At 39.0% G+C, this 70,177-nt stretch overlaps 7 protein-coding genes and 1 non-coding gene across 16 annotated transcripts in view; 6 read left to right on the top strand and 2 right to left on the bottom strand.

The window, feature by feature from the left end:
• The window catches only part of LOC141646636 (protein DGS1, mitochondrial-like), a 7,885-nt gene extending 5,363 nt beyond the window's left edge, over positions 1-2,522 (top strand). Inside the window, exons 9-14 of one of the 3 annotated variants that reach the window (XM_074454516.1) lie at positions 262-337; positions 446-474; positions 575-698; positions 1,087-1,197; positions 1,898-1,998; positions 2,087-2,522. In XM_074454516.1, the coding sequence (XP_074310617.1) occupies positions 262-337; positions 446-474; positions 575-698; positions 1,087-1,197; positions 1,898-1,998; positions 2,087-2,204 (559 nt within the window). In that variant the 3' untranslated portion in view covers positions 2,205-2,522. Of the gene's footprint in view, positions 1-261; positions 338-445; positions 475-574; positions 699-1,086; positions 1,204-1,897; positions 1,999-2,086 lie in introns of those variants that run through there. The other 2 variants (XM_074454518.1, XM_074454517.1) reach the window with 2 other exon arrangements.
• A 770-nt stretch (positions 2,523-3,292) lies between these two features.
• On the top strand, positions 3,293-3,365 carry TRNAA-UGC (transfer RNA alanine (anticodon UGC)). Its single transcript has one exon. It is a non-coding gene; the product is annotated as a tRNA-Ala (tRNA).
• A 1,635-nt stretch (positions 3,366-5,000) lies between these two features.
• LOC141646642 (G2/mitotic-specific cyclin S13-7) lies at positions 5,001-8,163 on the top strand. 3 transcript variants are annotated; one of them, XM_074454529.1, is made up of 6 exons: positions 5,001-5,301; positions 6,480-6,570; positions 6,669-6,888; positions 6,970-7,344; positions 7,435-7,596; positions 7,672-8,163. In XM_074454529.1, exons 1-6 carry the CDS (start codon positions 5,265-5,267, stop codon positions 7,993-7,995), a joined length of 1,209 nt encoding a protein of 402 aa, XP_074310630.1. In that variant the 5' UTR covers positions 5,001-5,264; the 3' UTR covers positions 7,996-8,163. The 3 variants fall into 3 exon arrangements, with proteins under 3 accessions (XP_074310630.1, XP_074310631.1, XP_074310632.1); XM_074454530.1 differs by having other exon boundaries at positions 5,024-5,301; positions 6,672-6,888; XM_074454531.1 differs by having other exon boundaries at positions 5,145-5,301; positions 6,483-6,570.
• Positions 8,164-8,461: 298 nt separating this feature from the next.
• Positions 8,462-10,853, bottom strand: LOC141646644 (molybdopterin synthase catalytic subunit). Of its 2 annotated transcripts, none has more exons than XM_074454534.1 (2): positions 10,766-10,853; positions 8,462-9,431 (listed from the first exon to the last, which is right to left on the bottom strand). In XM_074454534.1, exon 2 carries the CDS (start codon positions 9,325-9,327, stop codon positions 8,701-8,703), a length of 627 nt encoding a protein of 208 aa, XP_074310635.1. In that variant the 5' UTR covers positions 9,328-9,431; positions 10,766-10,853; the 3' UTR covers positions 8,462-8,700. The 2 variants fall into 2 exon arrangements, with proteins under 2 accessions (XP_074310635.1, XP_074310634.1); XM_074454533.1 differs by having other exon boundaries at positions 10,570-10,790.
• A 1,054-nt stretch (positions 10,854-11,907) lies between these two features.
• Positions 11,908-18,365, bottom strand: LOC141646637 (stomatal closure-related actin-binding protein 1-like). 3 transcript variants are annotated; one of them, XM_074454521.1, is made up of 14 exons: positions 17,704-18,252; positions 17,368-17,515; positions 16,330-17,101; positions 15,692-15,820; positions 15,468-15,560; positions 15,195-15,335; positions 15,030-15,098; positions 14,713-14,796; positions 14,358-14,538; positions 13,933-14,049; positions 13,788-13,846; positions 13,488-13,622; positions 12,588-12,737; positions 11,908-12,378 (listed from the first exon to the last, which is right to left on the bottom strand). In XM_074454521.1, the coding sequence occupies exons 3-14, from the start codon at positions 16,606-16,608 to the stop codon at positions 12,334-12,336; spliced, it is 1,482 nt and encodes a 493-aa protein (XP_074310622.1). In that variant the 5' UTR covers positions 16,609-17,101; positions 17,368-17,515; positions 17,704-18,252; the 3' UTR covers positions 11,908-12,333. The 3 variants fall into 3 exon arrangements, with proteins under 3 accessions (XP_074310622.1, XP_074310620.1, XP_074310621.1); XM_074454519.1 differs by lacking the exons at positions 17,368-17,515; positions 17,704-18,252 and adding an exon at positions 18,264-18,365 and having other exon boundaries at positions 16,330-16,629; XM_074454520.1 differs by lacking the exon at positions 17,368-17,515 and having other exon boundaries at positions 16,330-16,629; positions 18,067-18,282.
• Positions 18,366-21,859: 3,494 nt separating this feature from the next.
• Positions 21,860-25,279, top strand: LOC141646640 (tubulin beta-5 chain). 2 transcript variants are annotated; one of them, XM_074454526.1, is made up of 4 exons: positions 21,860-22,305; positions 23,306-23,706; positions 23,983-24,252; positions 24,360-25,279. In XM_074454526.1, the coding sequence occupies exons 2-4, from the start codon at positions 23,313-23,315 to the stop codon at positions 25,040-25,042; spliced, it is 1,347 nt and encodes a 448-aa protein (XP_074310627.1). In that variant the 5' UTR covers positions 21,860-22,305; positions 23,306-23,312; the 3' UTR covers positions 25,043-25,279. The 2 variants fall into 2 exon arrangements, with proteins under 2 accessions (XP_074310627.1, XP_074310628.1); XM_074454527.1 differs by having other exon boundaries at positions 22,199-22,311.
• A 6,779-nt stretch (positions 25,280-32,058) lies between these two features.
• Positions 32,059-35,367, top strand: LOC141646630 (early nodulin-like protein 18). Its single transcript, XM_074454511.1, has 2 exons — positions 32,059-32,388; positions 34,736-35,367. Exons 1-2 carry the CDS (start codon positions 32,133-32,135, stop codon positions 35,275-35,277), a joined length of 798 nt encoding a protein of 265 aa, XP_074310612.1. The 5' UTR covers positions 32,059-32,132; the 3' UTR covers positions 35,278-35,367.
• Positions 35,368-36,448: 1,081 nt separating this feature from the next.
• On the top strand, positions 36,449-44,216 carry LOC141646641 (uncharacterized). Its single transcript, XM_074454528.1, has 5 exons — positions 36,449-36,593; positions 36,779-36,862; positions 40,888-41,480; positions 42,657-42,832; positions 43,608-44,216. The coding sequence occupies exons 2-5, from the start codon at positions 36,844-36,846 to the stop codon at positions 44,092-44,094; spliced, it is 1,275 nt and encodes a 424-aa protein (XP_074310629.1). The 5' UTR covers positions 36,449-36,593; positions 36,779-36,843; the 3' UTR covers positions 44,095-44,216.
• Positions 44,217-70,177: the final 25,961 nt, after the last annotated feature.

The following is a 70,177-nucleotide window of genomic DNA, read 5'->3' as shown; positions in this document are numbered from 1 at the left end:
AGCAGATAACTTATTGTACTCCTAAATTAAGAGTGTAATTTTTTTTTTCCCCAAAAGCTTATTTCTAGAGGGATATGACAATAGAACAACTGAAGTAAAACAATAAATTTCGTTTTTTGCTGGTAGTGGTGGGTGACTGGTTTATTCCTTTGTCATTTATTTAAAGCAAGTAGCATGTAAGCATATTTTATGTTTTAACAATTTGGTTAGAAGCTCGAGTAGTTGCATGGCATCATAGTTTATATTACAAACTTGATGCAGATACGAGAAGGAGTTGCTGCACCCCATTAAAAGTATAGTTGGCGGTGGAGAGCTTCCTCGTGCTATGCTCATTCAGGTACTGAATTTTGTTTTTAAAATTTTCAAGAATGGTGGATTTTTGTGTTATGCTTAATGCTTCATCTGAGATTTTTTGAAACTAAACCTGCTCCTTGCACGCTTGCAGGTTCAAAAGCTGAAATTGGATATAGAAACGTGAGTTGAATTAACTTGTTAGATCTTTATGAAAAATATACTATTTGATCTATATCTAATTTGACAAGTTTTGAGTTTTCAATATGTTTGTTGTGATTAGGGCAATGCTTGAACTGGACCAGATTCTGAAGGCCAATGAAATCAACTTTGCCGTTTTAGCTGCTTTACCGGCATTCATATTCGTGGTCATTCTAATCATGTTACTACGCTCATGGATAAAACAGGTAACTAATCTCTTCATGTCAATATACTGAGAGTGGCCAAGTTCGATATGTGACTCCAAACATGTTGATAAATTATCATGTCAAAAATATTTTTAGTAGCTGCTTGTTGCTGTGAGGTGGTGGCTATACCGGGATGAACAGAACGTGTATATATCCAAATCCCGTGTCTAAAAGAATTTTGGCAATTATTCCATCAGTGTTCTATGAAACAAGTTTTAAGAATGAAGGATGATTTTTGGAGATGTTGTGCCACTCTTACCTGATCACATACACTCCATGACATCCACTTCAAAATAATACGAGTAACAATTTAAAAAGCGAGTATGAAAATGCATGCAGGCAATAATACTTTTTAGCTCATCTTTTTTATCTGATTATGATATGATAGGACAAGGGAGCAGAAGGAAGGGGTCGAATTGCTCGTCGTCAGAGGAGGTTGCTCATCGTTGAGATAGAGAAAATGATCATGCAATACCAATCTTGTATGGATCTGAGACAGGTATGACTTCTGAGGCCAAACTCTTGTAAATCCAGCGTTTCTTTCTCATAAGACGTCTCACGTACGGCCTTACTTCAAGTAGTGTAGTTTGGTGGTGATGGGAGCTCCCCTTCCAAGTCATACTCATTAGAGTTTAAGAGACTCTAGGATGACATTTTCGGGGACTGTCCTCACTGAGATATACGTATGAAACTGAAGAACCAGCAGAAATCATTCCTACATACTATTTTCAAATGAAAAGAAAAAGTGCTTTTTGAAAAAACTTGATGAAGCAAAATGAGCATATGCATAATCGTCTTTAGGAATTGAAAATTTTCCGTTTCTTCGAGCTAGTGCTTAATAAAAAAACGGTTTTGAAAAAGAAAGCTACGCTTGTTAACAGTTCAAGTTGTGAAATGCCAAAACATTGATAAAGAAAATTTCAATCACCTGTTACTCCCTCCCTCCGTCCTGATCATTTGTTGTCCTATTTCATTTTGGGGTGTCTCAGTTAATTGTTGTCCTTTCTATTTTAGGAATGCATTTGATGGGAAATTTGATCATTCACATTCAATTTGGTCCACTTGTCATCTAATAATTGGTTCCCTCCTCTTTCCTTGGTCTTTGTGTCAAAACCAAAGGATAACTATTGACCGGGACGGAGGGAGTATTACATTGGAACTTCTGATTACAGATCTGACCATAAAAGCTTATTGTGCAGATAGAAGATGCCCAATGCTGCTTTGGCTTGGTGTTGTACACTCTAGATCATTTGTATCGTGCAGTACAAAACCACGCTAAAACAACCGGGGAATGGTCATGGTTAGTTCTTTAGAACCTTATTATTCTCGATAGCTCATCTTGATTCTCGTAGTACCTCATTCGCTAACAGCTATACAATGGTTTGCAGTCTCAAGCAGGATATCATTGATTTGGCAAAACCAGAGCTCCATACTACGCATAAGCTGACTATTACTTCACGGATGGAACGAGTTTATGATTGCTTGCTTCCCTCCCTCAGGCAATAGGGGATTTTGTTTTCAGTTACCTTTCAATTTGCGCAGGCCTATACCTCAATAGCAGGGTATTAACGAAAAAAACCCCGATTTTTTTTGTTCAATGTTCTAAAGCTAAATTTTGATTCGGGTAAATTATTAGCATATCGGAACTAGATTTATGTAATGTGTCCTGAATTTACACCAGTGTTTAGGAAAAACTTCTCCAAATAGATCTGCTTGAGGAAAGTTTTTCGTTTTTCTGCAACTCTGGTGGGATTTTAATGAATTTTGGGAAGAATTTAATTTTGTTTGAGAAAATATTCAAAAATCTCTACCTCCATTTTCTTCGGTTCATTGTGATGTGTGAAGAGGTTCGAAACTGGTGTGGTTTGTATGCGCGCATTGCACGGCATACACAATCATCTTTGGATAATAAAACGTAAATATATTATTTTCCATTGTATAGCATCTCTAAACCAATGACTTTACAATTACAATTACAATTTCAAAAAATCTTCAATTTTTTTCTTTTTGGGTTAGTAATAGACTTTCGACATCTAATTTGTTATTCATTTCAATTTGAGCAGTTCAATTAGACTCGACACCTTTTAATATGCGTAAAAGTGTTGTAAATATAGGAAACTTCGAGTATGGATTTAAGCAACACTTTACAGTAATGTATGTTAAGAGTATAATAACGCATAAAAGGGTACGAAGAAAGTAATATCTCAATAATTTATTTAGTTTCTGTCTCTCTAAAGTCTTTGCGATATAGAATGTAGATATAGATAGATTGAATTACTTGATTAAATGGACTGAGGCATGTCAATTTTATACATTCACACATCAAGAGAGTAGAAACAAAGAAAACAATGCTTTCAACTAGTCCTATAATATTGATCAGTCTTTTACTATCTTCGGAATAATCGAGCAATCCGGGATAATCTGAGGCGATGTCAAGGATGTTGTTCAATGGAGGAGTCTCATACATGGAGTCGAACATCGAATGGCGAGGATCAATTATCTCCTCGGGCGCTTCTTGTTGTTTCGATTAAGGCCTTAAGGGTTGTTATTTGTTATTGGGATAAAATATAGTTAGTGAGGTTTAATGACATCAAGGGGTTGTAGCTCAAATGGTAGAGCGCTCGCTTTGCATGCGAGAGGCACGGGGTTCGATCCCCCGCAACTCCATTTTTTTTATATGAGTATTTTTTTTTCAATCATGTTTTGCTTTGTTTTTAGCAAAAAAAATGATGGTAGAAAGATTAAAAATGAGTTAGTTTGTGGCATCAAATTTAAGGAAGGATGTGTTTTTACTTTTTAGAGTGAAAATTTCGGTATATTTAAATTGTTTAAAGATTGAATTATAATTTTTAGTCAGTGAGTAGTATTACTAGGTAGTAGTAAACTAGTAACTACTCCTTTCCGCTCACTGGAATCATACCATTTGAATAACATATTTCTTATAAAGTATATATTTATTCATCAAATGGTACGTTTCTAGAGCATTAGTTCGTTTACTTCAACATCAGGACGAAACTTAATCGGATTACATTTCCTTCAAGGTTACCAAAACATTCTTCAATATGTGGAATGGAAAATACAGGTTATTCATATTTAAATGAAAGTTAATTCATGGTGTTGCTTAGATTGGAATATACGAATTGGAGGAGTCAGTTCTTTGATGACGATCCTCGACGCGTCGAGTATTTGATTGATCAAGATATTACGAGAGTGGACTTGCTTAGAGACTTTTGTATTTACTTTTTTACTGTACTATTTTGTATATTTAAGAGTAGGTTAATTATTGTCTTACACATCCAAAAAAAACCATCATATTAACTACGTGTAAGAGTTCATTTACCTTATATTAGTACCATTTTTTTTTTTTGGTGCAAATATACTAGTACCAGAGTTAGAATGCAAGTTAAAGACATGTATCTTAAGTGGCTGAAACTTTGATACGCTGTTCTTGTAAATGAAATTGGAATGGGCCTACAGCTTAACCATTCAATTGTCTTCAATAATTTAAAAGAGTTATCTTAACTAGTTGATAGGTACTCCGTAATACTTTTAAGTCTTAATAATCTATTAAGTTGTTCAACTTCATTCAATTACAACGCTGCCACTCTTCGTGTATACTAATCAAATTGTGTAAAATCCCTCAATCATTTCTAAAGTTGATAGTTTGATACTAATTAAAAACATTTACCTGAATTGTAGTCAATCATTTATCAACCTCTTGTTTAGTGATAAACGAATTACAAATGCAGTATAATATACTCCGTATAAGGAAGAGAGGAATCGAACTTAAGACCATGTTCATTATACCTCCATCTTAACTACGAGTACTAGAAAATCTTCAAATAGCGTAAATCAGCCATCACAAATTTTCATTTGCGACGGGTCAACTACTACCTATGTGGGTAGATAAGACAAAAGTAAAATGCCTATGGAATAACAATCTGTTTTGTCTAAACTACTCACATGGGTAATACTTGATCCGTCGCAAACTTGTAACAGATATGCCCGTCACAAGAGAGATTTGCCGATCAGTCATTACCCTTCAATTCACCATGATGATTAACCTCAACTCCCAAAGCAAAAGTTACTTCCTTAAAAGTTAGAACTTTTTCTTTTGTACAATTAAATCTTTGAAAAACAAACTCAAACGGTAACATATAAATCTTGTAGAGCACTAAACAACCTCAACCATTAGATCAACTAACAAAACAAATCCAACGGCTATAATTCAAACCCACTCAAACACTACCGTTAGGGAGCCTTCTCCCTCCTTAAACACCCAACAAAAAACTCACAAAATTCACAATCCCATTCACCATCCTTCAAAATCCCATCTTTTCTCTCTTTTTTCCGTCTTCCAAAACTCGTAAAAGATCGAAACTTTATACATATAGAGAGAATTTCAATAGAACCAAGAATTTGTTCAAATAGTGAAGTTTTTTGTTAGTAGTAGAAGTGGCTTGGGAAAATAGTGAAGAAGGGGAGACAGGCAATAATAGCCGTCTCCATTCCTTCATTTCATCGATTTTTTCGAGTATCGGTGGTGTATTCGGACAACCCCAAGTCATGGATTTGAGAATTGATGTCCCTATTAAAATTACTGGTTTGTTTTCAATTTTATATAATGAAATTAATGGTTCTTGATTTATTGTTTCTGGGTATTTCATCTGTTTTTACGGGTTTATCGCCTTTTTATCGTTGATTTACTGAATGATTCTTGTTTTGGGGTATTCTCTTGGTTTTTTTAGGGTTCTGTTTAATTGTTTCATCATCTTTATAGCCTAGATTTTGTGAATTAGCTTCTTTTTTATTTAAATTTTAGTTTATCATCTTCAAAGTTTCAATCTTTGTCGCATTTCACCATTAAATTCCAGTATTATATGTGTATTTGCTCGAAAAATCGAAACTTTCTTGTTGTTCATACTTCAGCAGTTTAGCTATGTTGTCTATGTTTGCTCGAAAAATCAGAACTTTTTTGTCTAATTGTGAATCTTGCAGCACTGTTAAACATGTTTGATCATATAATTCAGCAGATCAACATATTAGCTGATGATGTTTGTTTATGATTAAAGTTTTTAATTTCTTGCTATTTTTCATCAGCTATGATCCTTTAAATGACTGTATTTTCTCGAAAAATCGAAACTTTCTTGTCTAAATATGAATCTTGCAGGATTGCAGCAACTGTTAAACATGTTTGATCATACTTTTAGCTGGTGCTTTGCTAAATGTTTATACTTGCTCGAAAAATCGGAACTTTCTTGTCTAAATGTTAATTTTGTAGCACTGTAAAACATGTTTGATCAGTCTGCAGCATTTTTGCTGCTGCTGGTTTATGAATTATGATTAAAGATCCATTCTTTGGTATTTTTCACCCATTAAGACCCTCTATATATCTGCCTGTGCTCAAAAAATCGAAAATTTCTTGTCTAGATGTTACTCTTGTAGCACTGTAAAACATGTTTGATCACTCTGCAGCATTTTTGCTGCTGTTGGTTTATGAATTATGATTAAAGATCCATTCTTTGCTATTTTTCACCCATTAAAACCCTCTATATGTCTGCCTATGCTCGAAAACTCGGAACTTTCTTCTCTAGATGTTACTCTTGTAGCACTGTAAAACCTTTTTGATCAGTCTGCAGCATTTTTGCTGCTGTTGGTTTATGATTAAAGAACCATTCTTTGCTATTTTGGCTCGAAAATCGAATTTTCTTGGCTAAATGTTATTCTTGTAGCACTGTTTTGATTAATCTTGTGACTGGTTTAAATTTGAATTGGTATCAGAAGAACCAAAGCAGAAGAAAGAAGCCGGAAATCGTAGAGCCCTACAAGAAATTGGCAATTTGGTTAATTTTCAGAATGTTCCCATCATCAAGTAATTTCTAGTCTTCTGTTTTCAGAAAATAAAATTTCATGAAATTAATTTTTTTGACTTGAAATAATTAACAGTTTTCGATAATTTGCTTGTTTTAGAAGCTTGGGTGCCTTATCACTTGCAAATGATCAAGGAGGAGCTAACAAGAAAAAGGTTACCCTTAAGCCGGAACACGAGACAGTCATCATAATAAGCTCGGACGATGAAGAAGACGAAAATGAGAAGTTGAATAAAAAGAAAAGAATTCTGAGTGGAAAGAAAAGCTATAGGAAGAAGAAAGCTCATAGTCTCACTTATGTCCTCACCGCTCGCAGCAAGGTGATCATCGTCTTTAATTCTGAAATTTACGTATCAGTTAGTCTTGTATGAGACGGACTGACAAATATAAGTTTTTGACAGATGGCCTGTGGACTAGGAATTAAGCCGAAAGATGAGGTAACAAACATTGATGATGTAGATGCTAATAATGAGCTAGCTGTGGTTGAGTATGTAGAGGACATCTACAAGTTTTACAAGGTAGTCGAGGATGAAAACCGTGTGTGTAATTACATGCCGTGGCAATCCCACATCAATGAGAAGATGAGGATGATTTTAGTCGATTGGCTGGTCGAAGTTCATAACAAGTTTGAACTGTTGCCTGAGACCCTTTACTTGACAATTGATATTGTAGACCGGTATCTTTCGAGGAAAATTGTGTCTAGGAAGGAGCTTCAACTGATTGGTATCAGTTCAATGCTCTTGGCCTGCAAATATGAAGAAATTTGGGCACCTGAGGTAATACTGTTAAAGTCGAGCACTCCGTCTGCATCCTGCAAAATGCAAATCTGTTTTTTTTACTGATGTTAGTGATTTATTTACTCTCAGGTGAATGATTTCATCTGTATATCTGATAATGCATACACCAAAGAACAAATACTTGCTATGGAGAAAGAGATTCTCGGAAAGTTGGAGTGGAATCTCACAGTTGCGACTCCATATGTCTTCTTACTTAGGTTCATCAAAGCTACTCTTCCTGCTGACAACGAGGTATGAGACGGTTTTACATGTGAGGCCAAGTGACTTACTATTCCTGAATATAACGTGCGCTGTATTTCTGTGTAGATGGAGAACATGGCCTTTTACATGGCAGAAAGCGGCCTGTTGCAGTATCAGGTGGTGGTGTTGTTCTCCCCATCGCTGATTGCTGCTTCAGCAGTATACGCGGCCATCCACTATTTGGGCGGAACTCGTGGTTGGACTGAAACACTGAAGCATTACACAGGCTACTCTGAGGAAGAACTCAAGGGATGTGCAAAAATGTTGGTGAAATATCAAATGTCAGCCAAAGAATGTAAGCTGAAAGGAGTTCACAGGAAGTTCTCGAGTATTGTTAGAGGCGCTGTCGCCCTTCTGCCACCACCTTCCAAATCTCTGGACAGTATTTAGTAAAGATTGAGAGACTTTTTTTTAGTGTTTTTGTAAGATATAGTGTGTTTTAAGTAGATCATGCTGTATCATGATCATGTTTTCGAGATAGTTGTTTGTTTGTGAAACGGTTTCTAGATTGTAAAACCAAACGCAGATTTCTCTAATATTTACTTTATTTCAGGCTTATTTTTTGTTTGTCGATTCTCCCTGAAGGAACTACTTACCCAAGGTTCGAAATAGAAGCCAGTGAAAAGAGCGAGATGCTATATTATTAACCTTATATAGACAAGAGATAACTTACTGTATCTGTTCTAACTAAATGACAGAAACGCGACAAATTTGCCCAAAAAAAAAGCAGCTCAACAGTAGATCTGACTTGCTGTATCAGTAACAAAATGACAGAAACGCGACAAATTTGCAAAAAAAATGCTCAGCAGTAGAATATCTCTCAGACCATGGTTCTGAAATCTGAATAGTCAGGAAATAAGCAAATTTCACCATTCACTGGTAAATTTTATTACTGAGAACAAAAGAGGTTTGCTTGTTTGATGTACAAGTACAGTAAACAACTTACAAGTAAATTTTCTACAAGTCTAAAAAGGTATTGTATATTGTAAGACGATTAGATCCGAATTAGACCTGAATTGCACAACCCGGAATGACTCAGTTGACCGACTCAGACCTAGCCTGAATGACACATTTGCCAGGTCTAGACATAACCTTTCAATGAGTCTCTGCCTCCTTAGTCTCTCCGGCAATCTCGTTATCTACTCTTACCTTGGAACCGCAACAGCTCTTCTTTCCCCTCTCTGCCTCCTTGGTCTCTCCGGCAATCTCGTTATCCACTCTTACCTTGGAACCGCAGCAACCCTTCTTCCCATGACTCGGTTTTCCAAGTTCAGATTTCCTCTCTAAGAACTCGGAGTTCTCTTTCCAAATCTCACCATTAGCATAGACCTCTTTCTTCCAAATTGGAACGGATGCCTTTAATTCATCGATCAAATACTTGCAAGCATCTAATGCATCAACACGATGAACAGATGATATAGCGACAAAGACACTCGTTTCAGCAACAGGAACACGCCCAAGCTGGTGGGCCACAGCAATTAAGTTCAAATTCCACATTTTTCGAGCTGTAGAACATATGGACTTAATGCAACGTATTGCCATAGGAACATACGCTTCATATCTCAGCTCAACAACGGTTTTCCCATCAAAGGAATCACGTGTAGTGCCTGAAAAAGTCGCAATGGCTCCACACTCGGGGGCCCGAACAAAATTTATGTACTTAACAATATCTAGGGGGTTACCCTCATCAAGAATTTCGATCAGTGTTTTCTCTTCGGCCATCTGAAAAACTGGGCTTAGTGCTTCTTACCTATGCAGAGATAAACTTCATATGTCAAATGACCTTCAAGTTTGACGGAAAATAAGCGTATGTCCTACACAACACCCTGCAGAGTCAAACCACAGTAAAGTTTAGAGGTCATAGCTCATAAGCATAGATATCGTACTACTCTACCCCTGGTACTCTCGCTACCACAACAACAATGTTACCCCAGAACCTTAAAAGCCTTTGCAAACAGCAGGGTAACGTAGCATTACCCGTGTTCTATACGTCTCAGTCGACTTATCAATATTCTAATTTCTGTGGGCGCGAATTTTTCACATTTCATTTTCCAGAATCCTTGCCTTCTACTCCCTCCGTCCCGGTCAATTGTTGTCCTTTGGTTTTGGCACAAAAACCAAGGAAAGAGAAGGGAGCCAATTACTAAATGACAAGTGAACAAATTGAGTGTAAATGATCAAATTGTTCATCAAGTTCATTCTTAAAATAAAAAGGACAATAATTGACCGAGACATCCAAAATGGAAAAGGACAACAAATGACCTGGGACAGAGGGAGTATCATTAATAACAATCATGCTTATCGTTTCGAAATGATCACTGTCACATTCCTTTCCACTTCATGATAATCATGAAATCTTCCCAATTACTCCTAATAATCTTAATTTACATTTCTAATCCAATTAACAAAGTCAACCCAACTCAACAAAAAATCTGCTTAAGAAACACACTACTCAATTACTTCGTATGAATAAATTTTGGGTGTAAAGGGAGCAGCTGGCCCACAAGGGCAATTCTACTGACGGAATTTGAACTCAGGTCATGAGTACCACGCCTCATTACTTTACCAACTAAGCAGTGACGGAGCCAGGATTCCCTGTTAGGGGGCGAAAAATTTCAGCGGGGGGCGAACGAGTAATTTCATAAGGCAAATTTGAAAAAAGCTCGGAAATTTAACTAAAAACTTCGGGTTTTTCAACTTCAGCAGGGGCCACCGCCCCTGCTAGCCCCCCTCGCTCCACCACTGCAGGTTAGTTATTTATGATTCAATTGGTCTCTTTTAGGACGATTAACCCTTTTTTAAACTGCAGACCATATTCCCGCCTTAAACAAGAATTTGTCTATATGATTAAAACCCAACAAATAAAACACCAGATTAAACAAAACCCATAACAATTAAAACAATAAACATTGAAAAACAATCATGGGTACAAATGATTAACAGTTATAAAGATGTAAAACAAACCTGGAGAAGAGAAGGAGAGTTATTGTTGCGTAGAATCAAATGAAAAGTGTAGTCAACAAAGTGAAGTGTTTACTCTAATAAATGAAAAGAACAAAATTAATCTAGTAAATGCAGTCAACTAATTGTATGTAGAAAGTCAAAATTGAGATTGCCTCGCCATAGCCAAATTGTTAAAGAAAAATTAGCTTCGGCTTACCTACTGCCTTTGCAGTTTGCACCTTATCAAGTTGGCTTGTGTCAATGTGTGTGATTATGGGGAATTGGGTCTAGACCGGACAAACGGGTTAATCGTATTGGATGTCAGGGTTCGGGTCGTTTAAGATTGCAAGCGTTCATATAGAATTAGGTTGAATCGGGTTATTATGGGTTCAGATCAACTTCGGATGATTGTTATCAGAGGTGGATAAAAGTGCGTGCCAGCCCAGCTGGACCCGCCTCACGGGCCGAAAAAATGGCGTTGTGGACCTTTCTAAATGTAAAAGAAATACTTCCTCCATTTCATTTAATTCCATACATTTGCTTTATACATGTATATCAATGCTCGTTTTCTTTTGTTCATATCTTTAGTTACATATTAGTAAAAAATTTAAAAAATTGTTATTTACAATGTACTCGGTATGACAATTAAAACAAGATCTCACATGACTATATTTTATGTTATATATTAGAAGTTGTATCGAAAATTCTCCCTACTTGTGAATAGTGTTCAAAAAGGCAAATGTATAGAATTGAATGAAATGGAGGAAGTATGAATTTGTCTACCTAGGTTGAGCTGAGGCTAGACTTGAGGAAGCTAGTTGACCCAGTTCCGACCCGTATCCTGACACGGGTCGGTCCTAGGCCTTGTTGATTAGGCTTTGCCTATGACCAGCCCGACCCGAAGTCCAACTCCAGTTGTTCTTAAGTTATTTATGGATAATGGTTATTATACGACAATAAACGTTCAAGTCAGATCGGATAGGATTGAGTTAATTCAAATAACGGGTCAAACTGGATCATGTGTTGGAGTGTAAATCGGGTTACCGTTCGATCATCTCTACTTGAGTTCTTGGTCATAGGTACATTTACCAGTTCAGTTAGTTGATATTGAGTAAATGTGTGATGGTGGATATGGCATTTGAATTCACATATGGAGGTACTGCAGTCCATCACCATGTCATATTGGCACTATGGTTATGGTTACAATGAAACACGTTTAACATCTGTCGGTAGGGGATACTCCTGGTCAACACCAGAAAATAATCGTCCATATGATTATGTTGGAGGGGTCACCGAGACAGGTGATAGGCGCGTTCTGAATATAAATCCTTCCATACCAAAACTGGCTTAGATCTCTAATAACCCGAAAAATTCATGAATAGATAAAATCAAATAGATCTCAGTACATCGAAAACAACTCAACACACATTCTATTACAAATCGACACACACACAAATTACAATAAATCAATCTCAGTTGTCATTCTATTTAAAAAAAACACACTAATGACAATCAAATAATCAATCAGTCTCTATCTGCTATTAAGAATACAACTCAGGGATTACGATACGATGAGCCATTAAAAAAGGCCAATTAATAGAAGATCCCTCTATGGTTAGGGGAGGAGAATGGTCGGACACATTGCACAAGCCATCGCACACACTTTCACACGACACAGTTGAACACTCTCCTCGAGCCTTCTGCCTTTGTATTAATACAGCCTAATATACACGGTACAGTTGATAGAATGATAGTTACATGTAGCCCAAAGATGAGCGGCATGGATCATGTCCCTAGAGGTGTTCTGTCACCAGGACCGGCTAGCGTAATCTGCCAATTCCAAGCATGCACAATAGAGTACAAATATAAGAAGTTGGCTCGTGCCAAAAAAAAAGGAAGTATTTTTCGGAGTAATGAGGCTCGAAAGAAAAATACGATATATCTCGAGCTCGTTAAGCTACGACCGTATTACCACCAAAATGCAATATATCATGAGCTCATTATCGGATTCTAAAGTTAAAGTTTGAAGGTGAACTTACATTACAGTCGAAAGCAAATCGCCTGGCAAGTAAAACAGCAGCGTTTCTATCCCTTGAGGATTCAAAGGCTACAATGAAGCTCAGTCCCGACTTTACTTGCCAAAATACAGCTTGAGCTGCAGCATTTCCACCACCTCTAACCCCACATAGCTAAAATTGTGAAAATAATAACACAAGTATTAGTTCCCAACATTATTCCTGAGGAAAGAGAACGGAATCTGTGGATGTGTTTCATAAGTACCGAAGGGCAGTGTTTCTAGCAATTTATCCACATATGGATATGGTGAAGAGCTAAAGCAAGTAATGTTCATGCATTACAGAAACCTCAGTAATAATGGTGCTGTACTAATCAGCTAAAATGAAAACTTAGCAAGTTTAAAATTTTTTTAGTCGATCCAATGCTATATTATCTATCTGTTGGCAAGATTACATGTTCACAACAAGATACTTGTATGGTCTATCACAGTATCACCATTTACGACTAGATCTAGCAAACGGGTTACTCGGAAAGGTTCATGTCGTTTCACGTGTAATGTTATGGTCAATTCGGGGACAAGTCCATTCGGGCTACTTCGATATTTTAAAGTTCAGGTCATTTCGGGTCATAATTATTAGTCTTTTTTTTCTTTTCTAATTAGTCATTTTGGGCAATTTAGGATTTGGCCATTGTCATGTTTCGGCAAGGGTCAACTCGGGTTAGGGTTGTATTTTACGAATTTGGGTCAGGTCACCATGCTCTTGTGCACGGATTAAGTACAGTATATATAGCTTAAGCATCTCTGGGCCTTACACATTAAAATGCGATTGCTAACTCAAAATATGTTAACATGGTACCACAACCAGATTTGGCTTCTTTAGGTAATTTAGCTATGATATTGTTTTCATTTCAAAACAGCACACCTGCATTGAGGTCGAATAATACTCCTTGGCTACGGTTGTCTTCCCTTTACAAAGCTTCATCCGCATTTTTCCCACGTGGAGAACATGTATCGATTGTGATTGTTGATCGACTCCATTTATCTGGGTGACAACTACCTGTAGAATGCAAGATGCTAGTTAACAAAACAGCAATTACAGCATCAGTCTCTTGTTCCGACTGTTACGTGACATTTACAATAGTCATGTCACTGATGGGCTCCGATTTACTGCTGTATTTCTTTTTTCACTAGTTTCATTTTGATACTGTTAAAAGTAGCTTACATTGAATTCGGTATCATGTCTCCGCAAAAGAGCCTCAACATAGCTTCCCAAACCTGGTGCTGTAATGATTAAAAAAAAAGGTGAACTCACATCCAGAATAGATTTATGTACTGCTACCAATTTGATTAGGACATCAAAAACAAACCTGGATCAATTGGACCAGTTGAGGACACTGTAACATTATGGCCGTCATGAGTGATTTCTACCTTCAGGAATCGTCCGACATCAAAAGGTTCAGGAGCATAAGCTGGCTTAGTGGCCCCTAATATAAGACAAAAACATACAATAAAGTGACTACTCCATATGTCGTAATGCTTGGCAAACTAATCTGTTTTACATATCAACAAATAATACTCCCTCGGTCCCGGTTATTTGTTGTCCTATTCCATTCTGGGGTATCTCGGTCAATTGTTGTCCTTTCTATTTTAGAAATGCATTTGATAAGCAATTTGATCCTTCACACTCAATTTGGTCCACTCATTTTTTCCTAGGTCTTTGTGCCAAAACCAAAAGACAACAATTGACCAGGACAGAGGGAGTACATCATGTTAATGCTCAGCAAATTTATACCAGAAATAGGTTCCCTTTTGTCGGTATCAGATGCCACTCGGTACCACTGGATCAAGCACTCCGATAGATCCACAGCCTCATCTAAACACTTTTGGACCAACAAACATGAACCCAATAATTCTTGGCCAATCATTTCATATAAATGAGTGGATTCATCCTCGTTTGGTTTATTCATAGCCAACTGCAAGAAGTCGAATGTTAAAATGAGACTTTGAGCCGTACAGAAATAGATTCAACGGAACTGTGTTAATGACGCTACTGCTATGCACTAACTCTACAAAGTACAGACTATACTAAATCAAATGTGAATGGAAAAAGTCAAACACATACTAGTAGGGGGATAAGTTTCCAATACCTCCTTCTGTAACTGAACAGAACGCGTGGTTTTCTCGAGCAGCTGAGCCCTTAACGCTCGAAGTTCATATTCCATGTCCATAACCTGAGAGGGTCGCAGTTGAATTAAGGTGTTACACTACTACTACACAAAAAATCATATTCAAGAAACATCTGATCACTTATTATTAGTGTCAATATGCTCTTTCGAGATATGATTCAAGAACTGTTGCATTAAGAGTTCCTGACATTGTCAATGACAGGCTCGTTGAAAGAAGCCTAAGCCCTAAAGATACTAAAAAATTTCAGAGACGAGCAAATAAAACAAGATAGAAATACCTTGCTAGGTTGATGAAGCATTTTTATGCGTCTAGCCTCTTGAACCTCCCGTATTAATTCTTCATAGTCCTGAAGAAACAGAAGGAGTTAAAGGAGAAATCTTTGGTACGGAACTTATATCTAACTATCCATGTCATACAAGATTTAAACCGGTCAAAGACGAACCTGCTCTCCTGAAACTCTTGACATCTGCTCATGTTCCTGTATGGCTTCTTCCACGCGTTGAACTGCGGCTCTTGCATTCTCAATTTCTGCACGAGCATTAGATCTTTCTTCCTCAACAAGCCTTTTTGCTTCCTCCGATGCCTAAGACCGAAAGAAAAGGTGGATATGGGCACGGGGGTGAGATAATGCTTCTTATTGTAAACCAAAACTTCATGTTTGCTAAAACTAAAGAATCTAATCACAGTAAACATTTATACTCGGTCCCCAGCATACCTGCTTCAAAAAATTGGCTAGCCTTTTCACTTCTTCCTTCTCATGAAGCAACTCTCCCTCCCTTTTTGCCAACTGAACAGCTAAAGCTTCGACCTGAGTTAAGAAAACCATTGGCCAATTATATATATGAAGCTACAAATGTTCGTCCTGCTTTTCTAACAGACTATTTAGCCTAGAAAAGCCAATAGAAAGAATTAAGACAGGAATAACTAAGCAAGCCCTACCATAGAAATCGCTGTTTCCACATCATCCATGTTTTTACCCGTCACACGACCCCTCAGGGCTTCCAAAGCATCTCTAAGGTTCTTCAGAAGTACATGCTTCTCCAAAGAAGCCGCTTCCTTCAGTTTGTCCTGTATATGAAGAGCACATTTAGGGTCATGCTGAGTTGCTTCAGCACCCATGTTTTTTATACTTTTCTTGTTTTACTACGTCAAGTTGTCGGTTTCAATTGATGGTTCAAGTTAGATGACTACAAACCAAATTGGGACCAAAGCTTTGTGATTACATTGAAGTTCAATATTATTTTGATCATTACCATCTCATTTCTTTGTAGGCGTCAATATTTTGAACTTGTTAGTTCACTAATAATGGCTACATTCACTGTAACTTCTGCGCCACAATGCAAACGGAGAACACCCAAGAAGCTTATCAGGTATAGTAATAACCTAAAGGGTGTATGAACTTAGTTATAGACAATAGGAGTGTTTTTGTGTGTGAAAGGAGGCACGAAGGCAGCACTATACAAAGCGAGGGAGATTCAAACGTACGACATATCAAGCTGAAGTTCTGGTGCCTACAGCTAGGCTAAGACATCATTTGTAACTATAAATAATCGTAAAGATTAATTAAAGAGGTGTACCTCTTCCGATAACTTAGCAGCAGCTGCTAGTCCTTTCTCAAATTTGTGAGCAAGATCACGAACAGACAAGCGTTTCTGCTGCTCCAGCAACATTGCCGTTTCCTTGGCGACAATTTCCTTCATGGAGAAAGTCTTCATATTATCTTTCAACTCCAACACCTGGTTATCAGATCCTATCTTGTAATTAGGAAACCGGCTTGACAAAAATGTCACGTCAGCTGAAACAGCCGGAATATTTTCCTTTTGCATTGTCGCAAAATCAAGAGTCAGCCTCGTCATGATGTCCGCTCTCTCACAATTCTGCAGCACAGTTGATCAAAATGCAACAATAAGTACCGACAATTTGAGCTATTCATCCTCCATCCCATTTATATTATCTCCATTTGACCATCCCATTTATATTATCCCCATTTGACCATCCCATTTGAAAATAATATTTGGAAATCAAAGGACACAGTTCATATACTAGAACTCTACAATAAACTGACGTCCTTCCCAACCATATTTTCTAAACAAACACCTAGCTAACCATTACCAATTAGCTCCGCTTCTCTCACATTTACGAAGCAGAATAAATCCAGTAGAAGTAGAACACAATATCATGACTAAACACTCCCAATTTTACTAAATTTACATAACTACACAAAAAGGGAATAAAAATGGGTGACCATAACGCCACTCAGAAATATATCGTGCCACTCATTGTCTCATTTTAATCCTTAAGTTGGATAAATCGATTAATTAACAGTCTCACAAAACGTAATAGTTGGACCTCAACCATCACCTTAAGATTTTGGTTGAGATGGTTCATCTATCATGGTATCAGAGCCACTATGACCAAGAGGCCACGGGTTCAAATCCTGGCAGCCTCCAATAACTCACGAAGTGGAAATTCAGCATATGGTATGAGGGGGCATGTGCACTAACCACTCTTCGAGCCCAATGGGCACTCGAGTGAGGGGGCGTAATAGGAATAAATATAATAGTTGGGCCTCAACCATCACCTTAAGGTTTTGGTTGAGATGGTTCATCTATCACATTTTACCCTATAGCTTTATCATACCCCTCGAAAATGGGGGTATAATATGAAATCAATCTAAGCAAAACAACAATTGAAATCATACAATACAATCTCATAAAAATTTTCACATACTGCAATAAAATGACCAAAACCAGCAACATACAACTATCAACAATATCTCAGCAAATACAAGACCAAATCAATTAGTCAATACCACAATCAATTAGTTCACAATATCATTCTCTAGCTATAGGCTCCTATTACTAGCCTAGATTAGACTCCCCTCTCCCCTATATAATGTACTCTATTCCTGTACAAACATTCATTCAAATACAATCTTATACAACTTTTACAACAACAACAACAACAACAAACATTACTCCGATGTGTCAATGGCTCCCCCAAATTGTTGGGTAAGGGAGGTCGGATGTACACAGCCTTACCTTGTGTTAGCAACACAAAGAGACTGTTAATAAGCAAAATAACAATTGAAACTGTACAATACAATCCCAGAAAAAATTTCACAAACCATGCTCAAAATTACCAAATTCAGCTAAAAACATTTGAATTAAACAAAAAGCTTTAATCTTTAATGACTGATTAAGCAATCCAACATAAACCCTAATCCAACAACCACTTTAGCTCATAATATAAACATCAAATATGGTAAATTATGAACAAATTAAAGATTAGAAAAGAAAGGATTTTGTACATACAGATCATGGGAAATTGAGTAATACTTCAAAAATGTGGAAATTTAACAACAAAATATCATGAAGGGTTGATGTTTGGTAACCCTAAAGAGTAGAGGAGCCTAAGTTTGAAGGGTAAGAAGGAGAAATGCTGAAATGGTATGAAAGATGTCTACTTTATGAAAAGCAACAGGAAAAAGAAAGCAGCACAGATTACTCACTTCTTTGCTTGTATTCCTTAAATTGCTAATACTATCTGTATTTGCAACTTGTAATGTATTCCTTTGACTACTATTCAACATAAACCCGATTAAAATACAATGGCGCCACACATCCACCCATCGCCAGGTGATACTGAGTCTCAGAATATCAAAGTGGATAGTGATATTGAGATTGAGACTCGGTATTATTGGTGACATCCTAACATTGTCCGAACTAGAGCTGGCCAAAAGTGCGGGTTAACTCAACCCGCCCGTCTCAGTGCTTTGAAAAATGGCAGCCCATCAACCCGTGTGTTTAGTCCAGCCTACGCATACACCTGGGATGAGCCTGGGCCAGACTCCTCTGTCCCAGTCTAACCGGCGTATAAAAACAAAAAACAAAATTCGAATAATAGTTATGTGTTGGGCTCGGGCCGCATTTGAGTGACCTTGGCCCGGCCCAACCCCTCCCTAGTGCCGGTCAAGGGCCAGAGTGACCCAGCCTAACCCACGTTTGACCCGGTTCGGCTAGCACCAGCCCGCCAAATGGTGTATAAGAGCACAAAGTTGTATTCCGAGTTTCACAAATATACTTATAAAAGACGTTCTCGTAATAAGATATCAATATACTTACCATTTTTTTTCGTACCTTTTACATGTTTTTCGTGAACTTTTTATTGACTTTGATTATGATATGAAGTAGTTAGCTGACTGCAATTAATCAAACATTAATTAACCTTAATTAATACACTAATGATCAGCATGTCTAGCATAGAAATGAGCATGTTCCAACAGTGCAACAATTACAAAATTCTTTCTTTATTGGCTTATTGCTGCCACAAAAAAAAAAAATTAAATAAATAAATAAATTCTGAATTAGATGATGTTGTTTGAGAATAAAGAATCCAAAGAGGAAAATGTTAGTTTGTTGGTTTAAAGTTGTCTTCTTTCCAAATTTCTGTCAATTTCAGATTTGTTGGATGCAGTTGTTGGCTATCTGATTAGTCAATACCAAGTCCAATTTATTGTATTGTAAAATTGTTGATGGAAAATTTCTATAGCATTGCTAAATCAAACTACTAAATTTTCTTTTTCATTTGATTTTGTTCCGGATTTGATGTTGATATTTCGTGTTTGTTTTTAGTCAATTGAATTACTCGCATATCATATTATCACTTCGTATATTTATATATTAATTAAAAAAATGATATACGGAGTACTTAACATCAAATACCATTCATATTCGCTATTCCGGCTAAGCGTGCTTGCATGCTTTTTTTTTGCATGAAGTACAAATAATTAATAAGATAGAATCGTTGATCTGCGAATCTCGATAAGGATTCGAAGCCTGTTTAACATTAATATTAGGTAATTTTTGAAACACTCTATACACGTAAAATCACAAGTGTATTTATTCTCATGGATGTATATTTTTAACAAGGAAGAGTAGACTTTGATTAAAGTTCACTACTAGTTGTAACAAGTAGCATTCGCTACCCTAAATTCCATAGAAATAGCTAAATTATCGATTTCTGTTACCGTCTTTGGACTAGGAATGTATACTTGAGCTAGGATTTTGGTAAGGAAGAGTGAGTTTTAATCAAAGTTCACTACTAATTGTAATAAGTAGTATAATAAAATGATGACATGCTAAAATTGTTTACAAGAAGCAAAAATAATGAGAGAAATGTAGTGATGAACTAGTGGAAAAAGGCAAGCTAGTCACATGGTGCACCATTGATGTCTCATGCTCTCATGCATGTTTATCAACCTAAGAGCATCTCCAACTATAAGGAAGAGACTACGCGAATAGTTGAGGAAGAGGAGTTGAGCAGCAAAATAGAGCTCCAATGATGAGGATAGAAACTCACACAGTTGAGGAAGAAAACGCTGCGCTCATTTCAGCGGAAGAAGACGAGTAACAAATGTGGGCCAAAATGAACGTGCAGGCTTGTTTTTTAATTGATTTTTGACCCAAAAAATGGGACCCACTGAAATTTGTTTCATTTTGCACAAATGAAAACACAAATTTTTATTTCAAACCGCCATATCCGTCTGAAATGGTCAGACGGATACCATTTCCTCTCACAAAAAATCCATTTAGGGTGTGAGTGGGAAAGCATATGGGGGTGTCCCACCACCCATGTATTTCTCACTTGTGAGATGTCTTATTACGGTCTGAAATAAAACGGTCTTAAGCAAAACGGACTGAAAAACACAAATTTTTATTTCAAACCGGAAAATAATTATCATTGATTTAATTACAGCCAAATTTGATTTTTGCCTAAAATTAAATTGTAATTTAGTTTTTTCCAAAAAAATAATTACACCATAATTTCTTTTTTTTTTTCCTCTACAAATAGGTAATAATATTTGATATATATTGACATATTTTTCCTTTTCTTCTTTCTATGATTTACTTTACTCTATTAGATATCGTTTTTCTAATGGACGTTTAAGATTCGTAATTTGTGGGGTAATTGAATAACATTGATAAAAACGATTACATTGATAACTGACAACTGACAACACATAAATAAAATTGACAAAAAATAAAGCTAACACGTAAATAAAGCTGACGGAAATAAAGCTAACACATAAATAAAAGTTTTTTTTAAGAGAAAAAAACGTTTTAACCTTTTTTTCTATAATAAAACTGAAGTCGATTAATTATCGAGTTGAAAACCCGAACAAATTACGAAAATAGATTTTAATGTAAAAAAATGTGTGGGGTATGTTAAAGTAAGAGAGATAAATGATGAAAGAGAATGATGAGGAATAAGTGTAAATTATTGTTGGAGAAGTGTTTTGGTTGTAAATTGAAAAGTTGAGAAATAATGAGGTGGATGAGTGAGAAGTGATAAGAGAGAGTGAGATGAGGAGGTGAGAAAATCATGGTTGGAGATGGTCTAACCTTTTTCTCTGCTTAATTGCTCAATTAACAAAATTATTGCAGAATACTATTGATCACTTCAATATCAAAAATTCTTACTTTATTTAAGACAGATGTATTCGTTTTATATTTAAAATGGTATATATACCAAATGACAAGAGTGCTTAGAAATGGCAAAAGTTTTGTCGCTCTTATCACCATGTGATGGTATTTGAATCTGTTTTATAAATAAGACAGATATCTCGGTACCAATTTAAATAAAACACTCTTTATATATATACTCAACTGGTGACATGGTTCCAAATACACTTGATGCAATATAAGCTTAGATCAAACTTAAAACATAATTGATATTGATTATTTTGTCCACAAACAAGCGAATTACCGAGTTCTCGACACTGTTATCGAACTGATCCTTTGTAAATTTCTGCAAATGCATTATTCATAATTGCATACTCACTTATTTTAAAAGTTAGACAAGCCGAGATCAAGGAACATGACGAAACGTTTCCATATTTATACACAAATTTTAGAATGAGCCGGTCTCACACCATAAGACGATCCGTTTTTATGAAAAGTATGCATTTAGTGTTAATAAATGAGTTGCTTTTTTATATAATGAGACCGTCTCACAATGTGAGACCGTCTCATACAAGAATTACCGATATTTATAACTTTTTGAAATTTTCAATATTTTTTTTAAAAGAAAACTTGCCCCTTAGTCACAAACATTAACGTTAACCACTACTAATCCCTAACCCTAATCTCGTAATTTCACACCCAATTTCAAATTTTGAAAAAGCCAATCACTTAATTGGGTCCCACTAACCCAACCTCCTTACATCTCCACCGTCTATCTCAATCATACAATCATCATCCAACGGGTCTCCTTTCTCCAAAATCTCACAAACAATCTGCACCGTCGATCTTACCCTCAATAATTAAATAAAAATTAAATAATTAAACCTTTCATTTTTTTCCCTCCCCCTATATAATAAATTCTAGGGTTCTTATTTTCCCCCAAATACTTCAATTTTTCCAATTTCTCCCCAATTTTGGAGGTTTCGATTAAATTCGAACCTCATTTCGTAAATTCGTGTACTTTCCCTCTCATCAAATCGTCATTTTTGTTGTTCAAGCTTCTAATCTTCGGCGACATTTTTAATTTCTGTAAGTGTAAGTAATTATTGTTTGATTTTAGTTTACGCATGTGAATTTCAATTTCGGCAGTTTTGATCGTCGTACTATGATTGATGATGTTGATTAACTTGAGGATAATCGATTAATATATGATCATTTTGTGATTTTCAGATTGATTGTATGAAATGATGAATAATTAAATGAATGTGTTTGATTTTTTTACTCTTTTCGATTATGTTTAGATCGGTTAGGGTTTCATTAGTAATAGAAATGTCGAAAATGATGTGTAAATTTGATATATGATGATGATCATGATGATTTTGTGTTTTTAGTTTATGGAATAGTAGATTGATTGATTGAACTTAATGCAGCTACTTTGGTTGCGGTTCGATTTGATTGTATACGTTTCTCAAAATATGAGATGACGTTCTTGTGAAGCGTATAGTGGTATATGATCAAATGAAACAGAGGAATTATAAGCGATAGTGTAAGGCTGTTAGCTTAGTGGTGTTGACGTTTAGTTGGATGTGGATTTGTTGTTGACGTCGTGGAGCTACGCGCTAGAGTTGTAAATGAATGGATCGTATATTCGTAGTAGATTTAAAGTGATGATTTGAAATGTGTAGTGATCTGTTGATTTGACAATTGGACTTGTGAAAAATGTAAGAAAATGGTGGTTTATGATTCTGTATTGTTGGATTGAATGTAGAGTTTTACAAATATCTATCTGAATAGACGTGTTGTTTACGCTAGTGAATTGTTGGAGAAGCATGTTAAATTTAGTAATACTCCGTATTTCATGTGTAGTATTCATTACAAAATGTATTGTGGTGGATTAATTGTCACCATCAACGGAACTGTTTTAAATTTTCATTGTAATTTAGCAATGGTAAATTGTTGGAGCCATCTCTGTAGTTGATACAAATGTCTGGGGTAGGACTTAGGAGAGTATTAGTGTCGTTACTCGTGAGTCGTGTCGCATATTCTAGACTTATTTTAGTGACCACTGATTTGATCTCATCCACTGCAGGTTCAAGATGAGAGAAATCCTTCACATTCAGGGTGGACAATGTGGTAACCAAATCGGTTCCAAGTTTTGGGAGGTCATCTGTGGTGAGCATGGTATTGACCCAACTGGAAAGTACTGCGGAACCTCAGATTTACAATTGGAGAGGGTAAATGTCTACTACAACGAGGCTTCTTGTGGGCGGTTTGTCCCTCGTGCAGTGCTCATGGATCTTGAACCTGGTACTATGGACAGTGTGAGGACTGGACCATACGGGCAGATTTTCCGCCCTGATAACTTTGTGTTTGGACAGTCGGGTGCTGGAAATAACTGGGCTAAGGGACATTACACTGAGGGTGCGGAACTCATCGATTCCGTACTTGATGTTGTCAGGAAAGAGGCTGAGAACTGCGATTGTCTTCAAGGTACAGCAATGCAACAATGGTGAAATCATTATTTTTTTTTTTTGAGTAGGTCTCGTGAGAGACGGTTATGTAAATAGGTACGAAATTACTATGTCACGATCAACAACAAAAGAGTCACGAAATACAAATAAAAGGGTACGGAAGACTGGTCTCTCAATAACTTATCGAAAGACCGTCTCTCCAAAGTTTTAGTGTTTTTTTTAAGGAAATAGTGTGAAAATTTAGGTTTTAAGATGTGTTTTGTTGCAATGTAGCTTATTGGTTGTGATTGTGTAGGTTTCCAAGTGTGCCACTCACTCGGAGGCGGAACTGGTTCTGGGATGGGTACTTTGCTCATTTCTAAGATTAGGGAGGAGTACCCTGATCGAATGATGCTTACCTTCTCCGTGTTCCCATCACCCAAAGTTTCAGACACAGTGGTTGAGCCTTACAATGCTACCCTCTCCGTTCATCAGCTTGTTGAGAATGCCGATGAGTGTATGGTCCTCGATAATGAGGCTCTCTACGACATTTGCTTCAGGACTCTCAAACTAACCACTCCTAGCTGTGCGTATACTTTAAACTCGTAGCTCTCTCTTCGAATTAGCTGTTTTTTTTTTCCGCTCTTTATACACTGCGAGTTCATTTGACTGACATTGTGTTATTATCCACAGTTGGCGATCTGAACCATTTGATCTCGGCTACCATGAGTGGTGTAACCTGCTGCCTGAGATTCCCCGGTCAACTGAACTCTGACCTGCGCAAGCTTGCAGTGAACCTCATCCCATTCCCTCGTCTTCACTTCTTCATGGTCGGGTTTGCCCCACTGACCTCCCGTGGGTCCCAGCAATACCGTGCCTTAACAGTCCCTGAGCTGACCCAACAAATGTGGGACGCAAAGAACATGATGTGTGCTGCCGACCCACGTCATGGCCGCTACCTCACCGCCTCAGCCATGTTCCGGGGTAAGATGAGCACTAAGGAAGTGGACGAGCAAATGATCAACGTCCAGAACAAGAACTCGTCCTACTTTGTCGAGTGGATCCCAAACAACGTCAAATCGAGTGTGTGTGACATTCCCCCAGTCGGCCTCTCAATGGCTTCGACTTTCGTCGGTAACTCAACCTCAATCCAAGAGATGTTCAGGCGAGTGAGCGAGCAGTTCACAGCTATGTTCAGAAGGAAGGCTTTCTTGCATTGGTACACCGGTGAAGGTATGGATGAGATGGAGTTCACAGAGGCTGAGAGCAACATGAACGACCTCGTTTCCGAATACCAGCAATATCAGGAGGCCACTGCCGATGAAGAACTCGAGTATGACGAAGAGGAGGAAGGAATCGATGACTACCAACAGTAATAATATACAACGGTGTGATCTGAGAATTTTGCAGTTTTCCAGTGTGTGGGGGACTCCTGAGAATCGTCGAAAACTGCCCTGTTTTCCGTTCTAGTGAGAGTTGGTAGTATTCTGTGAGACTTGTCAAATCTCAAGTTCTCAACTCTATTCTATTATAGTATTGCCAATATATTGTACTCGTATTTTCGAGTTATTTGTTCAGTTATCTCCATTTTATTGTGAAAAAATTCGATGATCTACCAGGTGTGCTACGTTATGATACACCCTAACATAATACCGATGTGGTGATGTGGTATCCCCGTGTACCCAAGAATTTCTCGAATACTGTGCAGAAGTGCACAACATTTGGCAATGCCATTTTTTTTTCAATACCATATTTTTCGGGTTGATTGATTGCACAAGTCACATGTGTTTGTTGGTAAAGAGTATAAGAAGCACGTGATGCTTCGGTGAAGTTGCTTGGCAACCACATGCACTTCATGCTTAAGATCTTGACGTGCTATGAGTCTATGACTCGCGAATTGTAAAACGAATCTAAGTCGGGATGAAGACTATCTGAATCAAAAGTTTACGATGATGGTTAATGTTCAATTATAAGTTTTTATCTTATATATAGGCCAATTTATAACCTTTTGTAACGATACGTCCGTTTTAATCACTATTCACTAGGCTAAGACCTTAGTTAAGATATTTGTATTTTTTTTAGCGTTGTTTGAATTAATCTTTCGAGGAGCTCATTCAAGACTTACTGGAACCATTGCTCAACAGAAAATAAGAGCTTTAATTTCGGCTCATAAGGATAGGGGGAGGCATAATTTGAACCTAAATTACGAGTGTTACATCTTCATCAGGTATGCTAGCTGCCTGATGTGAAGGTCGGCCAAATATTTGGGTTTATTTATAAATAAAGAGTATAAAAGGAAGAGGGAGAGCACGTGGTTTGGGTGGGAGGGTCAAGTGATGCATCAACAACGCATAACATTTGACTAATAAATTTGTGTACTCATCATGATAAGGTTTTGAGGCTTCTCTGACTCTGACAAGACCACCGACGGTTTGTAGCTAATCAAAATACAAGTACACTAGTTTTTGAACCCGTGCAATGCACGGGTGACAACGAAAAGTATTATTATTAAAAGTAAAGACTTATGTAATTTTTTTATTTAGTAAATAACTAAATATTAGAAAATTTTACTTTACTTATCCATATAAACTTTTGATAACTTTATGTTGCTTAATTTTATTAAAAGTACTATGCTTTTTTTTTCACGACTTTTTAATTTATGAGAGGTGAAATCTGAAAAATTGATATAAAATAATTGCAAATTTCATAAACATGTTTATTTACGCAATATATATTTAGTTCTACTCGTTTTGTACTTTTTTTTGTCATATTACCCCTCTTGTTTATTCTCCTCCCAATTGTTTACCTTCTCTCTCGTTTTCTCTTCCACCCACCATCGCTTGGAAGCAGCTTTCGCCATCAGCCCATCACTAACCGACTACCTCGAGATCCACCAGCAAAACCTCCACCACAACCACAGTGATAACCACATACACCCAATACATTAGCCACGACGTCCATCTCAACTCCTATCTCAAGAGGCCCCTACAACTAACCACCCTCCCTACAATTCATGTCATACGTCCTCCAACTACCCTACCCCATATTGCCTCCTCCACCCCATCCTCTATGTCCCGTACCTCCAGTATAACCACCATCCTGACCCCACCCCATGCGTGACCTCTAACCCTTCTCATAATAATCTTATGCGACTCCCCACCCCATCATTACCCACCCACCGCGACCCCTAACCCTTCTCATAATAATTTTCAATTTTAAATATGTCAATTTTTTATGCTTATGAATTATGATACTTGACACTCATATGAACTATCGGTTTAATTTCAACTCTAATATAATATATACTATGATATATGATAAATGAAATTAAATGTTCTAAACAAATTTTAAGTCATAACTGTTATCAAAATGTTAATGTTCATATATTAGGTGTGAAATAATGATTTGCTTAAATATATAGAGTAACAATCTAAATTAAATTGACCAAACTCAAATGTAATTGACCTAAACTCTTTAGTCTGATCTTTATCTGCTAAAAATATTCATTCTTAGGTTTTAAATAACTATTTTTTTTAGTCAATTTTAACCCTTTTCTAATTAGTATTTCCTTTACCAGTCGTAAACCTTTTCCTTTTTTCCATTTACGTACCTCAAATCTATTTTCGTTGTTTATATTTTGGCACTAATAAACAAATTTGTATTTGTAACAAAATTAATTAGTTTCTTTTTAGTCATTGGTCGGTTGGTTATGATTCATTGACCCCGAACCATTTCATGCCATTTATCATCATTGGCTTATAAAAAAATAATTTAGCAAAATATTCCTTATTGATCAAATTTAGCAACATCATTTTAACCACTGCCTCGCTAATACAGGACTCTATCATAAGGAACCGACTCGAATGACATGACACAAACGAACCTTATCTGAAATAATCGTACACTAATAACCCATATTCGAGATGACTCGGTAGCAACGTAGCAAAAGAAGGCGAAGCCCTCAATAACCAAATCTGATACGACATGGATGAATTGAATCGACCATGACCTGGCTTACTCGTTTGCCAACTCTAAAAATAAACATCTGAAATAAACTTGCATGACTCACGCAATAGAGAAAATAAAAGCAAATGAAGTCATCATGTATTGATCATGTCCATTCCCAAATTTTGAATTGTAGTATTGTCCGGTCTTTATGACTGTGTTGATCATTTTTGAAGAATTAACCCGCCATAAAGCTTCTTCACAAACAATAATTATTGTTTGAAACGGTCACATATTGTAAAACGGTGATGGTTTTGTAAAAAAAGAAAACTCATTTATTAACATTAAATAAATGAATAATATTTTTAAAAGAATGAATCGTCTCATGGTGTGGATTGTTTTATTCTATAATATGTGGTACACAAATAATTTACAAAGTTACTGTAATATAAACATCGTCTTCGTATTACCTTGGACAATAAATGTTATACTTCACCACATGCAATATTGAGCTAAACCCGCCAAAATTAAAAATAAGCAACAACAGTCACAAAGCTTATATAGAGATGTCTTTTGCTCACGCATTTATAATTGTTTTCGCTTACCGTAAAAAATATCGAAAGCAATAGCTCACTTAAAAAACAAACTAAGCCCAAACTATCATTGTGACAATATAATTGTATACGAAGTACAATATATGACATTGAAAGTGTAGAAGATACTAACATAGTCCCGAAACCGAAACAATACAAACTCAAAGAAGCACTCGCAATATGAAATAATTTTTGAATTTTTTGTAAATTTTATTCATGATATATAGACCAAGCCACGCATACGCAAATGAAAGAAGGAAGATTTTCATCAACTAAAATTTGACATGGCTTATAGAGTGACAAATTTTAATGTGTGCATTAAAATATAAAGAACATATATTTTTATAATGATTTTAACAAATTAGGCTAATTTAACTGATAACATAATAATATGGTATTGTGATCTTCTATTATAGGTAAGATTATTAATCCGATCTTAAGTTTCTATAATTTCAGTTATGACATTATTAAATGGCCTAATTATCTAGTAATTTCCTCCTAAAATCACACAAAGAGTATATTATTTATGGTGAAAATTCAAAGATTTAATAAATCACACATTTAAAACTTAATTGATATATTAGTCATTATACGGAATCTTTTAGGAAATAATATGAAATTATGTAATTATGGCAATCACTTTTAAATCCCGTAATTTAAGTGAGATCTTTTATTTTTTAAACTGACCGGAGGATTATAACCTTAATTAGTTGGATTTACTACTTATTTAGTCAAATTTAAGTCAATCAATCAAAATGTTATATTCTTTAAAAGATATTCTAAAATTATTTCTAATATCTCAACCGAACAAATATCCTTCACAATTAATTCATTTTTTTTTTAAGAATTAATTAGTCAAATTTCATGTCTTGTATACAACAAAATAACTCTAAAAGAGCATTTAAAATCACTAAAAAGAGAAGAGTTTTCAACTGATGTCAAATAGTGTGCGTTGGTAGCTATGTTTGCTTTTGATTAGATAAGGGAAATGCTTATTAAGTTAGGTTAATTAAAATTTCGTTTTATAAATTTTGATCATATATACGGATTATTATAAATACACTTATCTATTGTATTAACGATGAGAAATGTAAAGTTTGACATATAAAATATAATAAACTTATAAAGAGAATAAATTTTACCGATAATTTGGGGTACAATTATTAAAAGTTGAGATTAATTTTATCCCTATAATTTTTTGAGATTAGAAATTATGATTATTTATAATAGTTCCAAAATCTCTATGAGAATACGTCGTTGATGTAGAGAAAACAAAAATGGAAAGTATATTAGAGATATTTATAGGTTTGTATGTCATTTAATTGATTCAAATCTTTCAAAGTGCATGTTTTTTAATTTTGGAAATTGAATATATAATGACATCAGATTAGTTAAACGAATTTTTATATGGTTTTAATATATTGTTTTGACATGTGGCAGAAGCCATCTGCCGATGACACGTGGCAGATGGTTTCTGCTTTAATATAATATATGATTTCCCTCTTTTTCACCATTTGTTTTTGGAATCCCTAATTTTGCAACAGTAGGTCTCCCTTGTGACGGGTCGGATCTTACGACGGGTATTTTGTGAGTGAAAATGGGTAGAGGGGATAAGGTGGGCACCCACCCCATGTGCTCCTTCTCTCACCCCCTATGGTTTTTTTGTGAGACAATATGGTACCCGTCTCTTGTTTGTGACGGATACCCTCCGTCACAAATAAGAATTTGTGATTTTGCAATCTCACTCACTTCAATATTAATCTTTATAAAAAATAAAAATAAAAAAGATAAATAATGATTGGGACAAAGGGAGTATTAGGTGAAACGATGTCACAACGTAACAAGATTACTTTGACCCTGTTATTTTGGATTGAAAATGATCTGAACTGAACTGAATTTATAGGAACTGAACTGAACTTATAGGATCTGAACTGAACTGAACTTATAGAATCTAAAATGAACTTAAATTAAGTGACGTATATGATCTGAACTGAACTTATAGAACTTGAGCTAAACTGAACTGAACTTATAGGATCTGAAGTAAACTTAAATTAAATGACTTTAAGTACAAAAGAACGGGGCCTTGGTATGAAAACACATGCTCCGTTATATTTATAGAAATAGCGAGTCGTTTTTTTATATGACATATTATAATGTAAGTGTAATACTGCATGTGAACCGAAGACGTTATTCGATTTGGGTAAGCCCTTGAAAACGTCTATTGATAGTCTTAAATTACTAGTGTCTAATACTTAAAAGTGATTGCAAATACTACTTCTAATAACAAAGTACACTTTCTTTTCTGGTTATCCATGCGAAAGAACTTCATACTCCGTAGTTCTTTCATGAGTAACCGCTCCTGACCCAAGATTTAAACCGGGTGTTTCAGTTTTCAGTACTAGTATAACTGTATAAAACCATCTTATTCTATTATTATTCGTAATCTTGTTCACGGCCTAGCTGCTATTAAATTAGCGTAAGGAGATGTCGATGAGAGAAAAATGCATATAATGATCGTCTTAACTCTTAACTCTTAAGGCAGTTCAGTCGGTAACAAAAAAAGAGTATAGTAAAAGTACAATAGTGAAAGTAGTGAAAAATGCATATAATATTTGATCCGTTTTAAGATTAAAACAGATATAATCGTCTTAAAAGGAGTTCAGTCGGTAACAAAATGAGGAGCAGTAAAAGTACAATAGTGAAAGTACAATAAGATCCAACTGCTCTTATTCATTTTTCAATGATTGAGCATTTGGGCCAAGCAATTCGAACACCATACACGTCTCTCTTGCCAGCTTATTCTTATGTAATAATACACAGTTTTTTCAATTAAATTAACCAACACCAACTTTTTGATTATATAATAATTGACTAACCTCCTAATAACTCTCATTAATTTATTTTAATATTTTCAGTTGGTTGATAAAATTAATATAGTGAATAAGTGAAGTCACTAATTAAAAAATTAAACGAAATGTAATTGTGATTTTATGTGACTGTGTAAATGCGCGTTATCTATTATTTTGTGCATTTTTGGTACATCTTAAGTGAATATAAGGCAAATTGGAACATTTTCATCACTTACCTTGCTTATAAGAAACCTTGCTTATAAGAAAGAGAACTAAAATACGTTGTTTCCAAGTTGAAATCAATCTCACATGACGATAATGTTTATATCATTACACCTAATAAAAAAAAGTGATTTTTCTTAACGTGTATCCTAAGGACACACATTCAGAAACCAAATTTAAAAATGTTTTTAAGATTATTTCATTAAACATCTTTCAATTTCTCGTAAGAAAATCATCAGGTACATGTTATAAATTTCGTATTACCACTTTAAGGTAAAATTAGCAATAGAAAAAGTAAATATTTGAAAAAAAAAGGCTATAATTATGATTATGATTATCAATTTTGCTAGGGCCAAAGCATGATTATTCTCAACTTTGTATTATTGAAACTAAATCACATGGTAGAAGAACAAAATACTCCTGTGATCATCATGGTAATAATATACATAAACTAAGGGCATTATTGTCTTTTCAAGAGTTTGCAATAATATGTTAAATTCCACACCCTTTATTCGTAGAAGAAGTGAGAAACAAGTAAAAAACAAAAAAAAAATATAAAAAAAAATATATATACTCCTATCGTCCCGATTACTTGTTTATCTATTTTATTTTACGTGTCTCAATTAATTGTTTATCTTTTCATTTTGACGTCAATTTAAATTTTCAAACTTAATTTAGTCCACTTATCATCTAATAATCTATCCCTCGTCTTTTCTTGGTTTGTGTCAAAATCAAAGATAAACAAATGAACGGATGAAGGAAGTACAAATCTTATCCTAATAACTCATATAAATATCCAACCATCGTCTACATTTCATCAAAATTTATCAAAAAATTATCTCAAAAAGTACAAAAAAATGGAACATAAATTTAGAATGAAAGGTTTATTTAAACATAATAATAATAATAATAATAATAATATGAATAATATTATTATGAAATGTATGAATGTGTTATTAATTTGTTTGATATTGGGAAAAATTCAAAGTGTTGAAGCATATAAAAACTATACAGTTGGAGATTCTTTGGGTTGGTTTGATAAACTTACTAAACCTTCTATTGATTATGGCAAATGGGTTTCTGGCAAATCTTTTTCTTTGGGTGATTTCCTTAGTAAGTCTTTTTTTTTTTTTTTTTTTTTTTTTTTTGGTGTCCAAAGTCGACAACAGTGAGAAATTCTCGTGGGACGTATATATGTTGTTGCTCTTGAAAGAGTTTAATGAGTAGTTTGGCTTAGAAGGTTGCTTCACTCTTATGATGAATAGGGTTGAACCCCTAACCTCTGTTTTCGATCATGGGTTACGGGATTTGAACCAGGTCATGACCGAATACCGCCTCTCATGACTTTACAATCTCATGTTATTACCGGCTTAGCTAGCTAATTATATGAACAGTTTTTATTACTTTGTTACTAGGACAGTATTGTTAGAGTTCTACATCATGAAATAGAGCAGCATATTGCATCCAGTTACTCTTACTAGTTTAGTTTAGTTTTTTTTTTTTTTTTTTTGGTCTAACGAAACACGCACCTAGTCGCATTATAATGGAAGGGGGAGGGATTCGAACCTGAGAGTTGGGACCTATTGTCTACAATACCTCTATCTTAACCACTAGACTAGCTAAGACATCTTCGGTTTTTTAAAACTAGTCCACCCTTGACGAATGGCGAGACTTTAATTTGTCTAAGAAAGTCATGGTTTCAACGTCGATTTGTTTGTAATGCTACCTTGGCGAAAAGTAACTTGATCTTACAGCCACCTCTCTTTTTTAACATTATTTTAACCTGTTGACGGCTGTTGTCAGATGTTACAAGCGTCACAAATGAGAATATGTGTAATAATTTTTTCGTAAAATTCGCTGAATTAAACTAAACTAAATTCAAGTATGTAGAACTTGCAATTTTACTATAAAACTCTCGAGGAATATTTTACTCTTAATATTATAACTCATCTACTTTCCATAATACAATAAAAATTTAACTTTAGTTCTTTGCTAATTATATGCTAATCCAATCTCTAGATATTGCATTCAACAAGTAAGGAATAAGTTCATGTCGATGTCTTAGTCTAGTGGTTAAGACGGAGGTATTGTGAAATAGGGCCCCAGGAGTTCGAATCCTCCCCTTTATCAGAATGCGACTATGTGCGCATCGTGACCAAAAAAAAAAAAAAAAAAAAAAAAAAAAAAAAAAAAAAAAATCAATATCTTGATTGCATAATAAAAAGTACAATAATACACCATTATTATTATTATTGGATGATATCGAGTCTCGTTGTCTCTGGTATATGTAAAAGGGGTGATTCCCAAACTCTATATATACCATCATGTGACACCGTCTCATCTCCCTAATAAAACTCGGACTAAAAAGTGGCACTATCAATATCAATATGCTTGTACTAGTCTTAGCCCCTTACCCCTTGAGTACATTGTACACATCAAAGCATCAAAGCATTAAAGTAACATCTTAGCATTACAATGCATGTTAGCTGTCTATACCTTAGAAGGTCTACTAGTCACGATACTATAATGTGCAAGTGTAAGTGTTACATGTGAATCAAATTATTATTCTTGCATTTCAAGATCTACAATTTTACAATCAATTGCCAATCAATTACTCCACTAGTACTAAAAGTGATGAAGTAGTTTAGGGGTAGCCAGAAATGAAGTTTTGGGTAGCGAACTTTCCTTCTGTAATATACTCCATAATATCACTCCATAATATCAGTGAGGATCCTCTGTCCCATTTGGTGTCCCATTGTGTGTGCCACACCACTTAGCTTCTAACACCTCAACAAATTAATATATATTTTGTAATATTTTATTTTGCCAAAATGATGTGTCGAAATATAAGTGGTGTGACACACACAATGGGACACAAAAGTGGGACAGATGATCCTCACTGCCATAATATCTTATTAAGATTATAGAAGGGAGATTAATTGCATAAGGGAGTATTGTATTATTGATTGATGTGTTCTGAGTCAATACATAGGTCTATATATAATAAAGAGTAATAGCATAAACCCTAAACCGATAGCCGGCCCTACTGGGCCTAATATCTTAAGGGTCGTTTGGTTCAACAAGTTGTAATGGAATGAAATAGAGTTTTATAGTATAGTAGTATGGGGTTCTAAATCCATATTTGCCTAATTTTATTTGGTTCACCATAAATTATAAAAGGGAGGAATGAAGTTTGAATACAAGGTAGGAGGGTGGTTATGGGATTCCAAGGGGTTGTGGTGGAGTTAGAATCCATTGGGTATCTAACTCCATTCCAAGTCACCCCAACCAAACACTAGAAACACTAGAATGGATTGAATCTATTCCAATCCATTCCAAAAGTTCCAACCAAACACCCCCTTAATATATCTTTACTAATCTTTACTAATGTCTCATGTTTAGAGATTTTCAGGTAACAGAAATCGGTAATTTTTAACATAATTTTATCATTTTGATGCAGTTTTCAATACTGACAACAACCACACCGTAATCCAAACATACAATTTGAACACCTACACAAAATGCGACGGTCAAGGCGACGACGACATCCTATGGGCAATCATGGACCCGAATACCACATCAGTGGTTCAACCCATAACGGTTGCCGTGCCACTTATGAAAGAAGGTCCAACATATTTTTTTTCAGGGAACTACGACGGGGAACAATGCTTAAACGGTCAAAAATTCGCAATCAAAGTGAGTCATGGCAAAGGGTTACCCCCTAGTCTTAAGGAGGACCCTAATTTTGCCTTAGGCCCAACACCGGCTAATTCGGCCCCTAGTCCGACTAATGCCGACTCCGGTGACGACCAAGCAGCGCCAGACACCGTTGTTCCGGCTGATTTTAATCATCCTAAGAAAGTTCCCTCCGAAGATGATGATTCTAGTGATGATAGTGGTGATGATACAAAGAAGTCTAATGATGCTAGTTTTATTTTGTCTAATAGGGAGGGGTTTTTGTTTAGTTTGATTTCTGGGATTTTAGTTTTTATTTGGATTTGATATTTAAGATAGATGCATTTTTTTCCTTCATACATAAGTGAATGTAATGTGCGATACATATAGACATTAAAATAATATTGTATTTATTCATTTCATTTTTTTACAAGTTTGTTCAAAATTTTGTTGAATTATTTCGAGTAAATGTGTTAATTGTGAATGAAATGAATAGCTAGAGAGAGCACGTTATTAATTGATTTCTTAATGTTTATGAATTCGATTTAGCTTCATTTGATCTATGAAACAAGAGCACAGTATTTCTAGGTTTCTTTTCATAGTTTTGGCTTTTTTTTTTTTTTTTTTTTTTTTTTTTTTGGTATCATCATCACATTAACACAAGAATAGATATCGGAGTGACTTAAAAACTACAAATGCAACTTCCCAAGACCTTCTAACGACATACCCACACGACCAACCCATGTTGTCGCCCCTATTTCCTGAATCAGGACATTCCAAGACTTTTTTTCAAGAGCCCAATGCACCTTAATCCGGAAAAAAAAAAAAATTGCATAACAAACAGGGTTTAGTGCCTGCGTAAGCTAACACGACCTTGCTTGTCCATCCTTCCCTCATGATGGCCCGATTCAGGGTTTGAACTTAATTAGATTGTAGTTTGCTTTGAAGCTATTATCGTTTTATTTAAATTTTCAACAAGTTATGCTGTGTGAACTAGATTATCTGAATTATTCTTTATTTCTAGTTAAATATATATTTTCAAATATTTGCAAAAACGATCATTATACGCAAAACCATTTTGTAGAATGGTTGTTACTCTAGGCATTTTGTGAAAGTAGGGTTACTGGATTTGTCTGGGCATTCTACGAATTACAAATTGTTAAGCGCGAATTCTATCTATCACTTACTGAAAAATACATAACTACACATTCTAGAAGAGCGATCTCGAATCGAGGTATAACACGAGCCAATAGCATTAGAATCCGATTCTTATTATTCACTCTTGAAATTGTTTTGGGGACACTAAGCCTAATGACTTTCAATCCCGCTAGTCTAGTTATAGAATTTTAGGTGAAATTCAATCTATTTTTTAATTGAAATATGGAATTTATATATTTTTTTAAAAAAATTATCTACTAACCAAAATAGGATTAGTGTGAAAATTACCAAATTGGTGCCAATTGCAATTGTAATTGTAATTGTAATTGTAATAGCTATTATTGTATAATAAACTTAAGTAATAATTAAAATAATAATTAAAACTTACCAAAATTTTTATCCTTCATCTGTACAGTATAAATACAATATAATCTCAAACACAATAAGAAACTCTTCGCCAAGCTTCCTCCTTACGATCGCAACTTGTAAGCACAATTTCACCCAATTATTACTTAATTTTTATGTTATTAATTCATATAATTAATTAATTAATCAATAATAATTATAATTATAATGCAAATTGGTCTAATTTAATTGTTTTTTGATCGTTTAGTTGCTTAATTGAAAAGGGTTTTGATTAATTTTTTCTGGGTATTTTTATAATTTTCAGGTATAAAAGTTTGGTGAGAGATCTGATGTTCGCGCAAATTGATCGTTTTTACGCTAAAGATCACGATGTCTCCTGAAAATACAGGTTAGTAATTGATATAAGTTTGTATTAATTTGAATTTATTTTGATTATGGTAATTTGATTTTTTGTGAATTTTGATTATGGTGATAATTGGTTATGAAAGTTTGGATCTTTTTGTTATGGTAATGTTAGTTGTAAATTTTGAGATTAGGGTTTTTAATTGCATTGATTTTGGAGTGGAGAGGTAGGATTATGGTGATAATTGGGTCTGAAAGTTGTGATCTTTTTATTATGGCAATGTTAGTTGTTAATTGTGAGATTAGGGTTTTTAATTGTATTGATTTTGAAGGAAAAGATCAATTCATTAATAAAACGCCAAACGACACTTATAAAAGATAGGTAGGATTTTGGAGTCCAGAGGTAGGATTATGGGTGATTATGGTGATAATTGGGTATGAAAGTTGAGATCTTTTTGTTGTGGTACGAATTCTTACTTGTGACGGTCACAAGGTATGGACGACATTCACAACTGATTTAAATAATATTAGAATTAGAAAGGAAAAGGGGCTGTGAGACGACATGATGTTCACAAGCAAGACTTGGTGTTGTTATGGGAATGTTAGTTGTTAGTTTTGGGACTAGGGTTTTTAATAGTATTGATTTTGTTGTAGGGGAGCGGTATAATTCTGGGTGATTGTGGTGGTAATGGGTATGAAAATTGGGATCTTTTTGCTTTGGCAATGTTAGTTGTTGATTTTGAGATTAGTGTTTTAATCGTATTGATTTTGGAGTAGAGAGGTATTGTTATGGGTGATTATGGTGATAATTGGGTATGAAGTTTGGATCTCTTTGTTAGGACAATGTTAGTGGTGAATTTCGAGATTAGGGTTTTTAATTGTGTTGGTATTGGAGTGGAGAGGTACCATTATGAGAGGTTAGGGTGATAATTTGGTCTGAAAGTTGAGATCTTTTTGCTATGGCAATGTTTGTTGTGAGTTTTGAGATTAGGGTTTTTAATTGTATTAATTTTGGAGTGGCGAGCTACCATCATGGGATTCATGGGTGTTTATTGATGAAGGTTTCTATCTTTGTAATTGTTGTAAATTAACACTGAGAATTATAGATCATGTGAAGTGATACTGTAGATTAAGGGTGGTTTTCGATATGGTAAGGGGTTTGAGAATTGTTGTTTCGACACGATCATGTTATGCTTGTGAATGTCATGTTTCTGTTAGAATTTAGTACAGCTGGTAGATGATTCTGTTATACTGGTCTGATGAGGAAAGGGGTTTAGATTGATAGTGATTCTGGAATCTGGATGTTGAGGCGATTAAAAGGCTGGCAACACATTATTCTTGCTGATGTCTTCTAGCTTAGGTGGTAAAATCACGAGTAGTGGTACTCATGATGTGGGTTTGAATCCCGTCAGCAACATATTTGCCCTTGTGGTTTCTTTACACCAAAAAGAAAAATTAAAATTTACGTGTACTTTTTAGTTTTTACCATATCAAAAGAAAAATCTCTGAGAACAAAAAGATCCAACCTTATTTCTTCAGAATCGGTAATTATAATTATAATTATAAGGAAACTTAAGATCTGTAGCAGCTTTAGGGCTTCAACTTCCTTGGACTCAAGGAACCAAGCAGGCATGGAACTTTATGAAGCTGAATGGATGTTGTCCTGCTTTACTTTGCATGTTATATAATCATGGTTATAGCTTGTTATTGGTTATATCAGCATGCTCCGACAAAGAAGACGATCATTGGTTTCTTGAACAAAGTTTTCTCTATATTTATTAATCATTTTCCCAAAACTATAAGTCTGAATGTTCTGGGTTCCTTAAAGCTACTCAATTTTTTTTGTAGTGTTAGATCTTTTAGGGCCATTAACAAGGCTTGGTAGGATGCAATGCGTTTGTAAACTCACAAAGTTTCTCCCCATTTTTGGCGGGTGGTTTGGACCAGAGTTCATACTTTCATAGGAAGGGGGGAAGATACATTTTCCCTCGCATTTTAGATACTCCATTTTGTTGACTAGACCATTTATGCAAGCATATTTGACATTCTTAACAGATATTTGGGATCTTACACTGGTGAGCAAGTGAAGACAGCTGAAGTAGGCAGAATATAGCTCCCATGTGGTGTTAGAAAAAGTGCTACCCATGCTAAGGAACACGATAGTTGTGTAGCGATTGGTAATTGACTATGGACTATGAGTATGGGGATGAGAATCAATAAAACGTAGTATGGGGATAACCTGTTTAATCTGAGTAAGGCAGTTGAGTACATCTTTGTGTCGGTGATAAAGTAACATTGGTTTGTTTCTAAGTTGATTCTTGTTGGTATCGGACAAGGGAAAACCTGGAGAGATCTCTTAAGTTTTTTATTTATAAGAATCTTATTACCAGAAAGCCTTCTATAATCAGGACTAATCAGTAATCACCATGCGATGCTATTGTGGAAATTGTAGGCTAAGCTTGCGCAGTGAATATATTTAAGAGATATATGGGAAGTGATAGTTGATTTTCCTGTGTTATTATTGTTTCCATGCCTCATTTGTTTCATTGGATGTCGGTAATTTGGTGGGCAGCGTTTTTTCGACTGCTGTGGCTGGAAACTTAGTGGCATTTCGATAACGGTAGACTATGTTGAGGAACTCTTCCATTCAGTTTGTATCTGCCTCCTTATTTTCTTCTTCATCACTGTAAGGAAATATACTCTTTGAATCCCCGTCAAGAAAAAGTAAAATTCTTATGTTTTAGAGAAAAAAGGTAGTAGTCTCCGCTAACATTGTATTTGGTTTCTAGGTAGATTATATTAGATACTTTCCTTACACACCAGAAATTTTTCAAAACTTGCAAACTCGTTCAATTTGGATGGTCCGTCATCCACATGGTATTTGTGAATCCTGTTATTACCATTTGTTCCACAGATCAAATATACTCTTGTATAATTTTTAGATTACGTTTGTTAAACCTTAGCTTTTGTATGACGGAATTTAATGAGTCAAGAGGATCCATATCGATTGTGTACAACGTTTAAATTGGTGGATATTTAATACCCTTGCTTTCTCACGCCTTATTTACCAGCTCACCTTTTTTTCCGTTACGACCTTTTCTGTTGCAAGTCTACTTTTTAAGACCTCTTTCTTGTGCCAATTCAATTCTCCATCCCCTTTCCTATTCTCTAAATCTGATAACTTTCGTAACAAAAATTTGGGAGATGAAGAAGAATTCTTCTCGTCTTTGTGATTTGAAACTCAAATCTGTTGGTCACCTGGCTTGCGATTCCTCAGGTGATAGATAATCTCTTTTCTTTTCTCTCGCTGCCTCTTCCTCCCTTCTTCTCCGTGTCCCTCTTTATATGTCCTTTTCGAATATTTTTTTTAATTTAGTATCATTTTGTAATATACTAACACTCTATTTACATCTAAGGATTATTATTTCTTGGAATTCAAATCTCGAGAAGAATCCTAGTATTATTTTTTTTCTTTTTACTGTGCCCACTGACTAAGATGTGGAAATGATGGGTGGTAAGGATTAAAGAGTGATAAGAGAAATACTGTCTACTTGGATGAATGATAGTATGAATTTTGGAGGGCGAGAGGAGAGAGTTTTTAGTAGCCTTTGTTTCACTCGTTTCCTTCATCGTTTACCCTTTCCTACTCGTTTTTTTCTCCCTCACTTTCCCACCTATTTATTTATTTTCTCATCTCTTTGGTTTCTCCCTTAGTATCTACTTTTTACCGTCCATATGATACTTAAAAACAGTTCATGTTAGGTGACTCCAATATCTTTTGTAATTAAGGCTTCGCTACGCAGTTGTATTGGAAAATAAACAAGAAAAATTAAGATATAACAATATGGGATATGATTATATGAGATCCATGACCATACCTTGGCTTAGCTTGTATGTAATATTGGTTTGGTAGACGTTGCTTTTCACTAGTCAGAGGAGTATCGAAAATCGTTACATGCCTCCCCTTTCCCTTGCATGAACTATTTTTCAGTTTGTTGAATGAGAGAACTTGTCTCATTAGAACTTGTCTCATTATTGGTGTGCATGTCTGACCTGTATTTTTCCGTGCAGAAACACTGCAAAAGGGCCATGAATCACCACCCTTCCAAGGTGATATCAGTTACTATGGCCATCCGAGGAGTTTCAGCGCACAGTCGCTGGAGCTCAAGTATACAAACAACGGGAAACCAACAAATACTGATTCTGAGAGTGACGTGGCAATAAATTATGAGAAAGTGGCATTAACAAGCGAATGTTGTGCGAGAGCAGCCTGGTCAGACTATTATAATTTTTGGGCTGCAGTTTACCCGAACTTGCTAAAGGCTCAACCACTCCCTCATGATGGCTGGGTTTATCCTTCAAGCCATGGATATTACACTGGCTCACGCTGGTATCCGCAGCTTCCTGTGCAAATGGTTGTTCCTCAGAGCTACCATCCAGAATATAACATTCAAGAGTTTCAATACTTTGTGGTCATTGATTTTGAGGCAACTTGTGATAAAGAAAGGAACCCACATCCTCAAGAAATAATCGAGTTCCCGTCTGTGCTCGTGAATAGTAGAACTGGTCAACTGGAGAACAGTTTTCAAGTTTATGTGCGGCCTACTCATAATCAACAGCTCACTGATTTTTGTAAGGATTTGACCGGCATTCAGCAGTCTCAGGTTTGTAAAGTCCTCTCCTTGGTTACTTTTTCTTACTAGAGTCGAAATAAGATGTCTTACCTCTTCACTTTTTGTCTTGTGAATGTAAAGCATCTTAGATACTTAGCTCTTAATATTAATATTATACAATTCCTAGCATGATGTTAAATAGCGGCACGAAACCCCCATGTAGCTCAAAGACCAAGATCAATGCCTGTTTCCAAGATCAGGTCTCTGAAACCAAAATCTAATACCATGAATCCCAGTATATTCGTTTCCGTTTAGTCAAGGTTGATTTTGGTTTCACCTGGCATGCCTTGATAATAAGTAGGCGTAAAATCTCAAACCCTTTTCTAGAATTATAACAATGTTCTTTTTAACGGTGGAAGTTGCACTGCCAGAGTGCCAGTTGCTATCTTTGGTGCACATTGGGCGGTGAACTCTGGGTATAAGTGATAGTTTTTTACCAGAGCAACATACTGTAACTCAATATCACATGATCTTGAGCCAAATTGTTTACACAAGGGCTCGGGCCTGTGACCCATGAGTTAACCACTTAAGTCAATCCAATAGGGCAAAATCTCAACAGGGTTAATGAAGCTTTATGTTGCATTTTTGTGTTTCTTGGGAAAGCCTATAGGTTCTAGTAGAACAAAAAGAGATACTGCTTACAAACTATGTGGTGTTGGATGTATTCGCAGATTCCGTCCTTTGCGTTCTATTAGTATTAACTTCTCTATGGGGGTCAAGGACTCAAGGGCTCAAGGCTCTTGGTGTTTCCATGTTCTATCATTCCTCGCAATGGTAGCGGAAGCTTAGCATAGTAGCTTGAATATGTTTTTGTCCTGCAAGATCCCTAGCCTTCTTTTGTATTATGTTTCACTCCCCTTTTGTTTTTCACTTTTTCTTTTCTATATTTTCGCATTTTGAGGTTTGCGTTCACCCATGGACAGTTCTAAAGGATGATTCATGTCAGCCGACCCCAAATCATTTTGGGATTAAGGCTCTGATGTTGTTGTTGTTGTTGTTGTTGTTGTTGTTGTTGTTGTTGTTTCAATCGACAAGAAAACTATATTCATTACAAGATCCCTAGTTTTATTTGGCATGAATTATTTATATACATCTTTACCATTCCATGTGGTATTTTGACCCGATGAATCCAAACTTATCGGTTCGATTATGCTTTATGATTTTCAGGTAGACAAAGGTGTTCTTCTGGGTGAAGCACTGCTTATGCATGACAAATGGCTTGAAGATAAGGGTGTTAAGCACACCAACTTTGCTGTAGTGACGTGGTCGAACTGGGATTGCCGCGTCATGTTGGAATCAGAGTGCCGATTTAAAAGAATTAGGAAGCCACCATATTTCAATAGGTAAAAAGCAGAAGTTCTCATTTACTTCATTTGATACTCCTAGTACACTTGACACTTTGACAGTATGCCCTCTATAACTGAGCCAACCCAAAATATCTGACCCGAGTAACCTGACTCAAGACTAGACCTGGCAAACAGATCGGGCCATGTCGGGTTCGGGTCACATGTAACGGGTCATGAACCCTTCAACCCAAACCCGACCCAATTAATTATCGTGTCGTGTTTGTGTCGACCCACTTACATAAATCGGTCATCGAGCCTCAACCCTAACCCGTTAATTTCGTGTCGTGTTCGTGCCGTGTTTTCGTGTCATGTGAATATTTGGAAAGTTTAAGTATATTTATGCGACGGAGGATCAAGAAAATTAGGATTAATTTAGTAAACTGGTCATTCGTGTTGGAATCGTGTTTAGAGAGCTCAACCCAAACCCAACCCAATTAAATCTCGTGTCGTGTTCGTGTCGACCCAATTACATAAATGGGTCATTAAGTCTCAACCTAAACCCGTTAATTTCGTGTCGGGTTCGTGTCGTGTCATTGTTTGCCAGCTCTACTCAACTCCTAGAAGGAGTAGAAGGAGTAACCTGAATTGACCTAACCCGGCCCGTAAGGTTGCACAAACTTCATTGGGTCTGATACCAATCGACCCAAAACCACCCGACCTGAAAAGGAAGCAAGGAACCTAAATTGACTTTAAATTTGACTAACTTGAATGTCCTCGAAAAGCTTATTGAAATTTACCACAAATTTTAAAATTTTGGTTTACATCATGCCAGGTGGATTAACTTGAAAATCCCGTATGCCAAAGCGTTTGGTGACAGCAGGTGCAACCTGAGAGATGCGGTTGAACGGGCTGGTCTGACATGGGAAGGCCGAGCCCACTGTGGACTTGATGACGCTAAGAACACCGCTCGTCTGCTGGCGCACCTTATGGCTTGTGGATCAAAGCTCTCAATAACTAATAACCTCCAATGGCAGTCTGCTGATCATCCTACTGTGGTCCCTGCGTACCAAGCAACACCCTATAAATGGAAAACCCCGGCTTATTTTACCACCGCCATTCCCCAGCAAACTGGTCCCATCCAAGAGCCTTATCTCTACTGTTACTGTGGGGCTTTAAGCGTGAAACGGGTTTGCCAAAAGCCGGGACCTGAGAAAGGCGGTTTGTTCTTTGGGTGCGGTGCTGCTAAAGGACCCTGTTGCAGCTTTATTAAATGGGCCGCTGCTACTGGTACTGTTGCCGAGCCTGTGAAAGCTGGATAGTAAGTTTATGAGTAGTTAACTTCTGTGGGAAAATGATCATAGGAAGTGTTGCTGTTACTCTCCTATAAACATGAATTCAATTCCATTATAAATAATCAAATATCAAGTTAATTTATCATTAATTCATTATATGTCAATACATAAAAAAAGATTATGTTGCTGATATTCGCCTAATGGTTTATGGGAGACCTTGAGATAAAAATTGTGAAAATGAAATCATAACGCCCTCTAATTCACAAATTATAGAGACCGTCTTATAGGCTGAGATAGTCTTATATAAATACTGTATATAACAGTTATTTATTAATAGTAATAAACGAGTGTTTAACCAATAGCAGATACAGTAATATTCTGTAGTATATTCATCATACTGGTTGGCGAGTGACTATTGTCTGATTGTCTCGAGTGTATTAAAGTAGCTTGAACTGGATATGAGACGGATCCGACATGAATTTCAACTCAAGGGCAAGCGGGTTAGAGGGTTTCAGATAGATTAATGTGTGAAATGTCAATTTTAGAAAATATATTGTCCATGCTTTAGAGATCGAATGATTCGATTTGAATTTCAACTCAATGTTGTTATCATTATGCAATATCCGAAAGTCTGAAACAGTCCCTTTGTGTAGTTAACAGTTAACACATGTGGTGGTGATGTTGATACCTACATCGAGATTCGAGACTGCATTCATCCGTCCCCTTACGCTACCTTTATTATGCTGCACTAAAATTTGGGAGAGACGGTATTTCAATAAATTATTGAGAGACTAGTCTTCCGTACCCTTTTATTTGTATTTCGTGCCCCTTTTGTTGTTGATTGTGACATAGTAATTTCGTACCTATTTACATAATAATGTACCCATTTTATCTTTAATCATGATTTGTACCTATTTTATTTAGTTATCAAATTCAAGCATATCAGGAGCGTAATGGTTCGCTAAACCGTCTACGCTCCTTATATTGTGAAGTATACAATCAAAGCAATTCTCGATGCAATTTCCGATGTACTTGGAAAGCGTCTTTGATGTACTTGGACAACGTTGAAGTTCAAACTTGACGAATCAAAAATGATCGGAAGAACTCAAAGAATGTATTGAATACTTACAAACACAAACCAATTTTCATTTGAACATTTTTACAAGTGTTTTGAAGTTTATTAGTAAGGCCTTATACAACAATTAACGTACGCCAGGAACGTCTTTTTCCGCTGCAAAACGTAAATTTCACAATTCAGTAAGAAAAATCAGTTTAAATTTCCTGGAAAAACATTTAACAGACTGTATATTACTTGATTCTATATCGATCCACGTGCATTGACTGCAGTGAGCGAAGGGGATATGAACCGATATAGAATCAAAGTATAATCTTATGTTAGATAGAGAGGAGTCGTAATTACCGTGGGAGAATCGTCCTCATGGTGATCATGTTGGTGACGGTGATGGTGATGGTGGTGCTGGTTATGTTGAGCTTGGCGCGCTGCTATCAACTCAACTTCATTTCCGAGGCTCAAATGCTTTACAGTCTTCTTAGCTTGTTTCCTGTTTTCCCGTGCTTGGCCGAATACCATTGAGTAATTAGGACTTGATCCTCCTTTCTTATCCCAGGCTCCGAACTGAGGAACCGACATCCATCCTATATTGTCTTGTCGTTGCTGAAAATTAATGTACTTTGGTTAGTATAGAGCATAAAATTCAATCCAATGGAGGAAAAACGACAACAGTCTGTGTAAAACCGCCCTACATGCAAATGACCAAAAGTATCTCGAAACTCTGTAATGGTTGATATCCCCTTTTGCTCAAAATGCACATCAACCATTACAAAAGAAATGTTTGTGGTAAGACTTGAACTCGGGAACATCAAAATTTCGTGTCAAAACCTTGAATTGTCATCTCATTTTAATATAAAACCGTATTATACAGATGTTTCCCTAGGAAAAAATCTCGAACTTTGTAATGGATAATTCCCCTTTGGCTCAATGCACATCAACCATTACAATAGACCGAGCATGAACATGGTCTGATACGAATTACTACAAGTAGCGGATAATCAAAATCGCGCTACTTGTTGTAATTCCGAAAGGAATTAAACTTACCTCCCTACGACGTTCCATTAACAACGCGAAGGAGAAGAAAAAAAACTCTACACAAAAATCACATTTTTAGCTTAGATCATTTTAATTCTATTTTTAGGGCATTCTCTGTCTTTTTGTTTATCAAATAAAAGGTTTTTCTATTCTTGTATTCATAGCATGACTAAATTTCTTAAGATTCAGGAATTTTAGGGGAACCCCACAATATTTTGGACTTTCGGTTGAAAATAAAAAGTTTTTATATATTGAAGAAAAATGTACGGGATTTAGTAAAATCGTGTGTTGGATTTAGCAATTACGTTTATATATTGAAGCACTGTCAATTAGACTCTTATATTATACTATCAGATTGTTTCGTACAAGTTCTTATAATTAATCTTCCGAGTTATTAGAATTATTATAATAATGATAATGATATTTGAACTTGTAATGAAGACATTTCTTCCGGAATATATTCTGAGTTTTTGATTGAGGTATTTTATTAGCATTATAGCATATATACTTTATAGTTGGAATTACAATGTCCAGCTAGAAATAAGCTTGATAATAATCTGCACAGAGAAAAACTATCTACCTTCTTCTTTCTATCTTCTCTTCTCACAACCGATTAACATACCATATAGGAGTATTTTACTTCATCCATCTTCCTTCCGACCCCACACGATATGTACTAGTTTAATCAATAGAGGAGAAAAGAGAAAGTTTGAGAGAATGTTGAAAGGAGAAGGTGAATAGACACCCTCTTTATTTAAAGTTTGTACCAAGTGAGTTAGCATTCCAAAAATGCAAATTCTCATTTATAACAGACCCGAAATCCGAAATGACCCGACCCGACCCAAATTAACTTGAAATCAATGAGAGACCAGAAGTAACCCGACCTGAAATGGATAGGGTCATGTTTTTTTCCTCCCAGTTTCGTCGAACCTCGGATAATCGTGAAAAATGGATTAATGCTCGTTATTTGAGGCTGAATCGAATAGGTTAACTCTTGAAACGACCTCGGACGCGTGATTGAAAAACCAGGAGAAAAAAAAACAGGGTCCGGTACCTCCCGAACGGCTCAAATTGAAGTGTATAATACACGAATTTTCGAGATTCCAGGGTCCCGGAACAAAATTCTCCGTAAATCACATAGAAAGTTCCTCGGGTCAGATAAAGCGGCCACGCAAAATTTGAGTAGCAACGGAAGACATTTGGGAGTGCCGGTATGCCATAAACCAACATTCATCGAACCTCGGATTATCGTGAAAAATGGATTAATGCTCGTTTAATGCTCATTATTTGAGGCTGAATCGAATAGGTTAACTCCTGAAATGACCTCCGACGCGTGATTAAAAAACCGGGACAAAAAGAAACAGGGTCTGGTACGACCTCCCGAACGGCTCAAATTGAATTGTATAATACACGGTTTTTCGGGATTCCAGGGTCCCGGAACAAAATTCTCCGGAAATCACATAGAAAGTTTCTCGGGTTAGAATGCGGCCACGCAAAATTTGAGTAGCAACGGAAGACATTTGAGGGTGCCGGTATGCCATAAACCAACATTCGTCGAACCTGGGATAATCGTGAAAAATGGATTAATGCACGTTTAATACTCGTTATTTGAGGCTGAATCGAATAGGTTAACTACTGAAGTGACCTCGGACGCGTGATTGAAAAACCGGGAGAAAAAGAAACAGGGTCCGGAACTACCTCCCGAACGGCTCAAATTGAAGTGTATAATACACGGTTTTTCGGGATTCCAGTGTACCGGAACAAAATTCTTCGGAAATCACATAGAAATTTCTTCGGGTCAGATAATGCGGCCGCGCAAAATTTGAGTAGCAACGGAGGACATTTGGGGGTGCCGGGATGCCATAAACCAACATTCTTCGAATCTCGGATAATCGTGAAAAATGGCGTAATGCCCGTTTAATGCTCGTTATTTAAGGCTGAATCGAATAGGTTAACTCCTGAAATGACCTCGGACGCGTGAATGAAAAACCGGGAGAAAAAGAAACAGTGTCCGGTACGACCTCCCGAACGTCTCAAATTGAAGTGTAATACACGGTTTTTCGGGATTCCAGGGTCCCGGAACAAAATTCTCCGGAAATCACGTAGAAAGTTCGTCGCGTCAGATAAAGCGGTCCCGCAAAATTTGAGAAGCAACATAAGACATTTAGGGGCGCCGATATGCAATAAACCAGCATTCGTTTAACCTCGGATAATCGTGAAAAATGGATTAATGCTCGTTTAATGCTCGTTATTTGAGACTGAATCGAATAGGTTAACTCCTGAAATAACCCCGGATGCGTGATTGAAAAACCGGGAGAAAAAGAAACAGGGTCCGGTACGACCTCCCGAACGACTCAAATTGAAGTGTATAATACACGGTTTATCGGGATTCCAGGGTCCCGGAACAAAATTCTCTGGAAATCACATAGAAAGTTTCTCGTGTCAGATAAAGCGGCCACGCAAAATTTGAGTAGCAACGGAAGACATTTGGGGGTGCCGGTATGCCATAAACCAGCATTCGTCGAACCTCGTATAATCGTGAAAAATGGATTAATGGTCGTTTAATGCTCGTTATTTAAGGCTGAATCGAATAGGTTAACTCCTGAAATGACCCCGGACGCGTGATTGAAAAACCGGGAGAAAAAAGAAACAGGGTCCGGTACGACCTCCTGAACGGCTCAAATTGAAGTGTATAATACACGGATTTTCGAAATTCCAGGGTCCCGGAACAAAATTCTTCGCAAATCACGTAGAATGTTCCTTGGGTCAGATAAAGCGGCCATGCAAATTTTGAGTAGCAACGGAAGACATTTGTGGGTGCCGGTATACCATAAACCAGCATTCGTCGAACCTCGGATAATCGTGAAAAATGGATTAATGCTCGTTTAATGCTCGTTATTTGAGGCTGAATCGAATAGGTTAACTCCTTAAATGACCTCGGGCGCGTGATTGAAAAACCGGGAGAAAAAGAAACAGGGTTCGGTACGACCTCCCGAACGGCTCAAATTGAAGTGTATAATACACGGTTTATCGGGATTCCAAAGGCCCGGAACAAAATTCTCTGGAAATCACATAGAAAGTTTCTCGTGTCAGATAAAGCGGCCACGCAAAATTTGAGTAGCAACGGAAGACATTTGGGGGTGTCGGTATGCCATAAACCAGCATTCGTCGAACCTCGTATAATCGTGAAAGATGGATTAATGGTCGTTTAATGCTCGTTATTTAAGGATGAATCGAATAGGTTAACTCCTCAAATGACCCCGGACGCGTGATTGAGAAACCGGGAGAAAAAGAAACAGGGTCCGGTACGACCTCCTGAACGGCTCAAATTGAAGTGTATAATAAACGGATTTTCGGAATTCGAGGGTCCCGGAACAAAATTCTTCGCAAATCACGTAGAATGTTCCTTGGGTCAGATAAAGCGGCCATGCAAATTTTTAGTAGCAACGGAAGACATTTGTGGGTGCCGGTATACCATAAACCAGCATTCGTCGAACCTCGGATAATCGTGAAAAATGGATTAATGCTCGTGTAATGCTCGTTATTTGAGGCTGAATCGAATAGGTTAACTCCTGAAATGACCTCGGACGCGTGATTGAAAAACCGGGAGAAAAAGAAACAGGGCCCGGTACGACCTCCCGAACGGCTCAAATTGAAGTATATAATACACGGTTTTTCGGGATTCTAGGGTCCCGGAACAAAATTCTCCGGAAATCACATAGAAAGTTCCTCGGGTCAGATAAAGCGGCCACGCAAAATTTGAGTAGCAAGGGAAGACATTTGGGGGTGCAAGTATGCCATAAACCAGCGTTCGTCGAACCTCGGATAATCGTGAAAAATGGATTAATGCTCGTTATTTGAGGCTGAATCGAATAGGTTAACTCCTAAAATGACCTCGGACACGTGATTGAAAAACCGGGAGAAAAAGAAACAGGGTCCGGTACGACCTCCCGAACGGCTCAAATTGAAGTGTATAATACACGGTTTTTCGGGATTCGAGGGTCCCAGAACAAAATTCTCTGGAAATCACATAGAAAGTTCATCGGGTCAGATAAAGCGGCCACGTAAAATTTGAGTAGCAAAGGAAGACATTTGGGGGTGCCGGTATGCCATAAACCAGCATTCGTCGAACCTCAGATAATCGTGAATAATGGATTAATGCTCGTTTAATGAGGCTGAATCGAATAGGTTAACTCCTGAAATGACCTCGGACGCGTGATTAAAAAACCGGGAGAAAAAGAAACAGGGTCTGGTACGACCTTTCGAACGGCTCAAATTGAAGTATACAATACACGGTTTTTCGGGATTCCAAGGTCCCACAACAAAATTCTCTGTAAATCACATATAAAGTTCATCAGGTCAGATAAAGCGGGTACGTAAAATTTGAGTAGCAAAGGAAGACATTTGGGAGTGCCGGTATGCCATAAACCAGCATTCGTCGAACCTTAGATAATCATGAAAAATGGATTAATGCTCGTTTAATGCTCGTTATTTGAGGCTGAATCGAATAGATTAACTCCTGAAATGACCTCGGACGCGTGATTGAAAACCAGGAGAAAAATAAACAGGGTTCGGTACGACCTCCCAAATGGCTCAAATTGAAGAGTATAATGCACGGTTTTTCGGGATTCCAGGGTCCCGGAACAACATTCTCCAGAAATCACATACAAAGTTCCTCGGGTCAGATAAAGCGGCCACGCAAAATTTGAGTAGTAACAGAAGACATTTGAGGGTGCCTGTATGCCATAAACCAGCATTCGTCGAACCTCGAATAATCGTGAAAAATGGATTAATGCTCGTTTAATGCTCGTTATTTGAGGCTGAATCGAATAGGTTAACTCCTGAAATGACCTCGGACGCGTGATTGAAAGACCGGGAGAAAAAGAAACAGGGCCCGGTACAACCTCCCGAACGGCTTAAGTTGAAGTGTATATATAATACACAGTTTTTCGGGATTCCGGGGTCCCGGAACAAAATTATCCGGAAATAACATAGAAAGTTCCTCGGGTCAGATAAAGCGGCCACGGAAAGTTTGAGCACCAACGGAAGACATTTGGGGGTGCCGGTTTGCCACAAACCAGCATTCGACGAAACTCGGATTATCGTGAAAAATGTGTTAAAGCTCGTTATTTGAGGTTGAAATCGAACAGGTTGAATCCTGAAATAAGCTCGGGCGCGTGATTGAAAAACAGGTAGAAAAAGAAACAAGGTCCGGTACGACCTTCCGAACGGCTAAAATTGTAGTGTATAATACACGGTTTTTCGGGATTCCGGGGTCCCGGAACAAAATTCTCCGAAAATTACATAGAAAGTTCCTCGGGTCAGATAAAGCGGCCACGCAAAGTTTGAGCACCAACGGAAGGCATTTGGAGGTGCCGGTGTGCCACAAACCAGTATTCGCCGAAACTCGGATTATCGTGAAAAATGTGTTAAAGCTCGTTATTTGAGGCTGAAATCGAACAGGTTGATTCCTGAAATGAGCTCGGACGCGTGATTGAAAAACAGGGAGAAAAAGAAACAGGGTCCGGTACGACCTTCCGAACTGCTGAAATTGAAGTGTATAATACACGGTTTTTCGGGATTCCGAGGTCCCGGAACAAAATTCTCCGGAAATCACATAGAAAGTTCCTCGGATCAGATAAAGCGGCCACGCAAAGTCCTTGCACCAGCGGAAGACATTTGGGGGTGCCGGTGTGCCACAAACTAGCATTCACCGAAACTCGGATTATCGTGAAAAATGTGTTAAAGCTCGTTATTTGAGGCTGAAATCGAACAGGTTGATTCCTGAAATGACCTCGGCCGCGTGATTGAAAGACCGGGAGAAAAAGAAACAGGGCCCGGTACGACCTCCCGAACGGCTGAAATTGAAGTGTATAAATACACAGTTTATCGGGATTCCGGGGTCCCGGAACAAAATTCTCCGGAAATCACATAGAAAGTTCATCGGGTCAGATAAAGCGGCCACGCAAAGTTTGAGCACCAGCGGAAGACATTTGGGGGTGCCGGTGTGCCACAAACTAGCATTCACCGACACTCGGATTATCGTGAAAAATGTGTTAAAGCTCGTTATTTGAGGCTGAAATCGAACAGGTTGATTCCTGAAATAATAAGCTCGGACGCGTGATTGAAAAACAGGTAGAAAAAGAAACAAGGTCCGGTACGACCTTCCGAACGGCTGAAATTGAAGTGTATAAATACACAGTTTTTCGGGATTCGGGGTCCCGGAACAAAATTCTCCGGAAATCACATAGAAAGTTCCTCGGGTCTGATAAAGCGGCCACGCAAAATTTGAGCACCAACGGAAGACATTTGGGGGTGCCGGTGTGCCACAAACCAGCATTCGCCGAAACTCGGATTATCGTGAAAAATGTGTTAAAGCTCGTTATTTGAGGCTGAAATCGAACTGGTTGATTCCTCAAATGAGCTCGGACGCGTGATTGAAAGACCGGGAGAAAAAGAAATAGGGTCCGGTACGACCTTCCGAACGGCTGAAATTGAAGTGTATAAATACACAGTTCTTCGCGATTCCGGGGTCCCGGAACCAAATTCTCCGGAAATCACATAGAAAGTTCCTCGGGTCAGATAAAGCGGCCACGCAAAGTTTGAGCACCAACGGAAGACATTTGGGGGTGCCGGTGTGCCACAAACCAGCATTCGCCGAGACTAGGATTATCGTGAAAAATGTGTTAAAGCTCGTTATTTGAGGCTGAAATCGAGCAGATTGATTCCTGAAATGAGCTCGGACGCGTGATTGAAAAAACGGGAGAAAAAGAAACAGTGGTGCACGACCTTCCGAACATTTGAAATTGAAGTGTATAAATACACGGTTTTTCGGGATTCCAGAACAAAATTCTTCGGAAATCACACAGAAAGATCCTCGTGTCAGATAAAGCGGCCACGCAAAGTTTGAGCACCAACGGAAGACATTTGGGGTGTCGGAGTGCCACAAACCAGCATTCGTCGAAACTCGGATTATCGTGAAAAATGTGTTAATGCTCGTTATTTAAGGCTGAAATCGAACAGGTTGATTCCTGAAATGTGCTCGGACGCGTGATTGAAAAACAGGGAGAAAAGGAAACAGGGTCCGGTACGACCTTCCGAACTGCTGAAATTGAAGTGTATATACACGGTTTTTGGGGATTACGGGGTCCCGGAACAAAATTCTCCGGAAATCACATAGAAAGTTCCTCGGGTCAGATAAAGCGGCCACGCAAAGTTTGAGCACCAACGGAAGACATTTGGGGGTGCCGGTGTCCCACAAACCAGCATTCGCCGAGACTAGGATTATCGTGAAAAATGTGTTAAAGCTCGTTATTTGAGGCTGAAATCGAACAGGTTGATTCCTGAAATGAGCTCGGACGCGTGATTGAAAAACAGGGAGAAAAAGAAAAGGGTCGGTGCACGACCTTCCGAATCTTTGAAATTGAAGTGTATAATACACGGTTTTTCGGGATTCCGGGGTCCCGGAACAAAATTCTCCGGAAATCACATAGAAAGTTCCTCGGATCAGATAAAGCGGCCACGCAAAGTCTGAGCACCAGCGGAAGACATTTGGGGGTGCCGGTGTGCCACAAACTAGCATTCACCGAAACTCGGATTATCGTGAAAAATGTGTTAAAGCTCGTTATTTGAGGCTGAAATCGAACAGGTTGATTCCTGAAATGACCTCGGCCGCGTGATTGAAAGACCGGGAGAAAAAGAAACAGGGCCCGGTACGACCTCCCGAACGGCTGAAATTGAAGTGTATAAATACACAGTTTATCGGGATTCCGGGGTCCCGGAACAAAATTCTCCGGAAATCACATAGAAAGTTCCTCGGGTCAGATAAAGCGGCCACGCAAAGTTTGATCACCAGCGGAAGACATTTGGGGGTGCCGGTATGCCACAAACTAGCATTCACCGACACTCGGATTATCGTGAAAAATGTGTTAAAGCTCGTTATTTGAGGCTGAAATCGAACAGGTTGATTCCTGAAATAATAAGCTCGGACGCGTGATTGAAAAACAGGTAGAAAAAGAAACAAGGTCCAGTACGACCTTCCGAACGGCTGAAATTGAAGTGTATAAATACACAGTTTTTCGGGATTCCGGGGTCCCGGAACAAAATTCTCCGGAAATCACATAGAAAGTTTCTCGGGTCTGATAAAGAAGCCACGCAAAGTTTGAGCACCAACGGAAGACATTTGGGGGTGCCGGTGTGCCACAAACCAGCATTCGCCGAAACTCGGATTATCGTGAAAAATGTGTTAAAGCTCGTTATTTGAGGCTGAAATCGAACTGGTTGATTCCTCAAATGAGCTCGGACGCGTGATTGAAAGACCGGGAGAAAAAGAAATAGGGTCCGGTACGACCTTCCGAACGGCTGAAATTGAAGTGTATAAATACACAGTTCTTCGCGATTCCGGGGTCCCGGAACCAAATTCTCCGGAAATCACATAGAAAGTTCCTCGGGTCAGATAAAGCGGCCACGCAAAGTTTGAGCACCAACGGAAGACATTTGGGGGTGCCGGTGTGCCACAAACCAGCATTCGCCGAGACTAGGATTATCGTGAAAAATGTGTTAAAGCTCGTTATTTGAGGCTGAAATCGAACAGATTGATTCCTCAAATGAGCTCGGACGCGTGATTGAAAAACAGGAGAAAAAGAAACAGGTCGATTTACGACCTTCCGAAACAAATTTGAAATTGAAGTGTATAAATACACGGTTTTTCGGGATTCCAGAACAAAATTCTCCGGAAATCACACAGAAAGATCCTCGTGTCAGATAAAGCGGCCACGCAAAGTTTGAGCACCAACGGAAGACATTTGGGGTGTCGGTGTGCCACAAACCAGCATTCGCCGAAACTCGGATTATCGTGAAAAATGTGTTAAAGCTCGTTATTTGAGGCTGAAATCGAACAGGTTGATTCCTGAAATGAGCTCGGACGCGTGATTGAAAAACAGGGAGAAAAGGAAACAGGGTCCGGTACGACCTTCCGAACGGCTGAAATTGAAGTGTATATACACGGTTTTTGGGGATTACGGGGTCCCGGAACAAAATTTTCCGGAAATCACATAGAAAGTTCCTCGGGTCAGATAAAGCGGCCACGCAAAGTTTGAGCACCAACGGAAGACATTTGGGGGTGCCGGTGTGCCACAAACCAGCATTCGCCGAAACTCGGATTATCGTGAAAAATGTGTTAAAGCTCGTTATTTGAGGTGAAATCGAACAAAGTTGATTCTGAAATGAGCTCGGACGCGTGATTGAAAAACAGGGAGAAAAAAACAGGGTCCGTACGACCTTCCGAATCATTTGAAATTGAAGTGTATAATACACGGTTTTCGGGATTCCGGTGCCGGAACAAAATTCTCCGGAAATCACATAGAAAGTTCCTCGGATCAGATAAAGCGGCCACGCAAAGTCTGAGCACCAGCGGAAGACATTTGGGGGTGCCGGTGTGCCACAAACTAGCATTCACCGAAACTCGGATTATCGTGAAAAATGTGTTAAAGCTCGTTATTTGAGGCTGAAATCGAACAGGTTGATTCCTGAAATGACCTCGGCCGCGTGATTGAAAGACCGGGAGAAAAAGAAACAGGGCCCGGTACGACCTCCCGAACATTTGAAATTGAAGTGTATAAATACACGATTTTTCGGGATTAGGGGTCCCGAACAAAATTCTCCGGAAATCACATAGAAAGTTCCTCGGGTCGGATAAAGCGGCCACGCAAAGTTTGAGCACCAGCGGAAGACATTTGGGGGGGTGCGGTGTGCCACAAACTAGCATTCACCAACACTCGGATTATCGTGAAAAATGTGTTAAAGCTCGTTATTTGAGGCTGAAATCGAACAGGTTGAATCCTGAAATAATAAGCTCGGACGCGTGATTGAAAAACAGGTAGAAAAATAAACAAGGTCGACGACCTTCCGAACATTGAAATTGAAGTGTATAAATACACGAGTTTTTCGGGATTCGGGGTCCCGGAACAAAATTCTCGGAAATCACATAGAAAGTTCCTCGGGTCGGATAAAGCGGCCACGCAAAGTTTGAGCACCAACGGAAGACATTTGGGGGTGCCGGTGTGCCCAAACCAAAGATTCGCCGAAACTCGGATTATCGTGAAAAATGTGTTAAAGCTCGTTATTTGAGGTGAAATCGAATCGGTTGATTACTCAAATGAGCTCGGACGCGTGATTGAAAGACCGGGAGAAAAAGAAATAGGGTCCGCACGACCTTCCGAACAGTGAAATTGAAGTGTATAAATACACAGTTCTTCGCGATTAGGGGTCCGGAACCAAATTCTCCGGAAATCACATAGAAAGTTCCTCGGGTCAGATAAAGCGGCCACGCAAAGTTTGAGCACCAACGGAAGACATTTAGGGGTGCCGGTGTGCCACAAACCAGCATTCGCCGAGACTAGGATTATCGTGAAAAATGTGTTAAAGCTCGTTATTTGAGGCTGAAATCGAACAGGTTGATTCCTGAAATGAGCTCGGACGCGTGATTGAAAAACAGGGAGAAAAAGAAACAGGGTCCGGTACGACCTTCCGAACAGCTGAAATTGAAGTGTAGAAATACACGGTTTTTCGGGATTCCAGAACAAAATTCTCCGGAAATCACACAGAAAGATCCTCGTGAAACGATAAAGCGGCCACGCAAAGTTTGAGCACCAACGGAAGACATTTGGGGTGTCGGTGTGCCACAAACCAAGATTCGCCGAAACTCGGATTATCGTGAAAAATGTGTTAAAGCTCGTTATTTGAGGCTGAAATCGAACAGGTTGATTCTGAAATGAGCTCGGACGCGTGATTGAAAAACAGGAGAAAAGGAAACGAGGTCCGTACGACCTTCAAAACGTGAAATTGAAGTGTATATACACGGTTTTGGGGATTACGGGGTCCGGAACAAAATTATCGGAAATCACATAGAAAGTTCCTCGGGTCAGATAAAGCGGCCACGCAAAGTTTGAGCACCAACGGAAGACATTTGGGGGTGCGGTGTGCCACAAACCAAAGATTCGCGAAACTCGGATTATCGTGAAAAAAATTGTTAAAGCTCGTTATTTGAGACTGAAATCGAACAGGTTGATTCTTGAAATAAGCTCGGACGCGTGATTCAAAAACAGGGAAAAAAAGAAACAGGGTCCGGTACAACCTTCCGAACGGCTGAAATTGAAGTGTATAAATACACGGTTTTTCGGGATTCCGGGGTCCCGGAACAAAATTCTCCGGAAATCACATAGAAAGTTCCTCGTGTCAGATAAAGCGGCCACGCAAAGTTTGAGCACCAACGGAAGACATTTGGGGGTGCCGGTGTGCCACAAACCAGCATTCGTCGAAACTCGGATTATCGTGAAAAATGTGTTAAAGCTCGTTATTTGAGGCTGAAATCGAACTGGTAGATTCCTCAAATGAGCTCGGACGGGTGATTGAAAGACCGGGAGAAAAAGAAATAGGGTCCGGTACGACCTTCCGAACGGCTGAAATAGAAGTGTATAAATACACAGTTCTTCGCGATTCGGGGTCCGGAACCAAATTCTCCGAAATCACATAGAAAGTTCCTCGGGTCAGATAAAGCGGCCACGCAAAGTTTGAGCACCAACGGAAGACATTTAGGGGTGCCGGTGTGCCACAAACCAGCATTCGCCGAGACTAGGATTATCGTGAAAAATGTGTTAAAGCTCGTTATTTGAGGCTGAAATCGAACAGATTGATTCCTCAAATGAGCTCGGACGCGTGATTGAAAAACAGGGAGAAAAAGAAACAGGGTCCGGTACGACCTTCCGAACAGCTGAAATTGAAGTGTAGAAATACACGGTTTTTCGGGATTCCAGAACAAAATTCTCCGGAAATCACACAGAAAGATCCTCGTGTCAGATTAAGCGGCCACGCAAAGTTTGAGCACCAACGGAAGACATTTGGGGTGTCGGTGTGCCACAAACCAGCATTCGCCGAAACTCGGATTATCGTGAAAAATGTGTTAAAGCTCGTTATTTGAGGCTGAAATCGAACAGGTTGATTCCTGAAATGAGCTCGGACGCGTGATTGAAAAACAGGGAGAAAAGGAAACAGGGTCCGGTACGACCTTCCGAACGGCTGAAATTGAAGTGTATATACACGGTTTTTGGGGATTACGGGGTCCCGGAACAAAATTCTCTGGAAATCACATAGAAAGTTCCTCGGGTCAGATAAAGCGGCCACGCAAAGTTTGAGCACCAACGGAAGACATTTGGGGGTGCCGGTGTGCCAAACCAAAGATTCGCAAAAACTCGGATTATCGTGAAAAATTTGTTAAAGCTCGTTATTTGAGACTGAAATCGAACAGGTTGATTCTTGAAATAAGCTCGGACGCGTGATTCAAAAACAAAAAAAAAAAAAACAGTGGTCCGGTACAACCTTCCGAACGGTGAAATTGAAGTGTATAAATACACGGTTTTTCGGGATTACGGGGTCCGGAACAAAATTCTCCGGAAATCACATAGAAAGTTCCTCGGGTCAGATAAAGCGGCCACGCAAAGTTTGAGCACCAACGGAAGACATTTGGGGGTGCCGGTGTGCCACAAACCAAAGATTCGCGAAACTCGGATTATCGTGAAAAATGTGTTAAAGCTCGTTATTTGAAATTTGAAATCGAACTGGTTGATTCCTCAAATGAGCTCGGACGCGTGATTGAAAGACCGGGAGAAAAAGAAATAGGGTCCGGTACGACCTTCCGAACGGCTGAAATTGAAGTGTATAAATACACAGTTCTTCGCGATTCCGGGGTCCCGGAACCAAATTCTCCGGAAATCACATAGAAAGTTCCTCGGGTCAGATAAAGCGGCCACGCAAAGTTTGAGCACCAACGGAAGACATTTAGGGGTGCCGGTGTGCCACAAACCAGCATTCGCCGAGACTAGGATTATCGTGAAAAATGTGTTAAAGCTCGTTATTTGAGGCTGAAATCGAACAGATTGATTCCTCAAATGAGCTCGGACGCGTGATTGAAAAACAGGGAGAAAAAGAAACAGGGTCCGGTACGACCTTCCGAACAGCTGAAATTGAAGTGTATAAATACACGGTTTTTCGGGATTCCAGAACAAAATTCTCCGGAAATCACACAGAAAGATCCTCGTGTCAGATAAAGCGGCCACGCAAAGTTTGAGCACCAACGGAAGACATTTGGGGTGTCGGTGTGCCACAAACCAGCATTCGCCGAAACTCGGATTATCGTGAAAAATGTGTTAAAGCTCGTTATTTGAGGCTGAAATCGAACAGGTTGATTCCTGAAATGAGCTCGGACGCGTGATTGAAAAACAGGGAGAAAAGGAAACAGGGTCCGGTACGACCTTCCGAACGGCTGAAATTGAAGTGTATATACACGGTTTTTGCGGATTACGGGGTCCCGGAACAAAATTCTCTGGAAATCACATAGAAAGTTCCTCGGGTCAGATAAAGCGGCCACGCAAAGTTTGAGCACCAACGGAAGACATTTGGGGGTGCCGGTGTGCCACAAACCAGCATTCGCCGAAACTCGGATTATCGTGAAAAATTTGTTAAAGCTCGTTATTTGAGACTGAAATCGAACAGGTTGATTCTTGAAATAAGCTCGGACGCGTGATTCAAAAACAGGGAAAAAAAGAAACAGGGTCCGGTACAACCTTCCGAACGGCTGAAATTGAAGTGTATAAATACACGGTTTTTCGGGATTCCGGGGTCCCGGAACAAAATTCTCCGGAAATCACATAGAAAGTTCCTCGGGTCAGATAAAGCGGCCACGCAAAGTTTGAGCACCAACGGAAGACATTTGGGGGTGCCGGTGTGCCACAAACCAGCATTCGCCGAAACTCGGATTATCGTGAAAAATGTGTTAAAGCTCGTTATTTGAGGCTGAAATCGAACTGGTTGATTCCTCAAATGAGCTCGGACGCGTGATTGAAAGACCGGGAGAAAAAGAAATAGGGTCCGGTACGACCTTCCGAACGGCTGAAATTGAAGTGTATAAATACACAGTTCTTCGCGATTCCGGGGTCCCGGAACCAAATTCTCCGGAAATCACATAGAAAGTTCCTCGGGTCAGATAAAGCGGCCACGCAAAGTTTGAGCACCAACGGAAGACATTTAGGAGTGCCGGTGTGCCACAAACCAGCATTCGCCGAGACTAGGATTATCGTGAAAAATGTGTTAAAGCTCGTTATTTGAGGCTGAAATCGAACAGATTGATTCCTCAAATGAGCTCGGACGCGTGATTGAAAAAAAACAAGGAGAAAAAGAAAAGTGGTCCAGACGACCTTCCGAACAGCTGAAATTGAAGTGTAGAAATACACGGTTTTTCGGGATTCCAGAACAAAATTCTCCGGAAATCACACAGAAAGATCCTCGTGTCAGATAAAGCGGCCACGCAAAGTTTGAGCACCAACGGAAGACATTTGGGGTGTCGGTGTGCCACAAACCAGCATTCGCCGAAACTCGGATTATCGTGAAAATGTGTTAAAACTCGTTATTTGAGGCTGAAATCGAACAGGTTGATTCCTGAAATGAGCTCGGACGCGTGATTGAAAAACAGGGAGAAAAGGAAACAGTGGTCGAGACGACCTTCCGAACGGTGAAATTGAAGTGTATATACACGGTTTTGGGGATTACGGGGTCCCGGAACAAAATTCTCTGGAAATCACATAGAAAGTTCCTCGGGTCGGATAAAGCGGCCACGCAAAGTTTGAGCACCAACGGAAGACATTTGGGGGTGCGGGTGTGCCAAACCAAAGATTCGCCGAAACTCGGATTATCGTGAAAAATTTGTTAAAGCTCGTTATTTGAGACTGAAATCGAACAGGTTGATTCTTGAAATAAGCTCGGACGCGTGATTCAAAAACAGGGAAAAAAAGAAACAGGGTCCGGTACAACCTTCCGAACGGCTGAAATTGAAGTGTATAAATACACGGTTTTTCGGGATTCAGGGGTCCCGGAACAAAATTCTCCGGAAATCACATAGAAAGTTCCTCGGGTCAGATAAAGCGGCCACGCAAAGTTTGAGCACCAACGGAAGACATTTGGGGGTGCCGGTGTGCCACAAACCAAAGATTCGCGAAACTCGGATTATCGTGAAAAATGTGTTAAAGCTCATTATTTGAGGCTGAAATCGAACTGGTTGATTCCTCAAATGAGCTCGGACGCGTGATTGAAAGACCGGGAGAAAAAGAAATAGGGTCCGGTACGACCTTCCGAACGGCTGAAATTGAAGTGTATAAATACACGGTTCTTCGCGATTAGGGGTCCCGAACCAAATTCTCGGAAATCACATAGAAAGTTCCTCGGGTCAGATAAAGCGGCCACGCAAAGTTTGAGCACCAACGGAAGACATTTAGGGGTGTCGGTGTGCCACAAACCAGCATTCGCCGAGACTAGGATTATCGTGAAAAATGTGTTAAAGCTCGTTATTTGAGGCTGAAATCGAAGCATTGATTCCTCAAATGAGCTCGGACGCGTGATTGAAAACAGGGAGAAAAAGAAATGTGGTCCGACGACCTTCGAGAACATTTGAAATTGAAGTGTAGAAATACACGGTTTTTCGGGATTCCAGAACAAAATTCTCGGAAATCACACGAAAGATCCTCGTGTCGAGATAAAGCGGCCACGCAAAGTTTGAGCACCAACGGAAGACATTTTGGGGTGTCGGTGTGCCACAAACCGGCATTCGCCGAAACTCGGATTATCGTGAAAATGTGTTAAAGCTCGTTATTTGAGGCTGAAATCGAACAGGTTGATTCCTGAAATGAGCTCGGACGCGTGATTGAAAAACAGGGAGAAAAGGAAACAGGTCGGTGACGACCTTCCGAACGGTGAAATTGAAGTGTATATACACGGTTTTTGCGGATTCCGGGGTCCCGGAATAAAATTCTCCGGAAGTCTCATAGAAAGTTCCTCGGGTAGATCAAGCGACCACGCAAAGTTTGAGCACCAACGGAAGACATTTGGGGGTGCCGGTGTGCCACAATCCAGCATTCGCCGAAACTCAGATTATCGTGAAAAATGTGTTAAAGCTCGTTATTTGAGACCGAAATCGAACAGGTTGATTCTTGAAATAAGCTCGGACGCGTGATTCAAAAACAGGGAAAAAAGAAACAGTGGTCCGGTACAACCTTCCGAACGGTTGAAATTGAAGTGTATAAATACACGGTTTTTCGGGATTCCGGGGTCCCGAACAAAATTCTCCGGAAATCACATAGAAAGTTCCTCGGGTCGAATAAAGCGGCCACGCAAAGTTTGAGCACCAACGGAAGACATTTGGGGGTGCCGGTGTGCCACAAACCAAAGCATTCGCGAAACTCGGATTATCGTGAAAAATGTGTTAAAGCTCGTTATTTGAGGTGAAATCGAATCGGTTGATTCCTCAAATGAGCTCGGACGCGTGATTGAAAGACCGGGAGAAAAAGAAATAGGGTCCGCACGACCTTCCGAACGGTTTGAAATTGAAGTGTATAAATACACAGTTCTTCGCGATTCCGGGGTCCCGGAACCAAATTCTCCGGAAATCACATAGAAAGTTTCCTCGGGTCAGATAAAGCGGCCACGCAAAGTTTGAGCACCAACGGAAGACATTTGGGGTGCGGTGTGCCACAAACCAAAGATTCGCGAGACTAGGATTATCGTGAAAAATGTGTTAAAGCTCGTTATTTGAGGTGAAATCGAATGATTGATTCCTCAAATGAGCTCGGACGCGTGATTGAAAAACAGGGAGAAAAGAAACAGGTCCGACGACCTTCCGAAGCAGTGAAATTGAAGTGTAGAAATACACGGTTTTTCGGGATTCCAGAACAAAATTCTCCGGAAATCACACAGAAAGATCCTCGTGTCAGATAAAGCGGCCACGCAAAGTTTGAGCACCAACGGAAGACATTTGGGGTGTCGGTGTGCCACAAACCAGCATTCGCCGAAACTCGGATTATCGTGAAAATGTGTTAAAACTCGTTATTTGAGGCTGAAATCGAACAGGTTGATTCCTGAAATGAGCTCGGACGCGTGATTGAAAAACAGGGAGAAAAGGAAACAAGGTCCGGTACGACCTTCCGAACGGCTGAAATTGAAGTGTATATACACGGTTTTTGGGGATTACGGGGTCCCGGAACAAAATTCTCCGGAAATCACATAGAAAGTTCCTCGGGTCAGATAAAGCGGCCACGCAAAGTTTGACCACCAACGGAATTTATTTGGGGGTGCCGGTGTGCCACAAACCAGCATTCGCCGAAACTCGGATTATCGTGAAAAATTTGTTAAAGCTCGTTATTTGAGACTGAAATCGAACAGGTTGATTCTTGAAATAAGCTCGGACGCGTGATTCAAAAACAGGGAAAAAAAGAAACAGGGTCCGGTACAACCTTCCGAACGGCTGAAATTGAAGTGTATAAATACACGGTTTTTCGGGATTCCGGGGTCCCGGAACAAAATTCTCCGGAAATCACATAGAAAGTTCCTCGGGTCAGATAAAGCGGCCACGCAAAGTTTGAGCACCAACGGAAGACATTTGGGGGTGCCGGTGTGCGAGAAATCAGCATTCGCCGAAACTCGGATTATCGTTAAAAATGCGTTAAAGCTCGTTATTTGAGGCTGAAATCAAACAGGTTAATTCCTGAAATGAGCTCGGACGCGTGATTGAAAAACAGGGAGAAAATGAACCAGGGTCGACGACCTTCCGAACGGTTTGAAATTGAAATGTGTATAATACACGGTTTCTCGGGATTCCGGGTCCCGGAACAAATTTCTCCGGAAATCACATAGAAAGTTCCTCGGGTCGGATAAAGCGGCCACGCAAAGTTTGAGCCCCAACGGAAGACATTTGGGGGTGCTGGTGTGCCACAAACCAAAGATTCGCCGAAACTCGGGTTATCGTGAAAAATGTGTTAAAGCTCGTTATATGAGGCTGAAATCGAACAGGTTGATTCTTGAAATGAGCTCGGACGCGTGATTGAAAAACAGGAGAAAAAAAACAGTGGTCATTGCGACCTTCCGAAGTGAAATCGAAGTGATACACGGTTTTCGGGATTCCGGTCACGGAACAAAATTCTCCGGAAATCACATAGAAAGTTCCTCGGGTCGATAAAGCGGCCACGCAAAGTTTGAGCACCAACGGAAGACATTTGGGGGTGCGGTGTGTGCACAAACCAACATTCGCCGAAACTCGGGTTATCGTGAAAAATGTGTTAAAGCTCGTTATATGTGGCTGAAATCGAACAGGTTGATTCCTGAAATGAGCTCGGACGCGTGATTGAAAAACAGGAGAAAAAGAAACAGGTCCGGTACGACCTTCCGATTTGAAATTGAAGTGTGTAAATACACGGTTTTGGGGATTCGGGGTCCCGAACAAAATTCTCCGGAAATCACATAGAAAGTTCCTCGGGTCGAATAAAGCGGCCACGCAATGTTTGAGCACCAACGGAAGACATTTGGGGGTGGCGGTGTGCCACAAACCAAAATTCGCCGAAACTCGGATTATCGTGAAAAATGTGTTAAAGCTCGTTATTTGAGGTGAAATCGAACAAAGTTGATTCTGAAATGAGATCGGACGCGTGATTGAAAAACAGGAGAAAATGAACCAGGGTCCGCACGACCTTCCGAACAGTGAAATTGAAATGTGTATAATACACGGTTTCTCGGGATTCCGGGGTCCGGAACAAATTTCTCCGGAAATCACATAGAAAGTTCCTCGGGTCAGATAAAGCGGCCACGCAAAGTTTGAGCCCCGACGGAAGACATTTGGGGGTGCCGGTGTGCCACAAACCAAAATTCGCCGAAACTCGGATTATCGTGAAAAATGTGTTAAAGCTCGTTATTTCAATTTGAAATCGAACAGTTGATTCCTCGAAATGAGCTCGGACGCGTGATTGAAAAAAAGGAGAAAAAGAAACAGGTCCGTCGACCTTCCGAACGATCGAAATTGAAGTGTATAATACACGGTTTCGGGATTTAGGGGTCACGGAACAAAATTCTCCGGAAATCACATAGAAAGTTCCTCGGGTCGGATAAAGCGGCCACGCAAAGTTTGAGCACCAACGGAAGACATTTGGGGGTGCGGTGTGCCCAAACCAAAGATTCGCGAAACTCGGATTATCGTGAAAAATGTGTTAAAGCTCGTTATTTGAGGTCGAAATCGAATCTGGTTGATTCCTCAAATGAGCTCGGACGCGTGATTGAAAGACCGGGAGAAAAAGAAATAGGGTCCGCACGACCTTCCGAACGGTGAAATTGAAGTGTATAAATACACGATTCTTGCGATTCGGGGTCCGGAACCAAATTCTCGGAAATCACATAGAAAGTTCCTCGGGTCGAGATAAAGCGGCCACGCAAAGTTTGAGCACCAACGGAAGACATTTAGGGGTGCCGGTGTGCCACAAACCAGCATTCGCCGAGACTAGGATTATCGTGAAAAATGTGTTAAAGCTCGTTATTTGAGGCTGAAATCGAACAGATTGATTCCTCAAATGAGCTCGACGCGTGATTGAAAAAAGGAGAAAAAGAAACAGGTCAGACGACCTTCCGAACAAATTTGAAATTGAAGTGTAGAACAATACACGGTTTTTCGGGATTCGAACAAAATTCTCCGGAAATCACGAAAGATCCTCGTGTCGAGATAAAGCGGCCACGCAAAGTTTGAGCACCAACGGAAGACATTTGGGGTGTCGGTGTGCCACAAACCAGCATTCGCCGAAACTCGGATTATCGTGAAAATGTGTTAAAACTCGTTATTTGAGGCTGAAATCGAACAGGTTGATTCCTGAAATGAGCTCGGACGCGTGATTGAAAAACAGGGAGAAAAGGAAACAAGGTCCGGTACGACCTTCCGAACGGCTGAAATTGAAGTGTATATACACGGTTTTTGGGGATTACGGGGTCCCGGAACAAAATTCTCCGGAAATCACATAGAAAGTTCCTCGGGTCAGATAAAGCGGCCACGCAAAGTTTGACCACCAACGGAATTTATTTGGGGTGCGGTGTGCCACAAACCAAAGATTCGCCGAAACTCGGATTATCGTGAAAAATTTGTTAAAGCTCGTTATTTGAGACTGAAATCGAACAGGTTGATTCTTGAAATAAGCTCGGACGCGTGATTCAAAAACAGGGAAAAAAGAAAAGGTCCGGTACAACCTTCCGAACGGTGAATAAATTGAAGTGTATAAATACACGGTTTTTCGGGATTCCGGGGTCCCGGAACAAAATTCTCCGGAAATCACATAGAAAGTTCCTCGGGTCAGATAAAGCGGCCACGCAAAGTTTGAGCACCAACGGAAGACATTTGGGGGTGCCGGTGTGCGAGAAATCAGCATTCGCCGAAACTCGGATTATCGTTAAAAATGCGTTAAAGCTCGTTATTTGAGGCTGAAATCAAACAGGTTAATTCCTGAAATGAGCTCGGACGCGTGATTGAAAAACAGGGAGAAAATGAACCAGGGTCCGGTACGACCTTCCGAACGGCTGAAATTGAAATGTGTATAATACACGGTTTCTCGGGATTCCGGGGTCCCGGAACAAATTTCTCCGGAAATCACATAGAAAGTTCCTCGGGTCAGATAAAGCGGCCACGCAAAGTTTGAGCCCCGACGGAAGACATTTGGGGGTGCCGGTGTGCCACAAACCAAAGATTCGCGAAACTCGGGTTATCGTGAAAAATGTGTTAAAGCTCGTTATATGAGGCTGAAATCGAACAGGTTGATTCTTGAAATGAGCTCGGACGCGTGATTGAAAAACAGGGAGAAAAAGAAACAGGGTCCGGTACGACCTTCCGAACGGCTGAAATCGAAGTGATACACGGTTTTTCGGGATTCCGGGGTCACGGAACAAAATTCTCCGGAAATCACATAGAAAGTTCCTCGGGTCAGATAAAGCGGCCACGCAAAGTTTGAGCACCAACGGAAGACATTTGGGGGTGCCGGTGTGCCACAAACCAACATTCGCCGAAACTCGGGTTATCGTGAAAAATGTGTTAAAGCTCGTTATATGTGGCTGAAATCGAACAGGTTGATTCCTGAAATGAGCTCGGACGCGTGATTGAAAAACAGGGAGAAAAAGAAACAGGGTCCGGTACGACCTTCCGACGGCTGAAATTGAAGTGTGTAAATACACGGTTTTTGGGGATTCCAGGGTCCCGAACAAAATTCTCCGGAAATCACATAGAAAGTTCCTCGGGTCAGATAAAGCGGCCACGCAATGTTTGAGCACCAACGGAAGACATTTGGGGGTGGCAGTGTGCCACAAACCAGCATTCGCCGAAACTCGGATTATCGTGAAAAATGTGTTAAAGCTCGTTATTTGAGGCTGAAATCGAACAGGTTGATTCCTGAAATGAGATCGGACGCGTGATTGAAAAACAGGGAGAAAATGAACCAGGGTCCGGTACGACCTTCCGAACGGCTGAAATTGAAATGTGTATAATACACGGTTTCTCGGGATTCCGGGGTCCCGGAACAAATTTCTCCGGAAATCACATAGAAAGTTCCTCGGGTCAGATAAAGCGGCCACGCAAAGTTTGAGCCCCGACGGAAGACATTTGGGGGTGCTTAGGTGTACAAACCAAAGATTCGCCGAAACTCGGATTATCGTGAAAAATGTGTTAAAGCTCGTTATTTCATTTGAAATCGAACAGGTTGATTCCTGAAATGAGCTCGGACGCGTGATTGAAAAACAGGGAGAAAAAGAAACAGGGTCCGATACGACCTTCCGAACGACTGAAATTGAAGTGTATAATACACGGTTTTTCGGGATTCCGGGGTCACGGAACAAAATTCTCCGGAAATCACATAGAAAGTTTTTCGGGTCAGATAAAGCGGCCACGTAAAGTTTGAGCACCGACGGAAGACATTTGGGGGTGCCGGTGTGCCACAAACCAGCATTCGCCGAAACTCGGGTTATCGTGAAAAATGTGTTAAAGCTCGTTATATGAGGCTGAAATCGAACAGGTTGATTCTTGAAATGAGCTCGGACGCGTGATTGAAAAACAGGGAGAAAAAGAAACAGGGTCCGGTACGACCTTCCGAACGGCTGAAATCGAAGTAATACACGGTTTTTCGGGATTCCGGGGTCACGGAACAAAATTCTCCGGAAATCACATAGAAAGTTCCTCGGGTCAGATAAAGCGGCCACGCAAAGTTTGAGCACCAACGGAAGACATTTGGGGGTGCCGGTGTGCCACAAACCAGCATTCGCCGAAACTCGGGTTATCGTGAAAAATGTGTTAAAGCTTGTTATATGTGGCTGAAATCGAACAGGTTGATTCCTGAAATGAGCTCGGACGCGTGATTGAAAAACAGGGAGAAAAAGAAACGGTGGTCCGATGACGACCTTCCGACGGCTGAAATTGAAGTGTGTAAATACACGGTTTTTGGGGATTCCAGGGTCCCGAACAAAATTCTCCGGAAATCACATAGAAAGTTCCTCGGGTCAGATAAAGCGGCCACGCAATGTTTGAGCACCAACGGAAGACATTTGGGGGTGGCGTGTGCCCAAACCAAAGATTCGCGAAACTCGGATTATTGTGAAAAATGTGTTAAAGCTCGTTATTTGAGGTAGAAATCGAACAGGTTGATTCCTGAAATGAGCTCGGACGCGTGATTGAAAAAGGAGAGAAAAAAAGAAACAGGTCCGCACGACCTTCCGATCGGCTGAAATTGAAGTGTAAATAATACACGGTTTTTCGGGATTCCGGGGTCCCGGAACAAAATTCTCCGGAAATCACATAGAAAGATCCTCGGGTCAGATAAAGCGGCCACGCAAAGTTTGAACACTAACGGAAGACATTTGGGGGGTGCCGGTGTCCCACAAACCAGCATTCGCCGAAACTCGGATTATCGTGAAAAATGTGTTAAAGCTCGTTATTTGAGGCTGAAATCGAACCGGTTGATTCCTGAAATGAGCTCGGACGCGTGATTGAAAGACAGGGAGAAAAGGAAACAGGGTCCGGTACGACCTTCCGAACGGCTGAAATTGAAGTGTATAAATACACGGTTTTTCGGGATTCCGGGGTCCCGGAACAAAATTCTCCGGAAATCACATTGAAAGTTTTTCGGGTCAGATAAAGCGGCCACGCAAAGTTTGAGCACCAACGGAAGACATTTGGGGGTGCCGGTGTGCCACAAACCAACATTCGCCGAAACTCGGATTATCGTGAAAAATGTGTTAAATCTCGTTATTTGAGGCTGAAATCGAACAGGTTGATTCCTGAAATGAGCTCGGACGCGTGATTGAAAAACAGGGAGAAAAAGAAACAGGGTCCGGTACGACCTTCCGAACGGCTGAAATTGAAGTTGTATAATACACGGTTTTTCGGGATTCCGGGGTCCCGGAACAACATTCTCCGGGAATCACATAGAAAGTTCCTCGGGTCAGATAAAGCGGCCACACAAAGTTTTAGCACCAACAGAAGACATTTGGGGGTGCCGGTGTGCCACAAACCAGCATTCGCCGAAACTCTGGTTATCGTGAAAAATGTGTTAAAGCTCGTTATATGAGGCTGAAATCGAACAGGTTGATTCTTGAAATGAGCTCGGACGCATGATTGAAAAACAGGGAGAAAAAGAAACAGGGTCCGGTACGACCTTCCGAACGGCTGAAATTGAAGTAACACACGGTTTTTCGGGATTCCGGGGTCACGGAACAAAATTCTCCGGAAATCACATAGAAAGTTTATCGGGTCAGATAAAGCGGCCACCCAAAGCTTGAGCACCAACGGAAGACATTTGGGGGTGCCGGTGTGCCACAAACCAACATTCGCCGAAACTCGGGTTATCGTGAAAAATGTGTTAAAGCTCGTTATATGAGGCTGAAATCGAACAGGTTGATTCCTGAAATGAGCTCGGACGCGTGATTGAAAAACAGGGAGAAAAAGAAACAGGGTCCGGTACGACCTTCCGACGGCTGAAATTGAAGTGTGTAAATACACGGTTTTTGGGGATTCCGGGGTCCCGAACAAAATCTTCCGGAAATCACATAGAAAGTTCCTCGGGTCAGATAAAGCGGCCACGCAATGTTTGAGCACCAACGGAATACATTTGGGGGTGC

This window comes from Silene latifolia, chromosome 3, assembly GCF_048544455.1.
Source record: "Silene latifolia isolate original U9 population chromosome 3, ASM4854445v1, whole genome shotgun sequence".
NCBI lineage: Eukaryota > Viridiplantae > Streptophyta > Magnoliopsida > Caryophyllales > Caryophyllaceae > Silene > Silene latifolia.
The sequence above is the reverse complement of the archived record's forward strand: the minus strand, read 5'-3'. Positions and strand labels throughout refer to the sequence as shown.

Bases quoted from the DNA above. Each gene is read 5' to 3' on its own strand.
- LOC141646642 (XM_074454529.1), top strand. From the start codon at position 5,265: ATGGATTTGAGAATTGATGTCCCTATTAAAATTACTG. The intron at 6,889-6,969 runs GTGATCATCGTC...AGTTTTTGACAG, and splicing joins TCCTCACCGCTCGCAGCAAG to ATGGCCTGTGGACTAGGAAT. The intron at 7,345-7,434 runs GTAATACTGTTA...ATTTACTCTCAG, and splicing joins AAGAAATTTGGGCACCTGAG to GTGAATGATTTCATCTGTAT.
- LOC141646630 (XM_074454511.1), top strand. From the start codon at position 32,133: ATGGAACATAAATTTAGAATGAAAGGTTTATTTAAACATAATAATAAT. The intron at 32,389-34,735 runs GTAAGTCTTTTT...ATTTTGATGCAG, and splicing joins TTCTTTGGGTGATTTCCTTA to TTTTCAATACTGACAACAAC.
- LOC141646644 (XM_074454534.1), bottom strand. From the start codon at position 9,327: ATGGCCGAAGAGAAAACACTGATCGAAATTCTTGATGAGGGTAACCCC.
- LOC141646637 (XM_074454519.1), bottom strand. From the start codon at position 18,344: ATGTTGAATAGTAGTCAAAGGAATACATTACAAGTTGCAAATACAGAT. The intron at 14,797-15,029 runs GTATTTCTATCT...CGACCCTCTCAG, and splicing joins TGCTTCATCAACCTAGCAAG to GTTATGGACATGGAATATGA. The intron at 13,847-13,932 runs GTTTGTTTTTGA...TAATCATTACAG, and splicing joins AACTGGTCCAATTGATCCAG to CACCAGGTTTGGGAAGCTAT.
- LOC141646641 (XM_074454528.1), top strand. The intron at 41,481-42,656 runs GTTTGTAAAGTC...TATGATTTTCAG, and splicing joins CCGGCATTCAGCAGTCTCAG to GTAGACAAAGGTGTTCTTCT. The intron at 42,833-43,607 runs GTAAAAAGCAGA...ACATCATGCCAG, and splicing joins AAGCCACCATATTTCAATAG to GTGGATTAACTTGAAAATCC.
- LOC141646640 (XM_074454526.1), top strand. From the start codon at position 23,313: ATGAGAGAAATCCTTCACATTCAGGGTGGACAATGTGGTAACCAAATC. The intron at 23,707-23,982 runs GTACAGCAATGC...GTGATTGTGTAG, and splicing joins GAACTGCGATTGTCTTCAAG to GTTTCCAAGTGTGCCACTCA. The intron at 24,253-24,359 runs GTGCGTATACTT...TATTATCCACAG, and splicing joins CAAACTAACCACTCCTAGCT to TTGGCGATCTGAACCATTTG.